Source organism: Nelumbo nucifera, chromosome 1 (genome assembly GCF_055504915.1).
Source record: "Nelumbo nucifera cultivar China Antique chromosome 1, China Antique-T2T, whole genome shotgun sequence".
Taxonomy (NCBI): domain Eukaryota; kingdom Viridiplantae; phylum Streptophyta; class Magnoliopsida; order Proteales; family Nelumbonaceae; genus Nelumbo; species Nelumbo nucifera.
The window spans coordinates 154,977,125-155,049,213 of record NC_142649.1 but is presented as its reverse complement, the minus strand read 5'-3'; the positions used below and the strand labels follow the sequence as shown (position 1 = coordinate 155,049,213).

The 72,089-nt window shown below is 37.5% G+C and overlaps 2 protein-coding genes across 2 annotated transcripts; both read left to right on the top strand.

Moving 5' to 3' along the window:
• Positions 1–19,122: 19,122 nt before the first annotated feature.
• LOC104602718 (Nucleic acid-binding, OB-fold-like protein) lies at positions 19,123–51,419 on the top strand. Its single transcript, XM_010266499.3, has 6 exons — positions 19,123–19,368; positions 19,511–19,585; positions 20,349–20,437; positions 42,877–42,961; positions 46,589–46,670; positions 50,893–51,419. The coding sequence occupies exons 1-6, from the start codon at positions 19,195–19,197 to the stop codon at positions 50,982–50,984; spliced, it is 597 nt and encodes a 198-aa protein (XP_010264801.1). The 5' UTR covers positions 19,123–19,194; the 3' UTR covers positions 50,985–51,419.
• Positions 51,420–54,088: 2,669 nt separating this feature from the next.
• On the top strand, positions 54,089–56,536 carry LOC104602872 (cocosin 1-like). Its single transcript, XM_010266733.2, has 4 exons — positions 54,089–54,472; positions 54,610–55,307; positions 55,410–55,871; positions 55,990–56,536. The coding sequence occupies exons 1-4, from the start codon at positions 54,136–54,138 to the stop codon at positions 56,365–56,367; spliced, it is 1,875 nt and encodes a 624-aa protein (XP_010265035.2). The 5' UTR covers positions 54,089–54,135; the 3' UTR covers positions 56,368–56,536.
• Positions 56,537–72,089: the final 15,553 nt, after the last annotated feature.

The window sequence follows — 72,089 nt, the reverse complement described above, 5'->3', positions numbered from 1 at the left end:
CATTAATAAAAACATTTCTTATTTATCATACTTACTATTGTTTAATATGTGGAATATGTTATGTTAAAAATATTCCCAATTTTTTAATTTCTATACTTTTTTTTTGCATTTTTTCTATTTTTGAATTTTATTATTTAATTGTGACATGGGTTGGCCCATTTGACACGAAATGGTTTAATTTCTTACCACTGCCTAGCTGAAAACAATATTTTTCTTTTGGGTAGATTTTAGAAGTATGTTTTTATATTATTGGAATTATTAATTTATTGTGTATACATTTAATTAATAGAATTTAGTGATGAGAAGAAACAAAAATGCCTTAAATATATGATTCAATGAAGGTGAATGCAAATTAATACCTTAAGTGTTGTATTTAATGAGAAGAAACTAAATGCATTGAATATCTTATAATATCTTTTCAACTCATTTAATATTAATAATTGATTATCTTTTGCCCTCATTTTATATTAATACGTTTAAATATGAAAGGGTAAATTTTGTTATAAAAAAATTCCAGAAATATTACTGAGGCTATTTGTGCTTTTTAAAGTAGTATAGATATTCATCACCAACACTATCCTAATCAATCAAGTTTCTTTTCTAGCAACATTTGCAATAACTCCCGTGCTTAACACAGGTTACTCCGCTAGTTTGTATATTCTTTTAAGATGATAATATAAGTTTTTTCGGGGTAAAAGACTTAAAATTCAAAGTTAATAGCCATTAATTGCTAATTACCTTTTCAATAGTCACAATGTTTGAAATTATGACTTTTCAAGGAGTTTTTATGAACCAGCACCTTTCTCTATTCTATAACTCTTCAGAAATTATTTAAGGAGCGTGAATCAAGTATTTTCACACACAAGTTTAGAAAATCATTCATGTCCCTCTCAGTTCGACTTGCTACTATCTCACAGAAGGTTTCTTTGGAGACTCTTCAATTTTGTTGGTTGTAGAATCTCGCCCAAGGCTCTATTGTATCATGGGAACGGATTTGCTCACACACACATAGACAAAAGTAGAAAGTGCCACATAGATGGCCTCAGCTTTCTCCCTTACCCTAGTTGAGACAGACCCTCTTCGTTCTTGCCTTTGTTGCGCTCTCATGAAGCCATTTCACCGGTGTCTTCTCCCTTGCTCATGTAGCCATGTCATCATGCCTAGCCCACTTCACATTTTCTAATTGTGATAAAAGTCTTAACAAAGTAGGAAAACAAGGTCAACATGCCTCTTATTGTTTTCTACCCTTCTTCAAACTAATTCATTCACTAATATTGGATTTTCTTTGAAAACGAATTTCATTCGATGAATTTCATTCATTTTTCAAAACTTTTTCTATCCTTGCACGGAGTTAACTTTTTTCAGTTGTCATGGACAAAGAAGGGAACTTTTTTGTCCTTGCACTAAATTCTCAACCCTAAACCTTGAACATTAAACCATAAACCCTAAACCATAAAACTCTAAACCCCAAACCCTAAGCCCTACCCCTGAACCCTACACCCTAAATCTCAAACCCAAAACCCTAAACCTAGCCCTAACCCAATACCCAAAACATAAAACACTAGAACCCTAAACCCTAAATCTTATACCCAAAACACTATACACTGAACACTAAATCATAATCCATAAAACCCACAAGCTATAACCCTAGAAAACCCAAAACCACAAACCTTAAACCCTAAATCCAAAACACTAACCCTAAACCATAACCCGTAACCACTAAATCCTAAACCCTAATTACAAAACCCTAAATCATAAACCCTAAACCCTAAATCCTAAATCTTAAACCCAAAAACCCAAAAAATCTTAAACCCTAAGCCCTAAAACATAATCCCCAAACCCTAAACACTGAACACTAAACATTAAACCTAAACCCTAAAACATAAAATTATAATCCATAAATCCAAAATCCCAAAATTGTAAACACTAAACCCTAAACCCAAAACCCAAAACCCTAAACCCTAAATCTTAAAGTCTTGAACCCTAAATCCTAAAGTTAAACCCTAAACCCTAAGCCCTAAACACTAACCCTTAGACCCAAAATCCTAACCCAAAGCCCTAGCCCTAAAGCTAAACCCGAAACTCTAGACCAAAAACCTTAAACCCTAAAAAACCAAAAAACCCTAAAAATGCTAAAACCCACACTAAAACCTAAAACCCTAAACCTTGTCCCCAAAAACTATATATCATAAACCCTAAGTCCTCAACCCTCAACCCTAAACCCTAAACCCTAAACACTAAACCCTAAACCCTAAACCCTAAACCTTAAACCCTAACCCTTTAGCCCTAAATGATAAACCCTACACCCTAAACCCTAAACCCTAAACCCTGATCCCTAATGCCTAAAACCTAAAACCTAAAACCTAAACCCAAAATCTTATACCCTAAACACTAAAAACAAATCCCCAAACCCTAAACCCAAAACCCTAAATCTAAAACAAGTAAGCCCCATACTATAAAGCCAAAACCCGTAACACTAATCCCTTATCTCTAAAACATAATACCTGAACCCTAAAACCAAAGCCCTAATCCTTAAACCCTTAACCCTCAACCTTATACCCTAAGCCCTACACTAACACTACAAAAAACCCTAAAACCATAAAACATAAACCCAAAACCCTTAACCCTAATCCCTAAACTACAAATCATAAACCCTAAACTGTATAGCTAGCCCTAACCCAAAACACCAATTCCTAAACTCTAAACCCCAAATAATGGCCTAAACACTAAATACTAAACACTCAATCCTAAACTCTAAACCATAAACCCAAAACTTTAAAACCTAAACACTAGACCCTAAAAGCAAACACTAAACCTAATACACCCCAAATCCTTAACCCTAAACCTTAAACCTTTAGCTCTAAACCACAAACCCTAAAACCCTAAACCCTAAACTATACCCTAAACCCTAAACCCTAAACCCTCAACCTTAAGCCAAGACCTAACCCTAAAATGTAAACCCAATAACCAAAACCTAAAATACTAAAACCATAAACCCAAAACCTTAAAACCATAAAACCATAAACACTAAACCCTATACCTTAAATGCTAAACCCTAACCCTAACTCCTAACACTAAACCCTAAACTCTAAAGCCTTAAAATCCTAAACCTCAACCTTAACTCCTAACACTAACCCTAAACCCTAAAATCCAAACACTAAACCCTAAACCCTAAAGCCCAACCCTAAACACTAAAACAAAACTATAAACCCTAAACCCTAAAACCTGAATCCCTAAATTATAAATCCTTAAACCACAAAAATAAACCCTAAACGCTACACCTTAAAACCCTAAACCCTAGACCCATACCCCTGAACCTAAACCCTAGCCCTAAAGCTAATCCTAAAACCCCCAAACCAAAATTCCCTAAACACTAACAAACATAGAAACTCTCAAAAACGCTAAACCCTACACTAAAAACCCTAAATCCAAAACCTTAAAACATAAAATATAGAATCCCTAGAACACTAAACCCTAAACCCTAAAACAAGCAATCCCAATACTATAAAACCAAATCCCTCAACACTAATCCCTTATCTCTAAAACATAATACTTGAACCCTAGAACCAAAACCCTAAACCCTAATCCCTAAATCCTAAACCCTCATTCTTAAACCTTAAGCTCTAGACACTATCCCTATACCAAAAACCCTATAATCGTAAAACAGAAACCCAAAACCCAAAACCCTAACCCTAAACCCCAATTCCTTAACAAAAAACACAAAACACTAAAACCCTAACCATAAAACTTAAACCCCAAATGATGGCCTAAACACTAAATACTAAACACTTAACCCTAAACCCTAAACCATAAACCCAAAACTCTAAAACCTAAACTCCTAAACCCTAAATGCCCCTAAATCCTCAACCCTAAACCTTAAACCTTAAGCCCTAAATCATAAACACTAAACCCTATTCCCTAAAACCCTAAACCCTAAATCTTAAATCATATATTATAAACTATTAACCCTTATCTTAAACCCCTAAACCCTAAACCCTAAACCCTAAAAAATAAAAAGGCTAAACCCTAAACACTATAATCCCTAAAACCCACAAATCCCAAACCCTAGCGAACCCTAAACCATAAACCTTACACCCTAAACTCTAAACAGTAAACTTTAAACCCTAAACCCTAAAACACTAAACCCTAAACTCAAAACCCTAAATCCTAGACCATAAAACCTTAAAACATAAGCATCCTAACCCCTAAACAACAAAATGCCTCAACCCTAAACTCTAGATCAAAATGCTAACCCTTAAAACCCAAAAGCCAAAATACCTAATCCTAAATGCCAAAATATAGAATTCCTAGAACAAACCCTAAACCCAAAACCCTAAATCTAAAACAAGTAAGCCCATACTGTAAAGCCAAAACCCTCAAAACTAATTCCTTATCTGTAAAACAAAATACCTAAACCCTAAAATCGTAAAACATAAACCCCAAACCCTCAACCCTAAACTACAAACCGTAAACCCAAACCCTAAACACCAATTCCTAAACCAAAAACACAAAACACAAAAATCCTAAGCATAAACACTAAATCCTAAACCCCAAATAATGGCCTAAACACTTAATACTAAACCCAAAACCCTAAACCCTAAACATTAAACCCTAAAACGAAACACCTAAACCCAAAATGCCCCAAAATCCTCAACCCTAAACCTTAAACCTTTATCCCTAAACCCTAATCCCTAAAACCCTAAACACTAAAATATACCCCTAAACTCTAAACCTTAAACCCTAAACCCTCAACCTGAAGCCAAGCCCTAACCCTAAACTATAAACCCAATAACCAAAACCTAAAACACTAAAACCGTAAACCTAAACCCTAAAACCCTAAAACCCTAAACACTAAACCATATACCTTAAATCCTAAATCCTAAACCCTAACCCTAACTCCTAAAACTAAACCCTAAAACCCTAAAACTCTAAAGCCAAACCCTAAACCCTAAAACTAGCCTTAATCCCTAAACCCTAAACCTTAAACCATAACATTATACCCTAAACCCTAAACTAAAACTCTAAACCTAAACACTAATCCCTGAACCCTATAGCCTAAGCCATGAACCCTAAACCAAACCTTAAACCCTTAACTCTAAACCCTAAAATCCTAAAGCCCTAAACCCTAAAACATTAAACCTTGAGCCCTAAAACCCTAATCCCTAAACCCTTAACTTTAAACCCTAAACCCTAACCTTAAAACCCTAAACCCTAAAACATAAACCTAAACCCTAATACCTAAAACCAAAACATAAATCCAAAATCCTATACCCTAAATGCTAAAAATACTAAACCCTAATAATAAATCCCAAACCCTAAATCCTAAACCTAAACCTAAACCTAAATCATAAACCCTAAAACCCTAAAACCCAAAACCCAAAATATAAATCCCTAAGTCCTAAATCCTTAAACTCAAAACAATAAACCCTATACCCTAAACACTATGCCCTTAAACCCTAAACCCTAGACCTATACCCCTAAACATAAGCCCTAGTCCTAAAGCTAATCCTGAAACCCCAAACCAAAATCCTTAAACACTAAAAAGCATAGAAACCCTCAAAATTGCTAAACCCTACACTAAAAACCCTAAATCCAAAACCTTAAAACATAAAACATAAAACCCTAAAGCCTAAACTCTCAACACTAAACACTAACTCCAAAAATCTAAATCTAAGATCCAAACCCCTAAACCCTAATTTCAAAACCCTTCACCATAAACCTTAAATCCTAAACTGTAAACCGAAAACCGAAAAACCATAAAACATAGACCTTAAACAATTTACCCTAAACCCCAAACCCTAAAACTTGTTGTGAGCGTTAGGAAAATGACTCAAAAGGGCTGGGAATGGAGTCGCCACCCATCAATTACAGAAATGGAGGTGATAAGACCTCCGAGAGTGACATTAGAAAGCGTGTTTGGTTTAATAGTAACTCCAAAGCCTCGACACTAACTACACCACTCCGGGTAGGACTTGGATGGGAGAGGGAAGGGAATAGGCACCCCTCACCCGAGTCCAATAGGTGGGGCCAACATGGTGATCTCGAATAAACATAATCACAAAATAAATAATTATTTAATGAAGCAAAACCAATAAATAACAAAACATCACAAGAGAACCAATCCGATTATATTTTTATTTATTATTATTATTATATTTATTTTTTATTTTTAGTTTTACAATTTTTAGTAATTTTATTTATTTATTTACTTACTTATGTATATATATATATATATATATAGATTTTTACTTTTTTATTTTCATCTCCTTTTTAATCTTTTATATATGATTTTTTATTTATTATTTTTATATAATTTTTTATTTTAGTTTATTTCATTTGTTTTTACTATTTCCCTTTCAATAACCCAACCTCCTCCTTGCTACCTAAGCAAATCTAAACTTACTAAACTAGTTTCCCTCATTTCAACCCTTTTCCCGACTTTGGTATTGTTAGATTTATTCCTTGTATTTTTCCCCCCTTTTAGTTTCCTATTTTTTATCCTTTATTTCATAACTTATAATTTTACCTTCACTAATACTATTTATTTCTCTTGTTATTTTCTTTTATTCAAGATCTGTCCTACTTGTTGCTATTAGGCCCCTCACCTCATATCTATCCTAACCCCTTGAGCTAAACCCCTTTTTATTACTATTGTCACTCTTATGAGCATATATGCAATTTAAGCATGAATTCACATGAGAACTAAAGCCAATCCAGCATAAATACCAAACACAAAGGGGGGTCATGGAGAATTTACCATGAAAAAACATTAACCACAATCATGAATGTGAAGGAATAACGATCACAATCACGAACACATTTATGTACATGCAAGAATGATAACCTTAAAACTGATGAGGAACCATGAATTGAGATGCAAGTCTCATAAAATTCAACAATCTAACCTTAGAACAGGCAATTCAAGCTTAGGAACAAAGCGGAGTAGATAATCATACTACTAACAATATACACCATAGGAAATTGATCTTCAATGGTAAAACCCCAAAAAAAGGACAAACAGGGATTGTGAACCATGGTAAAACTTAAACACTATTAAAGTTACATTCAGGTTCAACTGAAAAAAAAAATACTACCAATGAATATGCAACAAAGGTTTAGATTGGATTGGGTTGGGGATAGGATCTACGGGAGTGAATCTGAGAGGACCTACTTGATCGATCCACTCCCCAAGTTACTCGAATGATGTCCTGGCCGTCGGTTTCTTAATGCTGCGAACAGGAACTCCTGAAGAGTCTGATATGCTTCGCGGATATGGATCAGGGATTATGGCGAGTCGGACAATCTTATCACCATCTTCCTAATGCGAGTAGGTTGGAGATGTGCCATTGTTCTTCAACGAAGGAGACGACAAATAGTGACAAATTTTAGGTTAGGGTGAATGAAGCACTCGACCCCCTTTTTAATGAGTGTTAGGGATATTGTTGTAATTTTTATAAAATTTGAGCGTATTTTCATAATTTTGTGAACTCGGGTTTAAACTGGTTCATGGGGTCAAGTCAGGGGTTCTAGTTCAATGATGGAGTTTTTTGGGTAAAAAATGGAGGGTTGAAATGGGTTTGAGTGTAGAGAGGGGTTCTGTGTGTATAGACTATTGAGATTAGTGAAAACGGAATCTTTTTAGATGAAGGGGTAAATTGGGGTATTTTGGGCTGAAATTGGCAGGGTGGGGTTTTTGGACATTTAGAGTTGATTGGTGGGGTCCAATTAGGCCAAATGGGCTCGGATCGGGCTGATTTGGTAAGGGCTTAATTTGACTAATTTGTGGCATCGGAACAAAATCAACATGTGATCGAAGGGCTAACAAAGGCAATTTTGGGTGAAATTTCATAGGGTAGGGTTTTTGGAGAGTTTGAGGTGATTGGTAAGGTCAGATTGAATCAAATGGGCCTGTATCGGAAGGACTTGGAATCCGGTCAATCTAGAGCCTCAAAACAGAATCTAGGTGCGATAGAGAGGTAAACACAGGTGTTTTGGTTTCTAATTTTACAAGTGGGTATTTGGAGGTGTTTGAGATCTGATGGTGATGTTTGATTAGTCTTAGAGGGTCGAGGTCATGGGAATTTGGGTCAACGAGATGTTTTGGAACGAAATCTTGGTTAGATGAAAGTGTAAATGGGGAAATTTGGGGTTGAAGCTTTATGAGCATGTATTTTGATGTATCCAAAGTTGAATGGTGTGGCCTGATTGGTTCGGTTGTGTTAAGATCAAGGGAATCTTGGTTCTGAATGTTTAGGCTAACGAGAAGCATCAAAATGGAATTTTTACTTGATGAAGGGGTAAACGGAGGAATCTTGAGTTGAAATTTTGTGTATAGGTATTTTGAGAGGTCTTGAGTTTGATGGTGGTGTCTAATTTGAGGGTAAAAGTGTATATGGGGGTTAATCAGGGCCATTAGGTTGGTGTTGAATGAATTTAATAGTGGATTTAGGGGCTTTGTGGCTAAAAGTTGGGATTTTTAGATTTTTGGGTGTTCTAGAGAAATTGAAAGGGTCTCATCGGGTGTTTAGGGTAAATTAGATGTTTAGATGATGGACTAAACAAAAATCGGGTGATGATAGCTGCCCCTCTTTGTTGTGAGATTGGAAACTTTGAAACAACAAAGACTAAAAAGAAGCATATAGAGATTTTTGCAAAGGGTAAGAAGATGAGTTCCCTTGTAGTATCGTTTTATCATGTTTAGGCCAGTTTTATTATTGCATAATTGCCTATTCATTGAGGAATGGTTTGTCGTCAAGAGGGGGTGCAACACATGTTAGATACAACAAGAATAACATAGCAATGCGCGACAATCCATGATGCAATCAGGAAATACATGTTCTTCTAGAAACGTAATCGAAATCATTCTATGAAATCATAAAAGTATGTTAAGCCAAGATGCAAATTGGAAGTACTATTGTATGCCGGGAAGAAATCAACAAAATGTCACGATATGTGATGATGCATAATTCAAAACTTTTACAATGAGCAAAAACACATTAAATCGTGATACGAATCCAAAAAATCCGCTTTATGCTAGAAAATCAGCAAAAATTCATGATATGCCAAGATGCAAGGTTCAAACATTTATGGCACATAACAAGACGTTAAGCCGTGATGCAAAACAGAAAGTCTGCTATAAGCTAGGAAATCAACCAAAACTCATGTTATACCATGTTGCAAGGTTCAAAATATTTATGACATGGACAAGCACGTTAAGCCATGATGCAAAATAGAAAATCCATTGTATGTCGGGAAATCAACAAAAACTTATGATATGCCATGATGCAAGGTTTAAAATATGTATGATGCAGAAAAACACGTTAAATTGTGATGTAAAATGGAAAATCCAACGTATGCCAGGAAATCAACAAAAACTGATGATATGCCATGATGCAAGGTTCAAAATATTTATGATGAGAAACCAAACGTTAACCCATGATGCAAAAGGGAAAATCCATTGTATGTTGGGAAATCAATAAAAAGTCATGATATGCCAAAATGCAAAGTTTAAAATATTTATGACGCAGAAAAGCACATTAAGTCATAATGCAAAATGAAAAATCTTAAACCCATAAACCCTAAACACCTAATCCTTAAACCCTAAACCTTAAACCTTAAACCTTAAACCCTAACACTAAACTTTAAGCCCTAAAGCCTAAATCAAAACCCTAAACTCTAAATTCTAAACCTTAAACCCTAAAAGCCCTAAGCCCTAAATCCTAAGCCTAGCCCTAGCCCTAAACCTTAAACCTTAAAACCAAAACCCTAAACACCAAAACCCCAAGTTATAAACCCTAAACCCTAAGCGGTAAGCACTAAGCTACAAACACTATAACCTTCAACGCTAAGCACTAAACGCTAAACCCTAAACCCTACACCCTAAACCTTAAACCCTAAACCCTAAACCATAAACACTAAATCCTATACTTTATACTATTAACCCCTAAACCCTAAACCCTAAACTATAAAACCCTTAAACATAAAAGGTTAAGCCCTAATCCACAAAATATACAAACCCTGAACCCTAAACACTAAAAATTATATTCCAATGCTTAAAACCCATAAACCCCAAACCCCAAACTCACATACCCTAAACCCCTAAACCCAAAACCATAAACCATAAACCCTAAATCCTATACCATTAAAACTAAAACATAAAAATCCTAAACCCTAAATTCTATACCAAAATGCTAAGCCTTAAAAACCCAAAAGCATATATACCTAATCCTAAACCCTAAAATATAGAATCCCTAGAACAATAAACCCTAAAACAAGTAAGCCCTATGGTGTAAAGCCAAGACACTCAACACTAAACCCTTATCTCTAAAACAAAAACCTAAACCATAAAACCAAAACCCTAAACACTAATCCCAAAACCCAAAATCCTCAACCTTGAATCTTAAGCCCTAGACACTAACACTCAAAACCCTAAAATCGTATAACATAAACCCAAAACCCTCAACCCTAAGCCCTAAACCCTAAACCCTAAACCACGAATCGTAAACCCAAAACCCTAAATCGTATAGCTAGCTTTAACCCTAAACACCAATTCCTAAACCAAAAACAAAAAAACACTAAAACCCTAAGCATAAACAATAAATACTAAACCCCTAACCCTAAACCATAAAACCAAAACCCTAAAACCTAAACACTAAACCCTAAACCCTAAATGCCCCTTAATCCTCAACTCAAATCTAAAAACCTTAAGCCCTAAACCATAAATCATAAACCCTAAACCTCAACATTAAGCCAAGCCCTAACCCTAACCCTAAACTGTAAACCCAATAAACAAAATATAAAACACTAAAACCGTAAACTCTAAACACTAACCCCTAAACCCTAAACTGTAAACCCAATAAACAAAATATAAAACACTAAAACCGTAAACTCTAAACACTAACCCCTAAACCCTAAACTCTAAGTCCTAAACCCTAAACCCTAAACCCTAAACCCTAAACCCTAACCCCTAACCCCTAAAATCTAGAACCTAAACCCTAAATCCTAAAACCTTAAACCTTAAAACCTTGAAACCTAAACCCTAAACCCTAATACCTAAAACCCTATACCCTAAACACAGAGCCCTAAACCCTAAACTCTTAACCCAAAACCTTACCCATAAACCCCTAAACCCTAAGCACTAAACCTAACCCCAGTCCTAAACCCAAAACCCTAAAACAAAAAACCAAAACATTAATACCCTAAACCCTAGAACTTAAAACCCTAAACCCTAAATCCAAAACCTATAACCCTAAACCCTCAATACTAAACCTAAAACCCTAAAGCCCTAAACCCTAAACCCTAAGCACTAAAAGCCTAAGCCTTAAACAATACATCCTGAACACTACATCTTAAGACCTAGACCCTAAACCCTAAACCCTAAAACCAAACCCTAAACTCTAAACTCTAAATTCTAAATTCTAAACCTTAAACCTTAAACCCTAAACCCTACCCCTAAGCCCTAAGCCTAGCGCTAGCCCAAAAACCAAAACCCTAAATACTAAGCACTAAGATACAAACACTAAAAAATCCTCAATGCTAAGCGGTAAACCTTAAACCCTAAACCCTACACCATAAGCCTTAAACACTAAATCCTATACTCCAAATGTTTAACCCTAAATGCAAAGCACTAAACCCTAAATCATAAACTATATAACCCTAAAACATAAAAGGTCATTCCCTAAACCATAAAATCTATAACCCTAATCCCTAAACACTAAACACTATATTCTAACCCCTAAAACCCACAAACCCCAAATCCTAGTGAACCCTACACCATAAACCCTAAAACCCAAAATCCTAAACAATAAACTTTAAACCCCAAACCCCAAACCCTAAATCCTAAACCATAAAACCATAAAACATAAAAATCCTAAACCCTAAACAATAAAATCCCTAAATCCTAAAATATAGAATCCATAGAATGCTAAACCCTAAAACAAGTAAGCCTTATATTGTAAAGCCAAAACCCTTAACACATAATCCTTATCTATAAAACATAATACTTGAACCCTAAACCCTAATCCTCAACCTTAAATCTTAAGTCCTAGACACTAACTCTATACAAAAAACCCTAAAATCATGAAACATAAACCCGAAACCCGAAACCCTCAACCCTAAAACCTAAACCATAAACCATAAACCCCAAACACTAAACCGTATAGCTAGCCCTAACCCTAAACACCAATTCCTAAAACAAAAGCACAAAACACTAAAACCCTAAGTATAAACACTAAATACTAAACATTTAACCCTAGACACTAAAATCTAAACCCTAAGCCATAAAACCGAAACCCACTAAACCCTAATCACTAAACCTTAAACCCTAAACCCAAAACCCTAATCACTAAACCTTAAACCCAAACCCTAAATAACCCTAAATCCTCAACCATAAACCTTAAAACTTAAGACTTAAACCATAAACCTGAAACCATAAACCCTAAACCTTCAACCTTAAGCCAAGCCCTAACCCTAAACTATAAACCCAATAACCAAAAATAAAACACTAAAATCGTAAACTCCAAAGCCTAAACTCTAAACACCAACCCCTAAAATCTGTAACCTAAACCCTAAAATCCTAAACCATAAAACCTAAACCCTAAACCCTAAACCCTAAAACCAAAATCCTAAACCCTAAATCCTAAAACCTAAAACCCTATGACCCTAAACCCTAAACACTAAGCCTTAAATCCTAAAACCCTAAACCTAAAAACCAAAACACTACCCATAAACCCTAAACCCTAAACCCTAAACACTAAACCTAACCCCAGCCCTAAACCCTAAACCCTAAAACCAAAACCCAAAACACCAATACCCTAAATCCTAGAACCTAAAACCCTAAGCCCTAAACCCTTAATACTAAACCCAAAACCCTAATCACTAAACCCTAAACTATAACCCTAAAAACCTAAAACCTCAATCCTAAACACTAAACCCTAAACTATACATCCTAAAACCTAAACCCTAAAACCCAAAACTCTAAATTTTAAACACTAAACTCAAAACCCAAAAACCAAACCCTAAACTCTAAACTATAAACTCTAAGCCTTAAACCCTAAACCCTAAACCTAATCCTAGCCTAAACCTTAAACCCTAAAACCAAAACCCAAAACACTACAAACCGAAGCTATAAACCCTAAATCCTAAACCCTAAACCCTAAGCACTAAGAACTAAGCAACAAACACTAAAACCCTCAATGCTATGCACTAAACCCTACACCCTAAACCTAAAAGCCTAAATGCTATACCCTAAACCTAAAACTCTAAACCCTAAACACTAAATCCTATACTCTAAACTATTAACCCTAAACTTAAACCCCTAACCCTAAACCATAAACTATAAAACCTAAAACATAAAAGGTTAAACCCTAAACCATAAAATTTGTAAACCCTAAACCCTAAACACTAAGCATTATTTCTAATCCTTAAAACCCAGAAACCCCAAACCCTAGCAAACCCTAAACCCTAAATCTTACCCCTTGAACCCTAAAACCCTATACCCTAAATCCTAAACAATGTATTTTAAACCCTAAACCCTAAACCCTAAACCCAAAATCCTAAATCCTAATCCATAAAACCCTAAAACATAAAAATTGTAAACCCTAAACCATAAATCCCTAAACCAAACTCTAGACCAAAACGCTAACCCTAAAAACCCAAAAGCCTAAATACCTAATCCTAAACCCTAAGATGTAGAATCCCTAGAACACTAAACCCTAAAACAAGTAAGCCCTATACTATAAATGCCAAAACCCTTATCTCTAAAACATAATACCTAAACCCTAAAACCAAAGCCCTAAACCCTAATTCCTCAACCTTAAATCTTAAGCCCTAGGCACTAACCCTATACCAAAACCCCTAAAATCATAAAACATAAACCCAAAACCCTCAACCCTGAACCCTAAACTCTAAACCCTAAACCATAAATCACAAACCCCAAACCCTAAACCGTATAGCTAGCCCTAACCCTATACACCAATTCCTAAACCAAAAACACAAAACACTAAAACCCTAAGCAAAAACACTAAATACTAAATCCTTAACCTTAAACCCTAAAATCTAAACACTAAACCATAAAGCCAACATCCTAAAACCTAAACACTAAACCCTAAACCCTAAACCTTAAACCCTAAACCCAAACCCCTAAACCCTAAATGCCTCTAAATTCTCAACCCTAAACCTTAAACCTTAAGACCTAAACCATAAACCATAAACCCTAAACCCTAAACCCTCAACCTTAAGCCAAGCCCTAACCCTAAACTGTAAACTCAATAACCAAAAATAAAACACTAAAATCATAAACTCTAAAGCCTAAACTCTAAACACCAACCCCTAAAATCTGTAACCTAAACCCTAAAATCCTAAACCATAAAACCTAAACCCTAAACCCTAAACCCTAAAACCTAAATCCTAAACCCTAAACCCTAAATCCTAAAACCTAAAACCCTAAGACCCTAAACCCTAAATACTAAGCCTTAAATCCTAAAACTCTAAACCTAAAACCCAAAACATTACCCATAAACCCTAAACCCTAAACACTAAACCTAACCCCAACCCTAAACCCTAAAACCAAAATCCAAAACACTAATACCCTAAATCCTAGAACTTAAAACCCTAAGCCCTAAAACCAAAACCCTAAACCCCAAAACCTAGAACCCTAAACCCTTAATACTAAACCCAAAACCCTAATCACTAAACCCTAAACTATAACCCTAAAAACCTAAAACCTCAATCCTAAACACTAAACCCTAAACTATACATCCTAAGGCCTAAACCCTAAAACCCTAAACTCTAAATTATAAACCCTAAACTCAAAACCCAAAAACCAAACCCTAAACTCTAAACTCTAAACTCTAAGCCTTAAACCCTAAACCCTAAACCCTAAACCTAATCCTAGCCTAAACCTTAAACGTTAAAACCAAAACCCAAAACACTACAAACCGAAGCTATAAACCCTAAATCCTAAACCCTAAACCCTAAGAACTAAGCACTAAGCTACAAACACTAAAACCCTCAATGCTAAGCACTAAACCCTACACCCTAAACCTAAAAGCCTAAATGCTATACCCTAAACCTAAAACTCTAAACCCTAAACACTAAATCCTATACTCTAAACTATTAACCCTAAACTTAAACCCCTAACCCTAAACCATAAACTATAAAACCTAAAACATAAAAGGTTAAACCCTAAACCATAAAATTTGTAAACCTAAACCCTAAACACTAAACATTATATTCTAATCCTTAAAACCCACAAACCCCAAACCCTAGCAAACCCTAAACCCTAAATCTTACCCCCTAAACCCTAAAACCCTATACCTTAAATCTTAAACAATATTTTTTAAACCCTAAAACCCTAAACCGTAAATCCAAAATCCTAAATCCTAATCCATAAAACCCTAAAACATAAAAATTGTAAACCCTAAACCAAACTCTAGACCAAAACGCTAACCCTTAAAAACCCAAAAGCCTAAATACCTAATCCTAAACCCTAAGATGTAGAATCCCTAGAACACTAAACCCTAAAACAAGTAAGCCCTATACTATAAATGCCAAAACCCTTATCTCTAAAACATAATACCTAAACCCTAAACCCTAATCCCTCAACCTTAAATCTTAAGCCCTAGGCACTAACCCTATACCAAAAACCCTAAAATCATAAAACATAAACCCAAAACCCTCAACCCTGAATCCTAAACTCTAAACCCTAAACAACAAATCATAAACCCCAAACCCTAAACCGTATAGCTAGCCCTAACCCTAAACACCAATTACTAAACCAAAAACACAAAACACTAAAATCCTAAGCAAAAACACTAAATATTAAATCCTTAACCCCAAGCCCTAAAATCTAAACACTAAACCATAAAGCCAACATCCTAAAACCTAAACACTAAACCCTAAACCCTAAACCTTAAACCCTAAACCCAAACCCCTAAACCCTAAATGCCCCTAAATTCTCAACCCTAAACCTTAAACCTTAATACCTAAACCATAAAGCATAAACCCTATCCCTAAAACCCTAAACCCTAAACCCTCAACCTTAAGCCAAGCCCTAGCCCTAAACTGTAAACTCAATAACCAAAACTTAAAACACTAAAACTCTAAACTCTAAACCCTAAACCCAATACCCTAAACACTAAACACAAAATCCTAATTCCTAAAAGCTAGCCCTAACCCTAACCTTAAACGTGAAATCCCTAACCCCTAAAGCCTAAACCTTAAACCATAACATTAGACCCTAATCCCTAAACTGAAAACTCTAAATCCTAAATACTAATCCCTTAACCCTATAGCCTAAGCCATGAACCCTAAACCTTAAACCCTAAAATCCAAAAACCCTAAACCCTAAAACATTAAACCTTGAGCCCTAAAACCCTAATCCCTAAATCACAAAACTCTAAGTCCTTAAATGTAAACCCTAAACCATTAAACCCTCACACATAAAAATCCTAAACCCTAAACCCTAGAAACACTAAGTTGTAAGCCGTAGAATGTAAAGCCTAAACCATTAAACTCTAATTCCTAAAAATCCTAAACTAGAAACCCTAAACCCTAAATACTAGAAACCCTAGAACCTTAAACCCTAAACACTAAAAACCCTAAAACCTAAACTCTAAACACTAAAAACCCTAAAACCATAAATCATAAACCCTAAACCCTTAAACCCTTACCAAAATGCCCTAAACCCTAAAATCTCTATATGCTAAACTTTAAACCCTAAATCCTTAAAACCTTAAAACCCTAAAACCATAAACCATAAACACTAAACTCTAAACCCTAAACCCTAAATTATAAAACTCTAAACCCTAGAAATTCTAAACCGTAAAAACCTAAACACTAAACGCTACGCCCTAAAACCTAAACCCTAAACCCTAAACCCAAAACCACAAAACCCTAAAACATAAAAATCCGAAACCTTAATCCATAAAACCATAAACTCTAGACTAAAACGCTAAACCTTTAAAAGACAACCCTAAATACCTAAACCCTAAAATATAGAATCCCTAAAAATGCTAAACCCTAAACCCTAAACTCTAAACCACGTAAGCCCTAAAGCCGAAACCCTTAACCCTAAGCCCTTATCTCTAAAGCATAATACCTAAACCCTAAAACAAGGGCATATTAATAATTAAAATAATACTACAATATTTCTGAACTATTCATAAAATAATAATGTTATAATAAAACATGAATAAATTAATAATCAAAAGCAAAGATTTTATATAATCATAATCATAATAATAAAGTACAAATAAAATACTAATATATTATTTTTTAAATAATAACAAATTATTAAAAAAATATAATAATAAAAATATTATTAAAGTAATAATATAATGAATAAAATATTCATATGTTAGTGATAAATACAAAGATATTAATTTATAAATACTAATAAAATAATAATAACAAAAATATTATTTATTTAAATAACAACAACAACAACAACAACAACAACAACAACAACAACAACAACAATAATAATAATAATAATAATAAGGATTCTCTCTCCATCTTCATCTCTTTTTACTGCATTAAGGATGTAATCTCTTTCTCCTTCTGTGAGGTAATTACTCCACTAACCTTTTAATTGTCTTGTAAAGGATTCAGTGATAACGGTGGCTGTCACCTTTTCATCATTACCAGCCAATTTGCTTGCACAAGCATACCTAGTCATGTGTGCCATCATATCATGAATACGATATTCAGATTTCCCATCTAAATTCCATTCATAGAATGTATTCCAATTATATCCGATTTGGGGTTTCATTGGTTCTTCGAATAAAAGATCAACTCGGGTGTGCTTAGAATAATAAGGCTTTCTACTTTGGTATGAGAGTTTATTTATCTCCAGATTTGTAATGGATTCATTCCCGGCTACGGATTCATTATTTGATTCTTCTCCCATGAAATTTACTGATTTGGAGTTTGATAAATCATCTTCCCTTTTGGTTTTAATAGATTTGGAAGTTTCTCCCTTTTCCCAAATTGAGGGGGATATCAATTTGGCTGTTAATTCTTGATAGATTATTTTTGAGAGGTCTAATGAGTTTGTTTCAATTTTCATATTTTCGGGGAAGCTTGGGGTCTACCTAGGAATCGTAACATTATTCCTAGCGCTGGTCAGGAATAGGGTAGTCATTCCCCTACTTCCTGTGATCCTATCAGGACAAATAGTATTCATGGTTTTGAAGTAGACTCTATACACTAACACTATATTTTTTGATCATGGTTTCATATTTTAACATTGGGTCTGAATCCTAAGAGTTAAGGCTTCATGGATTCCCGGATCTATTAATGACACCGAAAAATATGGAAAGGCATTAAAACAAAGTAGCCCTTGATGGAGGCTTCCTTATATTACTCGTAATAAGGAGTCACTAAATCCGTTATGTCTAGAATCAGTCAAACAAGCTAGAGCAGCTATCTATAAACCCGTTCTAGTTAATGGTTTGATGGTGACTTGTATTAAGCCAAAATGTATAAACTTATAGTAATGTATTTTTTTTATAAGTTTCTATTATCTTCTTATCCACAAGAGAGAAGCTTTTTGCTTCATTTCCTAGGGCGATCGTTCTTTCTACAGTCCTAATATTTAGGTTTGTTTTTAGGTTGAATATTCCTTTTTTGTATATTTCAGATGGTGCAATCTTGGGGATAGTCCAGTTGTGTAAAGATTTTTCTATATTTTCGTAGTTTACTTCTTCCATATATAATAATAATAATAATAATAAAATAATAACAATAATAAAAAAAAATAATAATAGTAATAATATGCTAATAAAGTAAGAATAAAATAATAACTAATACAAAATTGAAAAATTTTAGTTGATTCTCTAATAATCAGAATTCTTGATTGAACCAGGAATATGGAATTGGTGATTCTGATTCCGGTCCCGAGGATTTGGATTCTGATTCCGATTCTAATTCCGGTTCCGATTCCCAATTCTGGTTCCCGATTCCGGGGTTTCAAGTGTTATGATACTGATCTCATTCAAGGTGGAGGACGAATATTTTCGGGATTCCAATCTAACGTGTCTGAAACTGTATTTCTTGTGGGTCCCCTGACCCCCTCATTGGATCATTATCCTGGCCTCAATAAAACTTCAGTTGGTCCCGGCCTATTTTATTTTTTGGTGGCGCCAGATCTCTCTTCTCTCTCAAAATCAAAACAGAGAGAGAGAGAGAGAGAGAATGGCGATGGAAGTAGAAGGGGAGGAGATGGTAACACCAGGTGAAGTGTTGGGGAAAGCATCGGATGTAAAGGCAGGGAGAGGTGCTTACTTAGCACCCCACAACAAAACCGTCTACGCTTCCCTTACTGGTCGCCGCATCGTTATCCCTCCTTCCCCAGCTTCACCAGATCAGGTCTCTCACTTCCCAACTTATTCTTCTCCTTTTCTTTCACATATACTTTTTTTTTTCTATTTTAGGGTTCACCTTATTGGGTTTAAACCAATCTTCATTGTAGTTGGTTACTGTATAATAATGTGTGTGTTCCCTTCCTCAGAGACCAACCGTGGAGGTGACTGGTCACAAGGCCTATGGCGCCGTTCCAGAACTGGGTTCCGTTGTCATCGCACGAGTATGCTTCTATTCTCTTCTTTTTGAATTTGAGCTTATTCTCTCGTGTTTTTTTGATGGTTCCATCGTCAATTTGCTTTGGTATTTTATCAGGAGTTGCCTTTTTTCAAATTTGTTTCACTTTTCCCACTTTTTTTTCTCATTTAAGCTGAAAATTGAATGAAGGAATTTGAGCTCACAAGCACGCATACTACTCTTAGATACTAAGAAAGCAACTTTCTGTGTTAGACTTTAAGTGTCCAGTGTGGGTGTCATTGGTGCCCCTTACTCTCTATATGGCGCCAACTGAATTTAGAACAACTACTTGCATCACCTGAATAAGCTGCATCTACAGAACCCCATAACACTTGTAGTACCAACTTGTCAGGACCCGAATTTTAATCAACGTTTTCAGGCAATTAGCTATTTTACATTATTTACTGTTGATGTCTTGTTTATTCTCATCCTATGTGTCTCGGCTCAAATTCATTTCATATTCTGGTGCTTATAATATACCTTAAACATTAAAATACATGTTAGGCTACAATAGTCATGCACCTGTTTTTTGTTTCAATAGAAATTCTGTGTAATTATGTTACTTGGATACACCAATGACACCGGATGTGGATATGAAAGTTACACTAAAAATTGAAATATATAGGTATTCGGGCATCATAGCTGTATAACGTGTTGCAATGGTGGTTGTGCTAATATCGGTTGTCTTATATGGCTGTAGAAGGCGTGGGTTGGATTTGTTTTCATTTTGTATTTATTAATTGCGGCAGGTTACTAAAGTGATGGCTAAAATGGCATCAGCTGATATAATGTGTGTAGGCCCCAAGGCAGTGAGAGAAAAGTTTACTGGCATTATCAGGTTGGTGATTTCCTTTTTTATTTGAATCTGAGAAAAGAAAGAGGTTAGGGAATCTCATTATGCAATGTAAATTTTATTATTTATTTTTTTGGTTGGGTGATAGTGCTTAAAGAATAGTCAACATTCCAAAGCGCATGCGCACACACACACACATATATTTTCCTAGCCTGTCAGGGATCAAGCGAAAACGTGCACATCCATGCATGAACAGGTATCTTAGGTGTTAAATTAAACCAGAGGTTAGGGTCAAAATACCATGCATAAGGGAAGGGAAGATTTTTCCATTCTTCCCAGTTCAAATTGCAACATTTTGTGCACCCTATTAGAGATTTATACCATCATAATTTGATTAGTGTAGCTTAAGTAACCTCCTGTTACAGTTTTTTTTCCACTCTTTTTCTCATCTCATTAGCAGGTAGATCTTATATTTTAACCATGTTGAGTTCATCATTTTACCTAATAAGTCAAATTGTCAAATTTATTATGCTTTATAAGTTCAATTGAAATTTAAATTCTTAGACCGTTACCAGTATTACATGGACACAGACATGGAAATAAGAATATGACATATGTTCAGGAGTCTGACTTGGCAAGGTGAAAAGTCAAGGACTTGCAGACAGCCAGATACATTTATAGAAAAGTATAAACTATTAAAATAACTCTTTTTTTTGAACTCTAACTTTTTATACCTATGGGAAAATGTTTAGAAGTTTATTTTTGTTATTTAATAACATTTTATCAAAAATAGCATCCATTGCATACATTAACTGTTCATTTATGTCAAATAAGTATACAAGGGAAAATGTTATGTAGAAGTGCCTGTCAAGAATCCAGTGTTAGAATTGAACAAATGTCTGATATGGACACTTAGTTATGTTTAGAGAGTCCATGCAACACTAACTGTAAGTCTGTAACAAAGTTATGTTTGGCTTGACCTTTAGTTCACATAATTTGGATGTATTCAAGTTCAGATTATCATTTTGGGATCATGCAAACAGTTTGCAACTTGGACATTTCAATATGTAGGCATTTAGCTATACTCGCTCAAGTATCCACCCGTGATAAAATTATCTCCTTTCTTTCATTCCTACTTCTTCATCCTCTTTTTTTTTGCATTTTGATTTTTGCTATTATTAAGCCTGGATATGCAGTGTAGTTACTTTTTGTATCATCAACCTGAATTGTATTAATATGACAAATGAGAAAGCTTCTCAGCATCCGGAAGGATAGAGAGATAGAGATAAGGCAGTACAGTACGAGGGAATCAAATAATCCTCAACAGACCATCACCAACAGTATGAGGAAGTTCAATAACTTTATCAACAATTGTCAATTAAAGGGATTTCCCTTGTTGCAAACCCTGTTTACATGGTCTAATTTTCAGGAAAACCCAACCTGCTCTAAACTGGATAGATTTCTTTTCAATGAAGGATGGGAGAAAAGCCCTACCTAGAGTTACCTCAGATCATTGCCCTATTCTGCTGGACTAGGAAATTTTAGATGATGGACCAAGGCCTTATAGATTTGAGAATATGTGGCTTACACAACTGGACTTTGTACGGAAGGTTAGAGTATGGTGGCGGGAGGAGTTGAGGGGTGTGAAATGGAAAGGAGTATGGTTCCATAAGAAATTGAAAATGTTGAGGTCTAAAATAAAAGAATGTGTTGAGTTTTGGGCTGATATAACATGTTTTTTATTTACATAGCATAGTTAGGGAGTTATTGGGCCTTAGTCCCATTAGTTTATGTTTTAAGTTAAGAGTGTTTTTAAGTTCTCACAAGTAGCCGACTTACTAAGGGCATACTTGTCTTTGTACTCTCTTTTATTTATGAATATATAATCCAATGAAAGGGGTGGCGAGACTTAATTCCGAGCTTCTCCCATTCTCTTCTACCTTTCTTCTCGCTCTTTCTCAGCTGAAACCTTTTCTTCTCTTTCTTCCTTCTTTTACATTTTTTATATCAAAATAGGTTGTCCAAACTTTTCTATTTGGTATTAGAGCAAGTTTAAAGATTTCTTGAGCTGCCCCATCATGCAACCCTAGATCGGCCGACTGCATGATAAGGTAAAGGACTGATCAAAGACTTTAGGTAAGCCTAGTTTTTGGATTTTATGGTGGAATTGCAATCCCTAGGGTTTTTACACCAAAATCAGGAAGAACTGGAGAAAGGGGGAGAGTCATGTTTTAGTAGGACTCTTCAATTTTGACCTAGGAAGTAGTGCTCTAGTTTTCTAGGGTTCCTTGAGGTTTTCTGAAGGGGGCAGTTCAAGTCTCAACCTTTTTGGAGGTCTCTGGATGGAGTGGCAACCTCTTCTCTCTCTTCTACTGCTCCCACAAAAAAAGGAATCATTGGAGGGAGGGGCTTCTAGGGTTACAAGAGGGTGTTAGAGGTTTCTAAAGGAGATAAATACCATTTTTTTCATCTCAAATTGATTTGCTAATCTATTCTAGGAGTTATGGAGGGTTGTGGAGTTGAAAACAAATTTATAGGAGAAATGAGATCAGGGGGAGGAGGTGTTGGAGACCTCTTCGGGGCTGGAACCATCACTACAGTCAAGTTGGATGGTACAAACTACTTAGAATGGTCACAATCTACAAAGATGGCCATTGGTGCTCGTGGGAAATTGGGGTATGTCACCGGTGAGGAAAAGAAACCTGAAACTAACCATTCCCGATGGATACAGGAGAACTACATGGTGATGACTTGGCTGTGTAATTCCATGTTGCCCCATATAAGTAAGAACTTTTTATGGGTTAACACAACTAAGGAGATTTGGGATAGAGTAGCAGAAACCTATTTACAAAATGAGAATGTTGCTAGAGCCGATCAGTTGAGAAACCAGGTGATTGCTACTATGCAGGGAGATAAGTCTGTTGCTATTTATTTTTTAGCCCCTAAAGCCTTATGGTAGGAGATAGATCATTTGGAGACTGTGGTTTGGGAAAGTAGCAAAGATGCATCAACTTATCAGAACCTGGTAGAAAAGAATAGGGTTTTTGAGTTTTTAGCTGGACTTAACCCTGAGTATGATATTGCACGACAACATATTCTTTCCCGAGACAGTGTAACTCTCTCTCAGGCATATGCCTTTGTGTCTAGAGAGGAGAGTAGGAGGAATGTGATGATGAGGAACTCATGCCTTGAGCAATCAGCTATGGTTAGCACAATGAAGCCTAAATCGAGTAGGGACAAGGGTGGAAATGAACTGAGGAAGGAGGACAAAAGGGATTTGATTTATCACTACTGTAAGAAACCCAAACATACCTAAGATAGCTGTTGGAAGCTTTACCAACACCTTGTACTGAATTGGCTCAGAAATAAGAAGGGAAATGTTAATATGGCAATGACTGATAATTTATTAGGGCCACCTACTACAACCTCTCTAGAGTCTGTTGCAGTAGCTGCAGTGAGGGCTGAATTAGAGAGATATGGGTAGTTCCTGAATTAGAAGGATAACCAGTTCCAACTCATTATCAGGTGGACAACAAGGCGTAGGTGGATCAGGAGGTAGTTATTCTACTTCGTTTGCACACACAAGTAGTTCACATGCCACTACAAATTATGTATCCACTACAAGTAAGGGGGGACCTCCCTGGATTATAGACTCAGGAGCCTCAGAACATATGACCAATATTTCCACCATTTTCACCTCATACCACCTCTGCTCTGGCAGAGATAAGAGTTTCCACAGCTGATGGATCACATGTTCCCATTGCTGGGAAAGGGTCTGTTGGGATAACTGTTACCATTACCCTACCTTCTGTCATTCATGTTCCTAGACTGAGTACTAATCTTTTATTTGTTAATAGCTTGACAAAGAATTTGAACTGTTCTGTGATTTTTTCCCTGGAATCAAAGAGGATGATTGGGAGTGCTCATGAGGTAAATGGAATCTATCTTCTTGATGTGCTTGTCAGTCATCAGAGTCATCATGCCAACAAGAGTATTGAGTCAGAGTTAGCGGGTTAGATTATACTTTGGCATAATCGGTTAGGACATTTGTCTTTTGCTTCTTTGCGTTTTTTGTTTTTCAAATTGTTTGAGTCTGTCAGTTTGTCTAGCTTGGAGTGTGAGGGTTGTCAACTTGGAAAGCATTGTAGGCATTCCTTTAAAGCAAGTAATAAAAGATATTCTTTTGTTTTTGATATTGTTCATACTGATATGTGGGGGCCATACCATGTTTCTCTATGAGTGGCTATCGGTATTTTTGTCTGTTTGTGGATGATTATTCTTGGTATTCTTGGATATATTTGATGAGATCTCGTGATGAGGTATCGTCTTTGGTTCAACAATTCTATCAGATGGTGTTGACACAGTTTGGGGTACGAGTGAAAGCGTTTAGATCAGACAATGCCAAGGAATACTTTGAAAAAAGCTTGTCATCATACCTATTGGAGCATGGATTTATCCATCAGAGTAGTTGTACATACACTCCACAATAGAATGGTGTAGTAGAAAGGATGAACGAACATCTTGTGGAAGTAGCAAGAAGCATGATGTTGAGCTCTACAGTTCCAACTCGTTTTTGGGGTTATGTAGTTCTTACAACAGTGTTCTTGATTAATCGGGTGCCTTCTCGTGTTCTTGGATATAGCACTCCGTTCAACCTTCTTTTTCCTAAGGGGGAGACATTCCATATTCCTATAAGGGTGTTTGAATGTGTATGCTTTGTCCATGTTCTTGGTCATCATCGCCCAAAGCTGGATCCGAAGGCGAAGAAGTGTGTCTTCCTTGGGTACGCAGGAAATTAGAAGGGGTATTGTTGTTGTGGTCCAGTCTTTGAGAGTCGGTATGTTACTATGGATGTCACCTTTTTTTGAGTCCACACCTTTTTTCTCAGGGGGAGTGTTTTGGAGAAGGAAGTGAGCAATCTATACCACTTCCTGTTTCAACTCCTTTGTCTACTCTAGTGTTTGACCTACCTATCTCACCCGCTCTGTCACCTCCCATTGTGTCCTGGTTCTCAGTGTTTACACCACAACGCCTACGACAACACATTGAGGTTGATTCCATAGTAGAGGAACCCACGTCACTCGCTATTGGCTCATCGGAGATTCTAGGTTCGACTGACACAAACCCAGGTATGCCTTTTGTTCCCCTTGATGGTTTAGTTCCTATTGATACTACTACCCCTGCTCCTAACACCATTGTAGATGACCTTGATCTCCTTATTGCGCTCAGAAAATGGAAGAGAAAGTGTACTGCTCATTGCGTCTCGCACTATCTTTCCTACAATGGATTATCCCCTTCCTACTGGGCCCTCCTTTCCTCCCTTGACTCTGTGTTTATACGTAGGAGTGTTAGTGAGGCTCTCTCCAAACCTGAGTGGAAGACAACTATGTAGGAGGAAATGAAAGCATTGATTAAAAATCAGACATGGGAGATTGTGGGTTTGCCTGATGGCAAGGATGTTAGATGTAGATGGGTTTATATAGTGAAGTACAAGGCTGATGGGAGTATAGAAAGGTACAAGGCGAGGCTGGTTGCAAAAGGGTATACTCAAACTTATGGCATAGATTACTTGGAAACTTTTGCACCAGTGGCAGAGATGAGTTCAGTTCAGATTCTTCTATCACTAACAACTACATACTCTTGGCCACTCTTCCAACTTTATGTGAAGAATGCCTTTCTCAATGGGGACTTGCAGGAGGAGGTGTATATGGACCTTCCAGCTAGCTTTTACAATAATGTGGAAAAAGGAAAGGTATGCAGGTTGAAGAAGTCCCTATATGGTTTAAAGCAATCACCCAGAGCTTGGTTTGACAGGTTTAGAAGTGCATTGGTTGTATTTGACTATACTCAAATGGTGTCAGTTTTGATAATGTATGTGAATGGCATTGTAGTTATAGGAAATGATTTGAGTGAGATTGATACCCTAAAGAAGAATCAACACAAAGAGTTTGAGATTATGGATCTTGGGGAGTTAGAGTACTTTCTGGGCATTGAATTTGGCAAGGTCCAAGCATGTGATCTTCATCACATAGAGGAAGTATGTTCTAGATCTACTACAGGAGATGGGAAAGCTTGGGACAAAGGTAGTTGATACACCTATTGATCAAAACCACAGGATAAATGCTTCAGAGGGTGAACTAGTAAAGGATGTTAGAAGATATCAGAGGTTAGTGGGGCGGTTTCTATACTTATGTATGACACGACCAGACATCTCTTATGCAATGAGTGTGGTGAGTCAATACATGCATGCCCCACGAGTTCAGCATTGGGAGGCTATTGATAGGATACTTTCTTGCGTCAAGGATCTGGACGAGAAGGAATCCCAAAGAATAATGAATGAGCAGGAGAGAAAGTTAAGGCGGAAGTTGAAGAAGGAGTTTATTAGAGTTCGGCCTGCCTGTTAGACTGATAACAATCAAGGAAAAGAGAGAAGAGAGAAAGAGAGAAAGGAGAAGAGTAGAAGAGAAGACAAGGAGGAAAAGGTCTGGTTCGAATGAGAGAAAAGTCAACCCTCCCATTCGGCCAGATCTGTTTTATATTACTAAAAATATTGTGGAAAAGTCACATGTGCCCCTACTTAAGTTAGGGACATTAGATCTAACATAAACTTACACATCAACACCTAATCATAAGCACAAAGATAGAAATACCCCTACATACTTGACACTAACACTCCCCCTCAAGCTGGAGTATATATCATATAATCCCAGCTTGTTACATATGTAGTCCACTCTACCCCGACTCAATTCTTTAGTAAACAAATCTGCCCACTGGTTCCTTGTGTTGACATATGTAGTGTCTATCACTCCACTCAGCACCTTCTCTCTAACAAAGTGATAGTCAACCTCTATGTGCTTGGTTCTCTCATGAAACACTGGATTAGAGGAAATATGAATTGCAGCCTGATTGTGAGCTTCATTGGAGTATCAAGTAATATGTGCCATAGCTCTATATTCTGCCTCTGCACTGCTTCTTGCCACAACTGTCTGCACCAGATTACCCCCAAGAAAAGTGCAATAGCCTGTGGTAGATCTCTCCTATCAGATATAGAACCAGCCCAATAAGCATCAATATATCCTTCTATTTCAAGTTTTCCACCACTTCTGTATATCAAACCACGACTAGGATCCCCCTTTAAATACCTCACAATCCTTAGAACCACATCCCAATATCCCCCTTTAAATACCTCACAATCCTTAGAACCACATCCCAATGTGGAACCAGAGCTTTCTGCATGAACTGACTTACCACACTAATTGCAAATGAAATGTCTGGCCGAGTGAAGGTTAGGTAGTTCAGTTTACCTACCAGCCACTGGTATCTACCAGGGTCTTCAAACACTTCACCCATATCACTGCTCAACTTAGTGTTTGTTTCCATAGGTGTTTTAGTTGGTTTAACACCTAACAAACCTGTTTCTTCAAGAAAATCAAGAACATATTTCCTCTGACACAAGTTAATACCATGCTTAGACCTTGCTACTTCTGTCCCCAAGAAATACTTCAATTTACCAAGGTCCTTTGTCTGAAAATGTTATTGCAGAAAATTCTTCAACCTGTCAATGCCCATTTTATCATTTCCTGTAATAACAATATCATCTACATACCCCACCAATAAGATCTTCCCTGCCTGAGTGTCATGACTGAAGACTGAATGGTCAACTTGGCATTGTTTCATACCAAACTTTTTTACCACCTCACTAAATCTGCCAAACCATGCTCGAGGAGACTGTTTAAGCCCATAAATGGTCTTCAGTAGTCGGCACACCTTACCATCCTCCCCCTGAGTAACAAACCTCGGTGGTTGCTCCATGTAGACTTCCTTGAGCAGATCACCATGCAAGAAGGCATTCTTGAAATCAAGTTGATAGAGGGGCCAATCATACATCGTAGCAAGAGAAACCACAACACAGACTGAACCAATCTTAGCAACTGGGGAGAAAGTGATGCATGAGGGATCGAGCTGTTTTCATTGGATGACAGTTCTTTCTCTCATCCACCCCGTTTTGCTGTGGGGTGTAGGTACACGAAGTTTGATGGATAATGCCCTGTTGGTCTAGGTATTCTTGAAATGATGAAGAGAAATATTCAATGCCATTATTGGAATGAAAAATTTTAATGTGAACACCAAATTGGTTGCGAATCTCAGCATAAAATTTTTGGAAAATGGTAAACAATTCACTCATTTCTTTCATTAAATAGAGCCACGTCATCTTTGAATAATCATCAACAAAAATGACAAAATATTTATGTCCATTGTATGACATTACTTTATAAGGACCCCAAACATCTGAATGAACCAAAGAAAAAGGACTCGACATACGGTTATCAACTCTAGGACTAAAGGGGACACGATGATGTTTCCCCAACTGACACGACTCACAGTCCAAAACAGACAGATGACCCAATGAAGGTACCAAAGACTTCAAAACTTTCAGTGAAAGATGACCAAATCTACAGTGCCACTGGAGAGGAGAAAGAGACGATTGGAGAGCTGTTGACGTACTTCCACCACCATCAAGATAATACAATCCACCAGCTTCATGCCCTTCACCAATCTTCATCCCCGTCTTGATATCCTGAAAAACACACGAAGAGGGGTAAAAGGTAATGGAGCAATTAAGAGACTTGGTCAACTTACTAACTAACATAAGATTAAAAGGAAATTTAGGGACATACAAAATTGAGGATAGGGATACAGGGTCCATGTTAACATTACCAACACCACAAATGAAAGATGTGGAACCATCAACAAGGGTAACAGATTGTGATGTTGGGTAATGAGAGAGAGAAGAAAACACACTTGGAGTTCTAGTCATGTGATCGGAGGCTCCAGAATCAATAATCCAGGGATTGGGTGTGGGTGTTAGACAAGCCATACCTGAGTGTGCGAGAGTGGCCATGTTTTGTTGAGATGTGGCCTGAACAAACCTCTCATACTCATCACAGGGAACACTCATCATCTCCTTCACAGTAACATCTGTGGATGTAGAAGGTATCTGGTCAGTTGAATGACTCTCCTATCTAAAGCTACTGTCACTAGTCACGGCATGATTGGCCCAAGTTGAGGGTGGACCATGCAAGTCATAGCAATAATTAATGGTATGCCCGTCCATACCACAATGTGTACACCTCCTCGGACCCGAACTACGTCGTTTGCCACGGGCTCCCCCTGAATCTCGATCTCCAGTATGACCACCACCACGGTTATATGTAGGTGCACTACCACCACTCCGGCCATATGCCGGTCCACTACTACCACTACGGCCAGATTGATCTCCCTGAGCTCCACCTCTAACACCACGGCCTCTGGATAGTGCAAAGGTTGATCTATCGAAAACATTAGGGTTCTCGGTAGATCCAATGGAAATCCTCCTAAGTCGAGCAAACACCTCTTCTAAGGAAGGGAGAGCTGACCCTCCTAGTATCTGAGCCCGCACTGGTTCATACTTAGATTTCAGCCCCACAAAAAATCGAGTCACATCAAGTTGTTCCCTCTATTTTTGCTGAATTTTGACATCAAAAGTGAGGGGGTGATAAACCTTCAATTCATTACGAATGTTTCTCATACTAGCATAGTTCTCCTCAAGACTCTGATTATCCTGTTATAGATTAAAGGATTCCTAATACAACTGATATACTCTGGTTGTATTGTCTTGGCCCGAATGCAGCTTCTTAGCATGGTCCCACACTTCTTTGGTAGTATCAAGAAACATGAAATTTACACTAATCTTGGGTTCCATACTATTCCATAACCATGTGATAATTTGTGCATCTGCTTGCTCCCAATCATCATACTCATGAGAATCGGTGGAGGGTTTTTCGTCCCTTATGTGTTTCACCTTCTTCTTTGCCTTAAGAAAGACTTCTACAAATTTAGCCCAAGGTACATAATTTTCTCCATTCAGCTTAATGGAGGTCATCTGAACATCCAGGTAGTTAGTAGGAACCATCACACTAGTCTTGCTATCACTACTGTCTCCCATTGCTGAATTCTGGTATAGCTGAATTTGGCACACTAGACCACACTACACACTGATTTCAGCACTTACTATTGCTGTAAACTGCATTCTTTACACCACAAACCCTACCTCACGACTACCTGAAACTTCACCACACTGTTTGAGGAACACTTCCCCTTCGAATCACACTGAAAACTGCACAAACCCTAGCACACTACAATCTGAAATCCCACCATACCGTTTGAAACAGACTTATCATTTAATTCACACGAAGAGAATGCATAGAACCTCTTACCTGATCACCCGAAAATCAAACCACACAAAGCACCCACTGCACCACACGAATCAGCCCTCTTTTATTCATCGATTAGGGGAGAGCTTCTTAGAAACTGCAGCAACCAACCACGAACACCACAACTGGAGGCATAGAAACCTCCAAGGGAAGGGGGCGAACACTCCTTTTCAGCCCTTTCCCTTATCTCCAACTGATGGCGAAGAAAGCAAGAGAAAACCCTAGACTGGGTGCGCAGAGAACAGAATTCAGGGCAGATTCGATTTGCTTAGTTTAGCTCTGATACCATATTAGAGTTCAGCCTACCTGTTAGACTGATAACAATTAAGGAAAAGAGAGAAGAGAGAAAAAGAGAGAGAGAAAGGAGAAGAGTAGAAGAGAAGACAAGGAGGAAAAGGTCTGGTTCAAATGTGAGAAAAGTCAACCCTCCCATTCGGCCATATCTGTTTTATATTACTAAAAATATTGTGGAAAAGTCACATGTGCTCCTACTTAAGTTAGGGACATTAGATCTAACATAAACTTACACATCAACACCTAACCGTAAGCATAAAGACAGAATTACCCCTACATACTCGACACTAATAGGGTTAAATGAAGTCCTCAATAGAGAGGAAATTTCTTGGAGGCAAAAGTCAAGGTGCAAGTGGATTAAGGAAGGTGATGGAAACACCAAATATGTTCATGCAATATCTAAGTGGAGGAGGAGGAAAGATTTTGTGGCTAAATCCAAGATAGATGGAGAAGTGATTCATTCTCAAGAAGAGATAGCAAGGCTTTTTGTGGACGATTTCATTTGAGAAGACCTCTTTTGGTTCGAGAAAGATTGGAAGTTTTAGATTGGCCTAGGTTGGAGGAGAATCGCTTGAGATGGTTGGAAAGGGATTTTGAGGAAGAGGAAATAAAACAAGCAGTCTTTTCTATCGATAGGTCAAAAGCCCTAGGACCAGATGGCTTCACCATGGCTTTCTATCACGATTGTTGGGAAATAATTGAGGACCTACTTGCAATATTCAAGGAATTTGAAGAGAGACATATAATCAGCCCTGGAGTTAATACTACTTTCCTAGCCCTTATACCTGAAAAGATTGATGCTAAGCAACCTAAAAGACTATAGGCCCATTACTTTGGTGACTAGCATTTACAAAATTCTGGCAAATGTTCTATCTTTGAGGATCAAAAGGGTCTTACCCTCTCTCATTAGCCACACTCAAGGAGTTTTTGTACAAGGTAGGCAAATTATTGATCAAATACTAATAGCAAATGAGTGTGTAGAGGATATGAGGAGATCTAGGAGTCGAGGTTTTGCCTATAAATTGGACCTTGAGGAGGTGTACGATTTGGTGGATTGTAGCTTCCCCTTAGAGGTACTTAGGATCTGTGGTTTCGGGGAGCGATGGTGTAACTGGACTTCTGGATGTCTCACTTCGGCTGATTATTCTGTGCTAGTCAATGGAGTGGTAAGGTACTTCTTCCCAGCATGTAGGGGCTTAAGACAAGGTGCCCTACTCTTCCCAGCATGTAAGGTACTTTTACCTTGGTGGCAGATGTTCTTAGTAGATGGATTTCCAAAGCAGATAGGGAGGAGGTAATAAGTGATTGGAAGATCGGTAGAAATAGTGTTTCAGTGACCCACCTTCAATTTGCGGACGATATTATCATATTTTATGAGGAAAACAATTTGGGGTTAGTGAGCAACCTTAAGGATTTAATAACTGGTTTTGAGAGTATCTCCAACCTTTCTTTTTTGTCAACTTTAAAAGAGTTGTGTGGTAGGTGTCAATTTGGAGGATAATGAGGTTGAGTCCATTGGTGCTTGCTTGGAATGCTCTGTTGCCTCTTGGCCCTTGACTTATTTGGGCTTACCTTTGGGTGGGAATCCTAAGGAAAGCAGTTTTTGGAATCTAGTTGTGGAGAAGTTTGAAAAAGACTGACAACATGGAAAAAGAATTGCATTTCTTTAGGGGGAGGGTAACCTTGATCGGGGCCACACTTACCAATCTTCTGGTATACATCCTTTCTGTTTTTAGGATCCTCTCTAGGGAGGCTAGAAAATTGAAAAAGATGATGGGGGATTTTCTGTGGGAACCAGGGGGTGAGACAAAGGACCATTTAATTAGTTGGGAGATAGTGAGTCGTAGCAAAGAGGGAGGGGACTAGGTTTAGGGAATTTGGCTCTTAAAAATGAAGCCTTGTTGGGGAAATGGCGCCAGTGGAGAGAGAGTTTGTGGCATAGGGTGGTGGTTTGCATTCATGGCTGTTCTGATTCAGCCAAGGCTCTTTTACTTATGCTTCTATAAGAGAGTGTTGGCCCCTTCTTCCCAAGTCTCTTTTACTTATTCTTCTTCTTTTTTTTTTTTTGATCATTACTTGTGCTTCTTTTTTCAAATCCCTGTGTTCTAGTAATGTGCCTATATCGTTCCCTATGTAAGAAGTTTGGACCAAGCCTATTCCCCCCTAAAATAGCTGTCTTTTTTTTTTTTTTCTGAAATTTTGAAAAAAGAGTTAATTGAGTTTAAAGTGGGGGAAGGCTCTAGAGTGAGGTTCTAGGAAGATGAGTGGCTTGAAATAGGGAAGTTATGTGAAGTGTGCCCAAGATTATCCAAGATAACAGAACAAGTCTCAATAGCCATTCATCAAAAAACAAGTCTCAATAGCCCAATACTACAAATGGAGAGGGGAGCAACTGGTTTGGAATCCGAAGTTCAGAAGGTCTCTTCTAGATCAAAAGAAGTGGAAGAGTGTATTATACTTCTGGAAAAATTAGAAGGAACCGGCATTTGTAGAGATGCAGAAGATGGTCTTTGGTGGAAAGAATGCAAGGAAGGCAGATTTACAGTTGAGTAATTTACAAAGCTTTAACAAGAGAAGTAAGGGGTTCAGACCAGATAAAAGGAATTTGGGGTAACCCAGTCCCCCCAAGGGTAGAAGCATTTGCATGGCTGGTAGCTCATGACAGCAACCTAACCTCTGATCACCTGAAATCTAGAGGTTTACATCTTGCCAACTGGTGTTATATCTGTAATCAGGAAGAAGAAACAGTTTTCCATTTGTTCTTTTCATGCAGTATAGCAAGTTTCATATGGAAGTTCTTCTCTTTTCTATTTGGGGTGAGTGGGTTCAATCCATTGACTTCAGCAGAAATATTCTCTTTGTGGCCAAAACTCAGAGGCAATAAAAGAGCTAGGATGATGTGGAGTTGTGTTCCTTTTGCAGTATGTTGGTCTATATGGAGGGAGAGAAATAGAAGAGTTTTTGAGAATAGATCAAACAACATTGAATACATGGTAGCTGTGGTGACAAATATGATTTCAGAATGGGTTCTCAGACTTCCAGATTTTGATCAAGTATTTAAGGCAGTTTGTTGGAAAATTTCTGGGATACCCTTGAATTACAGCCTTGTAATGTAGAATCATTTTCAATTTGGAGTTTTGAGAATGTATGTGGTGTGTCATTTAGATAACCAAGGATGTTAGGATGTAACTCTTTTTCCTTTTAATGAAAATTTTTCTTGATTCTTCAAAAACAAAAAAAGCTGTCTTTTGTTGGGAAGTATACCATGGGAAGATTAATACTTTTGAAAACTTGCAAAAGAAAAGGCCTTTTTCGTGTCTATCCCCAAATTGGTGTATTTTGTGCAAAATCAATAGTGAGGACTGCTACCACTTACTGATTTTCTACCCCTTTGTTGCAGCTTTGTGGGATTGGATGTCTAATTTGTTTGGTTGCAGGTGGATGATGCCTTTAGAAGTAAAACTGTTATTTAGCTTGTCTACCTTTGTTTGGCCAACAAGAAAAGGGAGATGCCTCAGAGCAGCCATGTTGTGTACTATTTGGGAAGAAAGGAATTCTAGAATCTTTCTTGACGAGGAGAGAACCATTTCAGCAGTGAAGAAGTGTATTTTAACTAGAGTTATACATTGGCTGAGAAACCTAGACTCCTTTACCCCATTCTCCTTTGCTGACTTTTGGGGAAGTTGGGCTGTAATAGCTAACATGTCCTCTAAGAAAAATAAATCTGCAGTAGTTTGGGCACCTCCTTTGGAAGGTTTTATAAAACTGGATTTTGAAGGGAGCAGCCAAGGCAATCTGGGATTGTCAGGGATTGGAGGAGTCTTGAGAACTAAGGAGAGTGTTAGAGTGAGCCGAATAAGGGTAGTTTAGTAAACTTGTCTTTGTTAAGTTGTATGCTTATGTGGCAGTTTTATTAGAGATACTCTGCCCCGCACTTAAGTAAGGGCAGTTTAGTCTTTGTACAAGTAATTAGAGACTAATTACTATTAAGGGGTCGACTGATAGGGTTAACCCATCAGATTCGACAGCCCCTTCATTTTCCTTCTTCTCTTCTTCTTCTTCTTCTTCTTCTTCTTCTTCCTCTTGCTGGTTCGAGTTACTGTAGCAGCAGTCGAAACATGGTATCAGAACAAGGTTCCTGACCTACTTCAGTTCATGAACATCTCAGCAGTGTTCGTGACTTCTCTTTCTTCGTTTCTGGGCTGTCAATGGAGAAAACTGGTTCGTCCTAGGTCTGAAACATCTCAACTCGTCTCTCTCTGCTGCGCATAACCTTCTTCATTAAGAAAATGAAGGTTGGTTATTTCTTCTTCAGCAGTGAATGGTTGGTTGAAACTCTCAAAAGAAGGTCGGTTATTTCTTCTCCTTGTGCTGCTGGTATTTCTGGGTAGAAAATGTTCAAGAACTTGCGAGTACTGATCAGAACCTAGAAAACTAGGTTTATTGTTACCCTAGTTCTTGGAGAAAATCCCAAGAACGGGCTGTGTTTACAGTAGCCGAATGGTGTAAGGGCTGCTGTAAGTGGCTGAATGGTGTAAGGGCTTCTGTAAGTGGCCGAATTGTGCAAAGTGTAATGCAGTGACCTAGCTGAGTTCTTTGTGGTCGTGTAGTGCCCTCTTAAAGGTGTTAAACAGGTCTTTACCGGGTGTAACAGATATGACTATGTGGTGGTGCTTGTGATGCACAATCTTTGTTGAGTGGTTGTAAGAGGGCTTGCATGTGATTAGTAAGTGTTGAATTGATGTTTATGTGGTTCGTGGTGTTGTGAAATCAGTAGTGGTGTGGACAAGAACAAGGCTTGTGTACCTATTATTGTGCTTAGGGACTGCTATAGTGCTGGAACATAAAACTCCTAATAACAGCACTCAGTTGGTAGCTGGGAATTCAGGTTAGAGCAGCGGTGAAAGAGTATCATGGCAGCAATGGGAGATGGGTATAATGATCAGAAACCTAGTGTGGTAGTTCCCTCTGACTATCTAGGTGTACAGATGATCTCAATTAAACTGAATGGTGAGAACTATGTTCCATGGGCCAAATCAGTGGAAGTTTTCCTCAAGGCAAAGAGGAAAGTGAAGCATGTAAAAGAAGATAAACCACCGGTTGACTCTCCAGGGTTTGATGATTGGGAACAAGAGGATGCTCAAATCATGACCTGGTTATGGATTAGTATGGAACCAAAAATTAGTGCCAACTTCATGTTCCTAGATACGGCTAAGGATATATGGGAACATGCTAAGAAGCTGTATTCTGGACAAGATAATACTACAAGGGTATATCAACTTTATCAGGAATACTTTGATTTGCAACAAGGAAACAAAACCCTAGAAGAGTACTATGCTTGCATGAAGAATCTCAGAAATGAACTCAGTGTCTATCATCCCCTCACTCCAGATGTTAAAGTTTAGCAACAATAGAGGGAACAACTAGATGTTACAAGATTTTTAGTGGGGTTGAAATCAGAGTATGAACCAGTTAGAGCCCAAATATTAGGGAGCTCTACTCTTCCTACACTTGAGGAAGTATTTGCACGGATTCGTAGGATTTCTTTGGAACAGACAGAGAATCCCACACAGTCTGATAGATCAGCACTTGTGACAGCCAGAGGAGGTGGACGTGGTACAAGAGGGGGAGGACATTCCTCCCGAGGAGGTCGTGGTAGTTCCATGTTTGGCCGGGGTGGTGGTCGTGACTCAGGGGGAGGTCGTGGCAAAGGAAAGAGTAACTCTGCAAAGAAATGTACCCATTGTGGCAAGGAAGGACACTCGGTGAATTTCTATTATGATCTACATGGCCCTCCCTCTAAATGGGCTAATCATGCTGTAGCTGGTGAGGTTGATATCAGTGATAGTAAACCGGCAGACCTAACTCCCTCCACATTATCTGCTTCTGGGAGGAAGATGGTAAGTGTACCGCGTGATGAGTATGAACGGTTCCTTCAAACCACTTCACAACATACCACTGCTACTCTGGCCCACTCAGGTATTGCTTGCATGTCATCTAAAACCTCTCCCAAGATTATTGACTCTGGAGCCTCTGATCACATGACCAGGACTCCAGGTGTGTTCTCCTCTTTCTGATACTTCCACATCACAAACTGTTACACTTGCCAATGGTTTTTCATCTCCCATCTGTGGTGTTGGTAATGTTGACATGGCTTCCCTTTCTTTATCATCTGTTCTATATGTACCTAAGTTTCCCTTCAATCTTATGTCTGTTAGTAAATTAACCAAGACTCTTAACTGTTCTGTTACTTTCTTTCCTTCCTCTTGTGTTTTTCAGGATCTCAAGACGGGGAAGAAGATTGGTGGGGGGCATGAAGCTGGTGGATTGTATTATCTTGACGGTGGTGGATCCTCAATTGCTCTTCAGACTTCACTTACTCCTCTACAGTGGCATTGTCGACTGGGACATCCTTCTCTCAAGGCACTCAAGATATTAGTTACGTCTTTGAGTCATTTGTCAGTTTTACAGTGCGAGTCTTGTCAGTTTGGGAAGCATCGTCGTGTTTCCTTCAGTCCTAGAGTTGAAAGTCGTATGTTGAGTCCTTTTTCTTTGGTTCATTCAGATGTTTGGGGTTTGATCAAGATAGAGTCTTATAATGGGTACACGTATTTTGTCTCTTTTATTGATGATTGTTCAAGGATGACATGGATTTACTTAATGAAAGAAAGAAGTGAATTATTCTCCATTTTTCAAAAATTCCATGCTGAAATACGTATACAATTTGGTGTTCCAATCAAACCTCATGCGCATCCACTCCTCAACAAAATGGGGTGGCTGAACGAAAGAACCGTCAGCTCCTCGAAACTGCTCGGTCTATTCTTCATCATGAGTGTTCCTAAACGGTTTTGGAGTGATACTGTACTCACTGCATGTTTCCTCATTAATCGGATGCCCTCCTTCATTCTTAATGGTCGGTCCCCCTTCTCTATCTTGTTCTCCACTTTATCTCCATGTCCATTAACTCCTCGTGTCTTTGGCTGTGTGTGTTTTGTTCACAATCTGAGTCCTGGAATAGACAAGTTAGATGCACGCTCCATTAAATGTGTCTTTCTTGGCTACTCTCGGACTCAAAAAGGGTACAAGTGTTATAATCCCATTACTCGGAAGTGCTATGTCTGTCCTGATGTCACATTTTTTGAGTCTGTCCTCTTCTTCTCAGGACCTGATGCACCTTCGTCTCCACCCTTACTTCCTCTTCCTCTTCCTTTCAGTGATCCAGTTCCGGATGTTCCTGTTGGAGTAGACTCATCACCTCATCTAGTGCAGATTACTATTGAACGACCACCGATCCGGCAAGTGTATACACGTCGAACGACACCGGCCCCTCCTCCAACTTCTACCTTATCTACGGATCCTGTCATGACTCCTGTTGCTGAACCCTCAGAACTTGACCTACCCATTGCCTTACAGAAAGGTAAACGCAGTTCTACTCTCCATCCCGTTTCTAATTTTGTTTCATTATCTTGCCTTTCCGCCTCACATCGTCAGTTTGTTTCACTTTTGTCATCTATTTCCATACCTAACAATGTCCAAGAAGCTCTTAGTTCACCTGGGTGGCGGCAGGCAATGGAGGAGGAACTCTCTGCTCTTCAACATACTCAAACGTGGGAGCTCACTACTCTCCCACCTGGTAAGCATGTTGTGGGCTGTAAATGGGTGTATACTGTTAAATACTTGCCAGATGGTAGTGTGGAGTGTCTGAAGGCTAGACTCATTGCTAAAGGTTACTCACAGTTGTATAGAATGGACTACATGGAGACATTCTCTCCGGTAGCTAAGATTGGCTCTGTTCGTGTGTTAATTTCCTTGGCAGTTATGTATGATTGGCCTCTGTTTCAGTTTGACATAAAAAATGCCTTCCTTCATGGTGATCGTGTGGAGGAGGTATATATGGAGCAACCACCTGGGTTTGTTGCTCAAGGGGAGGATGGTAAGGTGTGCAGACTGAAGAAGGCAATTTATGGGTTGAAACAATCGCCGCGTGCTTGGTTCGGGAAGTTTAGTGAAGTGGTGAAGAGTTTTGGAATGAAGCAATGCCAGGTTGATCACTCAGTGTTCAGCTATGACTCAGAAGCTGGAAAGATTTTATTAGTGGTCTATGTGGATGATATTGTCATTACTGGCAGTGACAAATTGGGGATTGACAAACTAAAGGTATTTCTGCAAAATCATTTTCAAACAAAAGACCTTGAGACATTGAAGCATTTCTTGGGCATAGAAGTTGCCAGGTCAAAACAAGGTGTAAATCTGTGCCAAAGAAAATATGTTCTTGATCTACTGGAAGAAACATGACTGTTAGGTGCAAAACTGGCTGAAACCCCTATGGAACCAAATGTTAAGTTGAGCAGTGATACAGGGGAAGTATTTGAAGATCCTAGAAGGTATAGACGACTAGTGGGGAAGCTGAACTATCTGACTATCACGAGACCAGGCATCTCCTTTGCAGTCAGTGTGGTGAGCCAATTCATGCAGAACCCTTGTATACCTCACTGGGATGCAGTTCTTAAAATTGTAAGATATCTGAAGGGAGCTTCGGGCCATGGGCTAATGTCTAAACCAGGAGGAAAACTTGAAGTAGTTGGGTACACAGATGCAGACTGGGCAGGCTCAGTGTATGACAGAAGATCTACTATAGGCTATTGCACATTTCTTGGAGGAAATCTTGTGACGTGGAAGAGTAAAAAGCAGACGGTTGTGGCTAGAAGCAGTGCTGAAGCCGAGTATAGGGCCATGGCACACACTACCTGTGAATTAGTGTGGTTGAGGAATCTCCTACAAGAAATCGGGTTCCACATGGATAAACCTATGAAATTGTATTTCGACAATCAAGCTGCACTCCATATCTCATCCAACCCTGTTTTTCATGAGAGAACGAAGAACATAGAGGTTGATTGCCACTTTGTGAAGGAGAAGGTTCTTGCTGGAGAGATAAGCACAAAACATGTGGGCTCGGGTGATCAGTGGGCAGATTTGTTTACAAAAGCTCTAAGCTCAGGGAAAGTGAACTATCTATGTAACAAGCTGGGATTATATGACATATTCTCCAGCTTGAGGGGGAGTGTTAGAGTGAGCCGAATAAGGGTAGTTTAGTCAACTTGTCTTTGTTAAGTTGTATGCTTATGTGGCAGTTTTATTAGAGATACTCTGCCCCACACTTAAGTAAGGGCAGTTTAGTCTTTGTACAAGTAATTAGAGACTAATTACTATTAAGGGGTCGACTGATAGGGTTAACCCATCAGATTCGACAGTCCCTTCATTGTCCTTCTTCTTCTTCTTCTTCTTCTTCTTCTTCCTCTTGCTGGTTCGGGTTACTGTAGCAGCAGTCGAAACAGAGAGCAATATCTTATCACTGTTTTCAGGACAGGTGGGAGTAGGTGATTCTACAAGGGCTGAGCTGCTGGCTGCTATACAATGAAATGGTTAACAAGACACATGACTATTGGAGTCCAATGGGTGGGTAGGTCGGCAAATGGTTTTTCTGACTTTCTAGCCAAACAAGGGGTATCTAGGAAAACTTTTTCTTGTTGCTCTCATTTCACTGTAACGTTAGGAGAGGCTGCACCTCGCACCTCTCCAAGGGAAGCATGTAACAGCTTATCTTCTTTGACTAATGAAATTATCTTTCAATTATCAAAAAAAAAAGTGCATGACAGCATGAGTCTCAGCTCTCAAGGAATTTCTGAACCCAATCAGTCTGGTGAATTTCATGAAAATGTTACTTTTTGTGATCTCTAACTACATCCCCTTTTCTTGAGGGCCACAGGTTGCCAAGACTGCACTCATCACATTTCAATTTTAACCTTCTCATCCATGGAGCATTGGAGCTTTCCAAATGGTAGTGACATGGTCTTGTCTATGGGCAAAATTTGCTACAGAAGCTCATCCCCTTTGTAATTATTATTTTTGATCAGCAGCTCATCCCCTTATTATGTCACCCATTGATAAGCCTTTAAACTCTTTTCTTCTCAACACATAATGAGCTGTCTTCACCCTGCAATTTTCTATTATTGTGTCTTCATCTTTAGCTTAGTTATAAAATTCTTGCATTCTTTTTTACACCAAAGATTCCATAGTATTGCATCCCGGGATTTCCCTCATTTTGTTTTATATGCCACAAATGAGTGCTGAACAGGAAAGGAATAAATGGTTAACACTTTCCCACTATAATGGCAAAGAATGCACACATGAGGAGAGAGGCACTGGGATTTCCTTTTCCTTTGAAAATTGTTGTACCTGTTGATTATCTTAAGAGCATACTCTCATACAAATGCCTTAATTTGGGTGTTGTGGGTCCATTGGATTCACTGATCACACCGTCTTGTCATGGCCATCAAAGATAACAAAAACTTGTTTAAGATGATCAATGAACTAATTGCCTCTTTGCTCTCCTTGTAAAGCCAAAATTCCAAGATAACCTAGAAGAATAAAGGTCACAAGTTCCACATTTGTTTTTAGATATGCAGTCTAGTTACCAAAAGGGACCATTACACGTCTTATTCATTGAGTCTGAAGGCTCTACTAGTGAATGGAGGTTTGTACCATCAAAGTTAGCTTTCTTTGTTTGGTCTGCAGTGCTTGATGAGATTCTAACCGAGGAGAACTTAGCTAGAAGAGGCTTAGAGGTGGCAGATCTGGACTGCACATTATGTAATGGAAGTGTGGAGAATACTAGCCATCTGTTACTGCACTATGACTTCACATTATGTAATGGTTTGGGAAAGACTGCTAGAGCTTTTTGGAGTTAAATTATGCTTCCTGGCTGATGTGAAGGGTTTCCTAGAGGCTTGATTCTTAGGAGGCCTCAGCAAGGCTGGAAAAGTAGCTTGGAGTATCCTCCCCTCTGCTGTTTTTGGGCAGTGTGGGGTGAAAGAAATAATAGAATTTTTGAAGGGAGGCAGAAACCAAAAGAAGAGGTGTTCAACAAGATTATGGGGATGGTGTTTTCGTGGATGACAAATCACCCACTTTTTAAAAACAGACACACTTCTTTTTTTGAGCCTGATTTCCTTTTTGTAAGGAGCTTATAGTGTTTTTGGGTTGTTTGGAGGCTGGATTTTCTGAGTTTTACTGTCTATTCCGCTGTACAGTTTCTCATTGTACAGGGGCCTATTGTATCTTGGCCTTTTGTTATTAATGAAATACTTTACCTTACAGATTAAAAAAAAAACTAGTGAATGGATATATAGGGAAGCATGGAGATGGAATGCTGATTTCTATATTGCATCACAAAACAATTTAGAGTATCTAAAAGCCTGCGTTTTCTCCGATGGTTGGTGAACCTATTTTTAATTTGTTAGGAAAATAGTTATATTGTTTAATTGACTAAAGTATATACATGCTTTTGAGGACTGAGATTTTGACTTGAATGGGTGAATTGAAAGACTGCACAGCAATACAGCACCTTGTACAGGTATCCATGTATCATACGCCTGTACCCCCTTCTCATTGAGATTCTTCTTATGTGCACCTTATAAGTATGTACACACATGTAGATTTTTATGTAACTCTGTTAATGTGCTTGTCTCTTTGCTTTAACCTATTTAAAAGCAATTTTGAGTTATTATTTAACATTTAGAATTTTTTAGTTATTAAATGATTTATAAAAATATGATGATTTTCTATAAGGCTCCTAATGCACTCAGCTCCTCTGCTTATATGATCGTTTATATGTCTTTCCTATATGAAAATATGCTCTTCTGCATATTTCTATACTCTTCCTCATATTAATTTGATGTAGTAACCCATGAAACTTAGGCCTCAAGCATCTATAGATCTGCATTTTTAAACATTGATATCAGCTACCAGGTCTTGAAAGAAATCCTGTGCTTTGTACAAATTTAAAATTTTCTAGTGTTGGGTAGTTTTTAGTGGATATCTGCTAGAGTATTCTTTTGATGTACTTGCAACTAAAATGAAGATGCTGTATGTTAATAGGCAACAGGATGTTCGAGCTACAGAAATTGATAAAGTGGACATGCACTTGTCTTTCCGCCCTGGGGACATTGTTAGAGCTTCAGTTGTATCCTTGTGTTTGAACTAACTAACTTATCTTTGATTTTATGTCTCATCTTACATTGTTTTCTTGTTTTTCTTTTGTTTTGGTGGAAAAGCTTGGTTTAGGTAGACCGTAGACACTTAATGCCCAAAGAGAGATAATTGCAATTTGTAGTATCTAAAGCCCCTAGCATCATCATGTTCTCTTGGTCATACTGGGTGAGAACTATATAATTTTTTGGAATCCAGTTTTTGCTGCAAAATATATTTTTGGCCATGTTCTCAATTGTATTATGATGGACTGTGGTTTTAGATTGTAATCAACCCAAAATAGATCTCAAAAAGGAGGAAAATAAAGAAGTAACATGTCTGCAAGCGATCAGATTTCTACCATAAATGATGCAGATGGATCTCTGATCTGGGTGAAACATATACTTACTTCTGCAGTCTGTGTTGTTGATGGTAAAGATGGTCTCTATTAGCGTCATCAACAGAGTGACATTCCCATGCACTGCATATGGTGATCATTTTAAACCTTTTGCACTTCTTTGACACCAGTGTAAAAAACATCATTGAAGAGCTTCTGAAAATCACATTTGAACCTCTAGTATGTGCTAAGTGTTATATCTCAGAGAATACTGATGAGTTGGTCTTATTGTTAGTACTCCATAAGTCTGCAGTACTGGGTTTTATACATAAGTGGACCAACATTCTCTCTGTGTTTTGTTAGCTGACATTTGAAGACTTACTCACCTTGGAGGGATTGTTTAGGAATGAGAGGGGCGTTGTACTTGATGGCTATTAAGTGAATAGTCCTTATAAAATAGGGACTAGGGCTCTTCTGACAACATTGGGGTCTTTTTGGTGTTATATGGTGATTGTGGAAATACCATTGATTTGACATGAAGAAGGTTATATTCTGTATACATTGGTTAATGCTTCCATGGTTTAAAGTGTTCCTAATTTCCCTAATATTTCCACGGGTAGCAACACGAAATTTTACTGGAGTCGACATATTCCCCAATGAACACTACCAAAACTATGTGGAGTACAAGAGATAGTTTCCATGACATACATATTCCCTAGTGAACACTACCAGCACTATATGGAGTACAAGAGATAGTATTATCACATAAGTTGGTGATAATATTGTAGATATGTGGAGTAACAATGTTATTGCCCTCCTAACTTACATGATTACCACTTTGAGCTATCTAAATTGTTTCTACTGTAGCTACAATAGTCCGAACCAGTAAGGAGAAGAAGAAAGAGAAGGAGAAGAAGAAGAAGAAGAAGAGAAGAAGAAGAAGATGAAAGAACTGTCAAACCTGATAGCTAAACCCTATCAGTCGACCTCTTAATAGTGATTAGGCTTCTAATTAAATGTACAAGGACTAAACTGCCCCTACTTAAGTATGGGACAGAGAACCTCTAATAAGGCTGCCACATAAGCTCATAACTTAACCAAGGTGAGTTGACTAATCTACCCTTATCGGCTAACTCTAACATAAATATTCATTTAAAGCATTAAGTCAAATAGTAGCTTTTCTTTGTCTAATAGATTATTTGGTTGATCTGTTACAACCATATACATTTTCTGTGAGCTTAATTCTATCATGAAGCTTTGAATCTTAAGGTTTACAAGGCAACTTCTGCACGTACTCTTTTGTCTATAATCTTAGTTTCTTAGCTTTGTCTAGTGATTTGGAATAAGATAATAATTTAAAAGGGTGTGACTATGCTTCTTTTATCATTTCATAAAATATCATTCTATATTTTGCATATTTACAATGTTTCCACTAGGTCTATGATTTTTATATTTCCATACGATATTTCCGACATTTCCAACATATTTCTTATATTTAGACGACTGACATTTCCACTGGGGTGCAAGCAAGAAGTAGCAAGTTTATTAGATATCTGTCATCAATAGATTATTTCTATAGTATGGTGATAATATTCCCTAGCCTTGTAATTTACTTCAGTAAAAGTTTTTATCACCCATCAAAGTAAAGATGAGCTTGCCTGTTATTTTGTTATCACCTTACTGCAATACATTTCATTTTTCTTGTTTGTGATTTTCTTGGCAAAAAGTAATTGATATTCTGATTTTTTGATAAATACATCTGCTTTTTTCATTCTATGCACAACATCTCACAGGTAGAATAGCTTTGAAAATATACAACCAGTTTTCAGCAGGTTGAAGTGGAACGGGACTCAAAGTTGGTAATAGGGTAGATAGTAAGAGGAAGTTTAAAGTTGGTGATAGGGTGGATAGTAAGGGGACTCAAAGCTGCAATACAAGGAATACTTCTTGCAAAAGAAGTGGGCGTGGAGCAGCTTCTGGTTGAAGGAGATTCTAAGACAGTGGTGGACTGGTTAAATAATCCGGAGGATGTCACTTGGGGCTGCAAAAACGAGTTAAAGAAATTCAAATGGCTGACAAGAAATATGTCTATAACAGTACAGTGGGCTGGGAGATCAGCTAATGCATTTGCCGATGTCTTGGCAAAACAAGGAATAAATAGGGAAACATTGTTCTGGGCACAACTGTAACTCTTGTTTAACATCAACATTCATGTAATCTCTGTTGTAGTTTTTGTATTTACTGTTCGGAGAGGCGGCACCTTGCGTCTCTAAGGGGATTTTCATGTAACCAATCATTAAATAATGGAAGATGATTTTAATTATAAAAAAAAAATGTCATGAAAATTTGCACTCGAAAAAAAGATCGAAAAAAGAAAAAGTTTAAAGAGTCTATCTAGAGGGATAGGTAACTGTTTGATGGGTGTGAAGGTCAGGAAATGGTTTGGCTAATACCCCAGCCAAAAAAGGGGTGGCTAGGGTGAAGGTGAACTTTTTGGGCTGAATTGTAATCTTGTATTCTTTTGGGGGGTCAATTTCCTTATTCTTGGGGAAAGGACCTATGTATTTTTTATTCTTCATTAATGAAAAGTTACCGTTTCGTATAAAAAGATTACAGCCAATTTCTTTTCTGTATTAATTATTAACATGATAACATCTTTCACAATATGTGTCAACATTTCAACAGTCTTAAACAGTTCTAGTTGATTACTGCAGCATGAACATTATGATTTGGTCTTATTGAAACTCTGAGCAACTACCCAGGTATACTTGTGTTTTTAGAACAAATGACCTAGTGAGCACCTAAGAATCAGCCCTCATCAAATGCATCATCCACCCTCAACTCCACACCCACTCACTCATGTAATCTCTCTTCTCCACTCTCTCTGTGCCCTCTTTTACCCTCCTTTTATGTTGTGGTTCTCTTAGTGTGATGTTTGTGACTTTGTTCACATCTCTCTCCCCTCTTCCTCCAACAAATACACCAATACACAAAAAGAAACACAATATAATAGATAGACCAGTATTTTAAAATAAAACTAATTGTTAAAAATAGTCGAATTATCTTGCATTATATATGTGCATGTGTGTAAATGATCTGCTAAAGATTCAAAATTTTGAAGTTACTCGGATTTGACATTCCAATTAATGGATCCCCCTCCACAGTTGTAGGCACTAGGGTAGAAGTAATCTTGTCATAAGCTCGTTGTATGCTGTATGCAATTTGATTCATTGATTAGAATCCACAATTTACAAGTAAAACTTGTCAACTTTGACACACAATAAGCTCTCTCTTGGAGATGCTCGAGCTTATTATCTTTCTACTGCAAAGAATGAACTGGGTGTGGTATCAGCTGAAAGCATTGCAGGTATGCTTCCTTCCTTCCATTTGATAGTCCATTTGATTTTTGGAATTGAAACTAATATATTCTGGTTGTCATTTCTTTTAGCTAGTCCATTTGATTTGTATCATGGTGTTATCCTTGTAGAGTTGATCAATCGATTCCTTCAATTCTTGTTATTTGTACTTTGTTTGGGTTAGTGTAGGTGAGGTGGTTAGGTGACACCTAGGTGTCTTGGCCTGGAAAATTGAGTTGATGCCTAGCCAACAAAGATGAATAAATAAATTTACACATATTAATTGCTAATTATAGACTATTAAACTGCAAATTAAATTAATAAATGATCAAACATCAATCTATGCCTGATTTTTAGAAAAGATGACAAGATTTTTGAGCATCCTTCAAAAGAAAACACACATGTGCACAAGGATTAAGAACCCTAATTTTTCACTCTATACACTACCCTTGACCCAAATTGGATTACCTCACTTAATATCAACATATAAAGGGCTAACTATTTATCTGCCCCTACTAAGATGTTTATATGTATACTGCATTCCATCTACTTATCATAAAAAATAATGTTTATATGTATACTGCATACATGGTTGGTTGCCTAGGTGATGGGCCTCCAAAAATGCCTAAGCAGCCACCTAGTCAATGCCTGGGTGATGTGTTCCAACTCAGAGTCAATCTGCAGTGGTTCTAGTTATTTAGACATCTTAGTGTCTAAATTATATGGGCTTTCAACTCAGATCATTGCCCTCTGACATCCACAACTGGCATGATCTAAATCAGTGTGATGCCTCCACCAGGGTAAGACCAAACCTGTATCCAGTGTTTTAAAAGGCATGGGTGTCTCCAGGTGAGGTACCCCCAAAACGCCCTGAGGCGTATGCCAGAGGCGCTGATACCTCTGAAGCGTACACCTCAGGTGCAAGAGGCGTATGCCTCATAAGGAGGCTTATGCTTCCTTGTGTTCGGGAAGCTTACGCCTCATGCCTCTAGGTAGTGGAACGCCTCACGTCACGCCTCACGTCACGCCTCCATGTTTTAAAACATTGCCTGTATCATCATTATTAATAGACAGACATCCCCATGTAAAATATTAAAATTGCAAATTAACTATTAGTTTACAAACTGAAGGCTAGTCATAACAACTAGTAGAAATTTGTTAGATTTGAGCCTAAGAAGCTTGTAAAAAATAAAATTGCATGTTCCATGTCATGGTTCTCAATGCAATGATGGTTGGCTTAAGGTCATAATAAGCATGAGAATTTAATTTGTTGTTTTATTCCCATCATGGAGGACCATCTGTCTTTGCTATATTTTTGTTAGAGGACAGGTTTGGCATACTAGTTTATGGGCTGTTACATTATATTGTCTAGGTCCAAATTGTGTCGTATGCACAATAGTAGACATTAAACAAGTCAGGAGAATATCATTCACCTATGCATAATACACCCTGCTGGGTGCTTTAATGTGCCTGATGATGCATCACGCTGCTCCATGAGATCAATTTCTATGAACATATTGAGTTTATGATGTCTGGCCAACTGGATGGCTACTCAGATTCCGTAATCTTCATTTCTTCAGTTTAAACATCCCCTGATGTCCTTATTTCTGCATGAATAAGATCCTCTTTAGTCAGAATAAAATCCCCAGTTGTACCCCTAGTGTTTTAAAAGGCAATTCTCAGATATGCTTAATTGTATAGTTGAGGCTCATTCTGTGGGTTGCACCTCACTAGTGCCTAGTTGTGTCTCACCTAGCTAGGTACTATGTTTTGATGAATTAATCCTGAATTTTATGTTGAATAGGTAGCTTACTAAATTCTAGGTTTCTTTTTTTTTTTTTTTGATGGCTAGGTACTAATTTGTAGGTTTGTACCTATGATATTTAAACAGTTCATCCTATCTAGGATAGGGGTAATCATGGGCTGGGCCTGGCCGGGCTTATGGGCATTCCAGGCCTAATGAATAATGAAATTGGGCTCATAACATCAAATAATTTGTAGGTTTGTACCTATGTATGAATATAATACATACAAAAAAATTGCACAGGTTAAACTAGGATTGGCTAGGCTTTAGGCCTATGCACAAAAGATTAGGCATGGGCCTCATTTAATTGCTAGGCTTGATTTGGCTTGGGTTACCTATCCTTTCATAGATGAAGGCAAGTCCTTCATTCCCATTCTTGAGCAATGTCAGACTTGGAACGACACTAACTGGTTAGTGCAACCATTGAGTGTTTTCCCAAGTCCCACATTGCTTAGGGAATGAAAATGAAGGCTTTGCCTACATCATTATAAGGCTTTCTTAGGAGGACAATTCACATACTTAAATTGACTCAAGAGTTGGCACATGTGTTGACACGTTTCAATTCATAAATATTTATTTATATGTTCAAAAATAAAACTTAAAAATTTTATATTTTATATAAAATAATAAAAATTTAATATAAAATAAAATAGACTTGTGTATACATAACATATAAAATATAATACATATGTTATAATATATAAAAATAAGTATATACATATATATTGCGGGCCGGGTCTAGGCTGGCCTTGAAGTATTAGACCCAAGTCTGGCCCTGGATTTTCTGGGCTTGAGTTTGCGGGCTGGGCCGGGCCGGGCCAAGAATGATTACCCCTAATCTAGAACCTCAATGTACAAGGCTACACCTTTCATTTTAATAACATAATGTTATAACCTATTGAGCTAATAGGATTTTTGAAATATTTTACTTCTTTCAGAATCTAGATTTGCTTATTCTTGTATGTTAGACTACTCTTTTGATTTTTTAAGTGGCACCTATGGTCAGGTGTGCACCTTGCCTTGCACCTTTTGCTTCAGGCTCTAGGAACCTCTTTTTTGATCAATGACAATGACTGCAGACATTTCATTAATAGAAAAAGAAGAGGTAGATACAGATAGTACAAATTACATATAGTCAGTGAGAGACAAAATCTCTTGTTTGGCTAATGCATGATTCCTGTCTTACAACTGAGCCAAAAAAGAGTTTCCCTCTTGGCCTCTGCACCCCTTGTTTGGCTAATTCATCTTCTTTGGAGTTAGCACATCACTTAACCCATTGAATTGTCACTTCCATGTCTTTTATTATCCATTTAAATTTATTTTTTAGGGTGCTGTAAATCCACATCCACAAATCATCACATTGTAGCCAGCTCACTACCAATTTAAAGTCTCCCTCTATAACTAATCTTCTAATGTTCAACATTCTTGCTCTTTGTACTCCTTCCATCAAAGCCAATATTTCTGCTCTAAGAGTCTCCTTCCTCAACCAGTCCTGAGTATAGAGCGATTAAACTATCTCCTATTACCTTTTACCTTGGGCACTAGGAACCCTTGCACTTTAGTTATGCCTATTGCTTTTAAAACACTTAGCTTCCTTAGAGTGAATACTTATCCTGCCTTTTCTATTAAAGATCATAGCATGATCCACATCCATTTAAGTCCTACAGGAGGGATTCATTCTATTCATGCTAAATTCTTGAGTCTCCTTCAAAGCTCCTCTCCCTGTCTTGCAACTAGGAGATGTGAAAACCAAGGTCTCAAAATGTTTACTCATTGACCTTATTGCAGTGGCCAGGTTTGGGTCTATATACCTAAAAGTGGTTAACATCTCATATTTTCTAAAAATCACGTGGTGGTATTAAGACCTTTTATAGAAATTTGGGCCTAAGGAGGGTATTTGGTTGGAACCATGTGGAATCAACATCCTCATCTACTTCAAACATTCCATGGTGGAACAACATTCGATGACTCGTTCTGTAAGGAAATAGGATTAGATCAAGACTCATAAGTATAATGTTCTAATCAAGATAAATAGTGATGAAACACGTTTAGATGGAGGCATCTGAGCTGGCTGACTACTCTTTCCATTACTGCAGTCGAAGTCTCTTGCAAATAGACAAAATGGTTTGCTGATGATGAAGAAAAGTAGATAGTGCCACTATGACTTACATTGGTGATAATGCTGAGTTTTACTTTTGCATGGACAAAGGACAATGCTGACGATTATTTTCAGTGTTGAGCTTTTGTGACTGGTCAACTTATGCCTTTGAAATGTGAAGATATTTAGTAAATAAACTGTGTAGGCAATACTATATCCTGTCATTTTGGGTTGCACTAGATAAATTATATTCAAGTACTATGGTAGGTATTATCTTTCAATATGGGTTTAGTATGGTATGTGGACTTATGATTTTTCTGTGGTATTCTAGGAGCAACCATGGTTCCTATAAGTTGGACAGAGATGCAGTGTCCATTGACCGGCCAAATTGAACTAAGAAAAGTTGCTAAAAGTGGAGGTTGACGGGTTCAGAGAACTGAATTGCAATGCAAATTTTTCTACGTCATCTAATTTCTTGTAAAGTGGAAAGCACAATTGAATTCAAAAGAAATGGTGAAACCATGGTGGTTCATCAGTTCTTATTGGTTACTAGGCTTGCAATTTGTACCAATCTTCCTAAGAAATGGTCTGCAGGATACATTATATTTTGCACAGGGCGTCATGTGCCTCATTCCAACTCATAAGGGGGCCGGTTCTGAGCCAACAATCCGAGATGTAGCTTTTAGTAGCTAGATGAATCATGAATTTGGTGGTAGACTGATAGTGGTGGTATCTCAAGTTCTCAACTGCTTAAACTTACTAGTTACTACAGGCTAGCTATTCTCTATTGATGTACTTGAAGTACTGGTCCTTCCCCTTTGATCACCATTTTTACATTCCGATCTTTTGACCCGAGAAGCAGCTTGTCAGAAACATCTAATTATTATTGTATTTTACTTTGTGGTATGTGCTTGAAAAAACAGAGCATTGCATCCTCGTATCATTTCAGACCCATTGTCGTTACTTGTGGGCATGAGAGGTAGTTGGGGCATTTGTTGCCCAGTCTCAGGTAGTTGCCAGTATCTTCATCCCTAATTGCCCCATCAGCATTAACCTCAACTGGTCAATTCATTTATTTGGTCCATCTAAACAGTGTACTACTTATGGAGCAAAGCTACCTTAGAGCAATCTAATAAATAATACACCAATTCCGGACCTTTTAACCGTCCCTATCTTCTTGCATATTTTCCAGTTTGATTGTTTACCACCGAAGATATATTACTTAGGCTGTGTTATGTAGACTATAAAGGAACTTCAGATCCTTGCCATCGTCTGAACAATGTGTTGAGATATAGAGTGGACCAACAGAATTATCTCAATGGTGAAGTTTTGCTTTGATTGTTTTGGCTTGGGCTGTGAACAGAAAGTGGCAGATAGGAGGGCTTCTATCCATTGGAACTATGAGAGTATTGGGACAATGTTAGGGTCCTTTTGGTTTGATGGAATGGGGATCTGGAATCTGAATTAGACAAACCGTTTGAACCATTTTTGAGGGAATAGCCATTCCCTCACCCTCCCTTGGGAATGAGAATCTATTCCAGTCGATTTCAATTGCTGTCTGAACCAGGCGGAGGAATAGACTATTCCTATTGACTCTGAAGGATTCAGATTCTAACTGCAAATCAAACAAACCCTTAAATTCTTTTTGGTCTTAAAGATCCATTTGTGTTTTACCTGAGTATTACAATCTATAATTTGGGATGGTGGCCCAATCATTCAAAATTGAATAATATGAGCACTATGTGCGGGTTTCATACTTTCATGGACATTAAAACCTAAGGGTCTGTTTGGTTTGCAGTAGCAATTGAAATCAGAATGGTCTGTTGGGTTCAGACAGGAACTGGAATAAAAATTAGATTCAGTTGGAATGGGATTTCATTCTCAAGGGAGGGGGAGTGAATGGTCATTCCCTCAAATGGGAGAATACCATTCCATCAAGAAAGGGAATGAGATTGCAATTCCACCTAACCAAACAGTTGGGCATTGAAAAAACTCATTCTGATTCCGATTCAGACCCTATTCCCACGAACCAAACGGGACTTAAAACATCAAACACATGGCTGCAGCAGTCAGCCCCAAAGGACAGAGTGTCCCCCCTCGGCGGAGCTTGCTCTCAAAGCAAGTTTTCTTCTGCGCGAATAGGCTGCTTAGTTCTAAATCAATCTTTTTATTTCTCCGGTTTTTTCTACATGAAACAGTGGGACCAATAAACTACAACATGTCTAACTAGGGGTGCAAACATGATCTAAGATTGGATCCTATTTGGTCGGATTTGGATCACCCCCTATCCGATCCAATAAGATCTGATCCCATGTATATTATATATATATATATATATATATATATATATATATATATAATAATAATAATAATAATAGGAATTATATGCAGATTAACGCACCTCTACCCTTGAATGCGAAAAGGATTTTGCATTTTCATGTAGAAAAGGGTTTTGATTATCCAAATCCAACCCACTACATGTTTTGGGGTGAACACAAATTGAGAGGTTTAAGGAGGCAGGTAGGATCTAGTGGTTTTCGCTTTGAAACTTGAAGAACATGTTTTGTTTTGGCTCTACTGATCAGTCGGTTGGTTTAAAAAAAAATGGGATTAAAATGTATAAGGTAAGTATATAGGGTGCAGGAAACCCATAACCATTTTCCTGGGGTCAATTGTTGAGGAAATGACAACACAAAATCTGAAAGCAATTGAAAAAATTTTCCTTGGAGTTATTTTCTACAAATGCCGGGTCGGATCACGAAACAGACCGCAGAACCCAAATTCTAGGCACATGAATACCATTAGTCTTGAATTAAATTTGACATTTTGGCAGCCGATGGAGTACATATATAAGAAGAATGACTGATCAGTCCAGATCAGACTTTTCCATCCCCACCGTACAGGGAATGAATCCTGACCATGAATGTACAGGATATGAATCTTGAACATTGATGTCAAATTCACGGACAGATGTGGTTTATAAGGGGGGCTACTAGTAGACTATGGGGCCTGTAATTCAGAATTCTGCATGAAACAGTGGGCCAATAAACTACAAAATGTCGTAACAACAACAACGTCTGATGACAAGAGCAGTAGCTCCCGGACATGGATATGCCTGGGAGCTAAGGTGTATGTCATACTGTTCTGTTTTTCATGGATGTTCTAATAGTCATGATTCATAAATCCCATTTTTTGAAATCATGATCTAACCCTACTTGATGAATCAATGCACCATTTCTCTGCCATCGTAGTAGGAAGGCTTATTTAAGATGATAGACTCTATCTCATCAAAATATATCTGTCTGTCTCTCTCTTCAAAATATGGACACACAAGACTGTAATTTATTACACTTGTTCTAAGTACAAAGACATCAACATTGCACCTTCCCTGATTCAAATTGGTAAGTGTTGGCCAAGAGGCCAAGGTTGCCATGCACTGTGAAGAGTGGCTGAAGAGCATTGATGAAAGATGTCAATTCCTCACTCACCAATCCTCTCTATAAATACCCAACCATCCCATTCTCCACTTCACCACAGCTCGGTAGTGGAAAAAAGTTTTTCCTCTTCATTAATTATGGATAAATCTTGTGTGCTTTCTCTTGGTCTTTGTCTCCTTGTTTTGTTTCATGGCTGCCTAGCAGTAAGAGAGTTCAAAAATCAAGCCCAGATCATACAGCTCAGACGCCAGTTCCAAGGAGAACAACAGCAAAGTGAATGCCAGATCAGTAATCTTGATGCCCTTGAACCCTCCCGTAGGATTGAGGCTGAGGCTGGACATCTTGAAATTTGGGACCACAACAATGAACAGTTTCAGTGTGCTGGGGTTGCAGCTTATCGTGTTACAATTCAGCCAAAGGGCCTCTCCTTGCCTGTTTACCAAAATACACCTCAGATGATCTATGTTGTCAAAGGCCAGCTCTCTTAATCCATCCATCTTTTGCATATTAATTGCTTACTAACAACCCATTTAATTTTTTTTATGTTATATTATCTTATACTACCCATATATTTGTTATGACTTATGGGCTCGTAATCCATGGATTCACAGGTGAGGGAGTTCTAGGATTATCAATCCCTGGCTGCCCTGAAACATTCCAATCATTTGAACAATATCATCCATTCGAGGAAGAAGGCAGTAGGAGCCAAAGGTCCGAAGATGAAGATAGCAGTAGCAGTAGCAGTACTCAAGGATCAAAGGATCGAAGCAGTAAAAGCCAAGAATGCGAGCATCAACAGAGCAGACGTCGAGGTAGCAAAAGTCAACAATCAGAGGATCAAAGCAGTAGAAGCCAAGAATCCGAGGATCAAAGCAGTAGAAGACATGAATCTGAGGATCAGCAGAGTAGACGCCGAGGTAGCAAAAGTCAAGAATCCGAGGATCAAAGCAGTAGAAGCCATGAATCTGAGGATCAACAGAGCAGACGTCGAGGTAGCAAAAGGCAACAATCAGAGGATCAAAGCGGTAGAAGCCAAGAATCCGAGGACCAATATAGTAGAAGCCAAAGAAGCAGAAGTCAACAATCAGAGGATCAAAGTAGTAGAAGCCAAAGCTCAGATGATCAACACAGTAAAAGCCAAAGGTCTGAGGACTTTCACCAGAAGTTGAGATTCTTCAAGGAAGGTGATGCCCTTCTTGTACCAGAGGGAGTTGCCTACTGGGCCTATAATGGCGGTGATACACCGATTGTTGCAGTTGTCGTAATCGACACCAGAAACAATGCCAACCAGCTTGATGAGAAAGTGAGGGTACGTAAGGAAATTAACTCAGTCTCTCGTACATTTATTTTATGTAGGGATGCATATTCCAAGGCTTACAATTATTTCCTAATTTATATTATGCATGTTAAGAATTTCTGGCTTGCTGGTAATGTACAAGAACAAGAGGAGCACCAACAACAAAAACAAAGAGGACAATCATCATCTAGGAGTGAGAAATTTGGGGAAGAGAGCTCTAGCAACATATTTAGTGGCATCGATGTTGAGCTATTATCTCAGGCTTTCGGTGTGAGAAAGGAGACAGTGAGAAAGCTACAAGGTGAAAATGACCAAAGGGGACCTATCATCCAGGCTGAAAGAGGACTTGAGGTGATAAAACCAATATTGAGTGAAGAGCAAGAAAGAAAACAAGAAAGCAATGAAAATGGGTTGGAAGAAGCTCTTTGCAACATGAGGCTTAGACAAAATATTGGAAAAGCCACGAGGTCTGATGTATACACACCATTTGGTGGACGTCTTACCACTCTCAATAGCCAAAACCTCCCTATTCTTGGCTTCTATCAACTCAGTGCCCAGAGAGGCCATCTCTACAAGGTAGGTGGTGTTTAAGGAAATAAATCTCTCTCTTGTTTGATTAATTGAATGGTTTTTAATATAAATTTGGATTGGTGCTGTGTTGAATTCACTAAACCCACTTCGATAATTTGTACAGAATGCTATATTGTCTCCTCATTGGAATATAAATGCACACAGTGTGGTATACGTTCTTAGGGGTGAAGCCCAAGTTCAGATTGTTGGAAACTCAGGTGAGACTGTCTTCGATGGGCAACTTTGTGAAGGCCAACTGGTTATTGTTCCACAGAACTTCGTTGTAGTGAAACAAGCAGGGGATAACGGGTTCGAATGGATTTCATTTATGACTAGTGACAATGCAATGACTAGTTCACTTGTTGGAAGGAATTCAATCTTTAGGGCCATGCCAGAAGAGGTCCTCATGCACTCCTACCAGATTTCCAATGAGGAAGCAAGGAGGTTGAAGTACAACAGAGAGGAAATGGGTATCTTGTCACCAAATTTTGAATCCAATTGAAAGTTTTCTATGGTGTAAAACAATAATAGCTGTGAAGGCAAATTAGGTTGAGAATAATCAAGTTTTATAAGCAAGCGTGGAAGTGGGTATGGATTAATTGTTCCAACTTTGTATCAAGAGTTTTGTAACTTGTCTTCATGGGTAATAAATAAAGCACAAATTTTCTCTCTTTTGGACCTTGATTTATTTCAGCTCAATTAGTTGGGCCATTAATAGGCCAATGTCCATTAACTTTGTATCATTAGTTGGGCCATTACCGGAACCAGATTATCCCAACATGCATAGTCCATTAACTGTATTTTAAAAAGATATGCTCTAGAAAGACTGGGTAAGCGATTTTCATCGCAGAAGCATTTCTCTTTTAGTATTTTCCCTGCATTTCCTTTCGCTTGTGTGGCTCCACGTGTCGAGGCTCTGTTGCCTCTGTTGCCACAAATCCAGCTCTCCTTCCCTCACAGATTCGATGTTCTAGCTTCAACCATCAAAAGAAAAAAAAATCAATACACTAAAGCGATGAGCTAATTCCTGAACTTTGAGATCTGAAGAAAGGGGCGGAAATTTGAGGACTTAGATGAAGAAAGGTGATTCTCCTGCATTTCTGTCACTGTGAAAAGCCCTCGTCGTCTAACTATCATTCCATCATTGCCAAAGCCAACAATTAGCTTCATTCATACAACCATCGCCTGGTCCATTCCTTTATTCACCAGAAGCTCCCTCAACTCCTCTCACTCTTCCGCCTCAAAACCCATTTCCAAGAAAACGTTTTCACCAGAAGCTCTCCGTGGCACTGGCATGCCAAATCATTGCCAAGAGGGAAATTATAAAACATCTAAAGGCTGAAGCAATTCATGGCCTGCCAGATCATTGCCGAATCTGCAGCTGAGAAGCCAGTTGGTAGCACTTCACGACCTGCCATATTTTCTTATATACCTCCCTCCACATCTCCATAACTGGTCGTCTTCTTCGGGAGTTAACATTTGCGCCTCACGTGGGGGCGCCCCACAATGTTCTACAGTACATCCCCTTGGAAACATGATCTGAACTCCTTCGGAGCCTTTGGCGGCTCCGGCATTTGTGAATAGTGACCGATTGTGTTATGGTAATCAACTAACTTAGGTGGAGGTGGTGGTCCCCTCATTATCTACGGTGGTGGAATAGACCCAAACCCCGATGATCCGGTAGTGCTAGAGATTTCACAAGTGGCCATCAAATCTTGAAGAATAAACTTTAATAGATGGAGCCACCGAAGAGATTGATTATTTTCAATTCACACGTTGTTTCTGTTTATTTCTATTATTGTTCCCGTTTCTGCAGCAGCGGTGGCGGGTAGAAACGATAATAGGGAGGGAGATTCTATTTTTTACCCAAACTAGCGGATCAGATTTAACAGAGAACCACAGTAGTTGCACGGTCCGGATGTAGTAGGGATCTTAGGTAAGTACATTCAGTGTGCACGTAATAGCTGTATGACACATTTTGATTAATGTGCATTTCATTCAAACGTTTTTGTTTGTTAGATAAAAATTATTCATTATTTTATTATCTTTGTCAAAGTAATTAAAAATAAAAAAAATAATGAAAAAAAATATAAATGAGTCCCAACTCCTAATACGTTTAGGTTTTCCTTTTTCATTGTTTTTATTTTTAATTATTTTAACAAAAATAATAAAATAATGAATAATTTTTGCCTAACGGAACAAAAACATTTGGATGAAAAGCACATTAATTGTGACATGTGTCACACAACTATTACGTGCTCACTCATTGTTCTTACCTAACGTGCCTACTACATCTAGACCCGCAGTTGCAATGGTGAATGACAGTAACGGTTTCTTGACAGAGGAAGTGACATTGATGAGGGTAGGACATTTTTGCCCATTCAAATGTAGTTTTGGTATTATTTGATGATAAATCAACCATGTGATGTCACATGTGAACGGCTCGTGATGGGGACATAACAGTAAGGGACGTGTTAGTCAATTGTCAGAAACAGTAAGTGTACTTTAAGACAATAGTCAAACAGTAAGGGTGGAGTTAGTCAATTAACTAAACCTTAGGGGTACTTTAAGAAATTTGCCCTACTAGTTGCTATTTACACAAGTATTGAAGGTTCAAATCACATTACATGCATGTTATTTTTACACAAGCGGTGAAGCCATTTGACTATGCTCAGGTCTCGGATTTGACCAAACCACTTAGTTTCAAACCAGTCAAACCAACTTGAACTATCTAATTGGATTGTCTTCGAGCTAATCACATCAAGAGTGCTTGAACCGTTTAGATTTGGATAAGTTCAGTCGAACCAGACTAGACCAGTTCAATCAATGACAGATTGACTTGGACTAAGCCATATTAGGTTTGTGCACGGGTTTGGGACCAAACCGATTGGCCCAAAGTGGGTCAAGAGAAGTAAATCGGACTAGTCCGAAATCGGGTTAGGTTGTACAGATATGATCCGGACCAGACAATCCAAACTGGGCAAAGCAAGCGGGCGGATTTAGGGTTCAAGCCCCATCCCACCTGACCCATTTCGAATTCGGGTTGGCCCGGCTCGGCATACCATGGGTCGGGTCGGGTTCGGACTGGGCTGACCAACCCAAACAAACTGAACTAAGGTGATCGAGTTTGTTCATATTTAGATCAAGTTGAGCTGGTTTGGACTCTGGTCAAATTGATTTGGATTTATGTGGATTTGGGTGAAGTGTGTTGATTTGAGGCAAAACTAGTTTTAGTCAATAATTAATAGAAAATTAATACATTAATTATAAATTATTTCATTCAAATGAAGAAAATTAAAAAAAAGACTAAGAAATTAATAATTATATTTTTAGTGGTTAACCCAATGGTTATCCACAACCCAACCCAACCCAACCCATTTAAATTGACCCAATGGGTGATCAAACCCATTTCCAACCCGCCAAGTAAATGGGCGGGTTGGGTGGGTTAGATGCTGGGTGGCTTAGGTGGGTTCAGCGGGTTGGGTGAAAAATTGACACCCCTACTAGCTGGAATATTGATATAAATAAGTCTTTTCCAACAACTATAATGGGTATGACACCGAAAACCCTTCATTCTTTCTAAAACCTATTATTACGATATAACAGGAGAATGGCTTTTAATAATCTATGTTTAGATTTTAGATTTTTTTGAGTAAAATACTTTTACTCTTTGAATTTGATTTCCCTATATTTATGAGGGAGAAAACATAATTTGAACTATTATTTTTATAAGATATAATATATTCTTCATCAATAAGTCTTATATTAAGTCCCATTCTTTTCATTAAATCTTATATTTAAGGCGCACTAAATAAATAAATTTTGTGAATTTTTTTGACTAAAATACCCTTATTTATGAATTTAATCCCTCATTAATTATATAGGTAAAAAATGTAATTTAAACTTTCACTTTACTAAATTTCCTTTCATTAAGGTATTAACTCTCATTCTCTCTCCTTAGATACTTTATTTAAAGTATTTTTGTTTATCACCCATGGTTTTCAAAACCGGACCAGACCGGACCAGAAAAACCGGGATCCGGTCACTTGATCGGTTCTGTTTTCCTCTAAACCCACTTTTTCCCTCAAAACCGTCGATTTTGGTTAGCAAACCGCTGAATTGGCCAGTTAACCGTTTGAACGGTTTTGACCGTTTTCCAAATTTTTTTATTTTTTTATTTTTTATGTCAGAACGGGCCGACCGTTTAGGTCGAACGGTCAGACTGTTCGAACCGGTAACCGGACCCCTGACCGATTCGGTCACCGGTTCATTTTTAAAAACCATGTTCTCACCAATAAATTCTACAAAGTAAATCTATATCTAATATTTTTTAATATTGTAAACTATGTTCAAAACCAACATGAAAAATAATTAAATAAACCACCCTTTTGTCTGAGTGGCAAGTAAATAGTTCATACCATCGGTATCAAATGGGTCAACCAATTTTCTCGTAATTAAATAATAAAAATTTAAAAATAAATATAAATATAAATACTGCGGAAATTTTAAAAGATTGTGAAAAAATGTGGGCACATCTTCTTTGGGCCTCAACTCGGGGAGTGAGGTATAGAGACTGATAGTGTTGTCTCTAATAGCTCCATTGACAACCTGGGTTGTCTTACTGGTAGCAGAAGGTCAAAGGCAATTGCGGATCTCTATGGTGATGCAGTGGTCAAACCCTTTGTTAAGGGGTCACGCAACATTCGTGGAAGAGGCAGAAGAGGAAGGAAGGGAAGAGGTTAAGTATCAAGGTGGTTTTTCTTTTTACCTTGGGTGGGGGTTTTTTGTTGTCTTATAGTACCTTGTCTTATGGTATGGGTCCACTGGTTTGGTTTTTGGTTTTTTTAGGTTTGGTTTTTTATTTTTCTTGGTGGGTTTTCCCGATTTCTTTGTTAGGCCAATTTCGAATTTGGCCTCTTGTCTTTTGTATACTTTTTGTATACTGCTTTCTTTGTTTCTAATAAGTTATACCTTACCTATTTTAAAACAAATTGTAGGTACATCTCTAATATTATCTATTTATTATATCAAACAACATTAAGCATTCTAAATAAAAGTATTTGTATTCAATGGAAATGAAATATAAGATTCAAAACTGATCAAAAAATGAAACCATTTTCCTATTCAAGTGGTGGGTCAATGATTCAACCTTTTTAAGGCAAATGAATCAACCCATGATATCATAAATAAAGAATAAAAATTAAAAAAAAATATTGAGAAACAAAAATTATTAAAAACATAGAAATCTTGTAAAAAAACATTTGAGTGCATCTTTAACATTATGAACTCATCATATTAAACAATGATAAGTGTGATTGATAAGAGTTGTTTTTATTAATGATAGAAATAGAAATAAAAACTAAACTAACTTGAAAAAGAAAACTGTTTTTACATCTAATTAATGGTCAATGGTCCATAGGGAGGCAAATATGGTGAGACTATCTTTGATGGACAATTTTGTAAAGGCCAAGTAGTTATTGTTTCACAGAACTTTGCTGTAGTGAATCAAGTAGGGGATAATGGGTTTGAATTGATTTCATTTAAGACTAGTGACAATGCAATGACTAATTCACTTGTTGGAAGGAATTCGTTCTTTAGAGCCATGCAAGAAGAGGTTCTCATGCACTCTTACCAGATTTTCAATAGGAAGCAAGGAGGTTGAAGTACAACAGAGTTGAATTGGGTATCTTGTCACCAAATTTTGAATCCAATGTAAAGTTTTCTATAGTCTAAAGTAGTAGGCATGAAAGCCAATTAGGTTAAGAATAATGAAGCTTTTTAAGCATGGAAGTAGGTATGGATTAAATGTTCTAATTTTGTCCTATGAGATTTATATAACTTGCCTTCATTGGTAATAAAAAAATTACAATTTTTCTCTCTTTTGGACTTTTATTTCAACTTTATTAGTTGGGCCTCAATGTGCAACACTGATTAGTAATGCACAAGTGGAATCAGATTACCCCAACATGAACATAGTCCATAATTGGATGAACTATACCTTAAAAGGAAATATTATCTGTAATAAGGATTTAAATTTTGCAATATATCAAGACATATCAACCAATACGTATCGTATCGGGCCCCTCCAATATGCCCCTATACATGGTGTTTCGGGGTCCCACTTATTTTAGGGTAACCCCCTAACCAATTTCAAAGAAAAAACTAAAATAAATTAAAAACCATGCTTTAATATAGTCTATATTGATATTTTGAACCTTGGTCTGGAAAGATTGGATAAGGCTTCGTAGTTGGAGATCGTTATATATCTTTTACATGTGGGAGCAATTTGATGCTATCTGATCTGAGGTATCCCAAACTGAGGAAGTACTCAGATAATCTTGCCAACTGGATGAGGCCAAGGTGGAAGGATGAAGCTGCGCATTGGGATCTGCAACCAAGAGGGAAAATCTGAGGCCTGAGGAGTTGTTCCCCGGGTAGGCACTCCGACACTCAAGTTAATAGGATGGAGGTAGGTGGTCGGGCTGAGCAGGTAAGAACAGTGCCAGTACGAGAAGAAGAGATGGATGCAATAGTACTCTAAGTCCAAAAAAGTCCCTTACCTTGAGCGGAGATTACCTATTTATAGTGTTACACAGTTGTATGCCCTTAGTTCCAATAAGATTGATGTACTTATGACATTTATTGTAAATGAATAAAGTGCATATTTGATTCATGTTTTTGTGGTGTGTTTCTGTGTAATACCCTTAAACTGGACACTTATGAGACTTGTGTTAGTTTAGAATGTTCACAGCCATTGGATAAGCCCAGGGACCACTTAGTGTAAGTGTTGGGCCCATAGAGTCCATGTGATGGGCTCAGGGGGTTCACTGGGCTTTCTAGTGAATTCGGCTAGGCTTTGTAACAAAGGTTGGGCCGAACCCTTGTGGCTGATGTATAGATCAATACTTGGGTCTCACGCCATACAAGAAAGCCCAACTGGGCAGGAGCTGATCCTTTTAAGGTTAAGTGAGATTGGAAGGCTAAGTGAGCACATACTATTAATGGGCTTAAAGCCCATTTCGAACAGGGCTGATTTGATCAGTTAAAGAGGGGCGAATCTGAGATTGGATTAGCAGATAGGATAGGGTCTTACCCTATCCACTTAGGAGAGGGCTGATCTAATCTGTAGATAAGATAAGGGTCTATCCTTATCTCTTAAAGGGAATTCAAATCCAAATATGATTTGGATCAGCAACTCCTAATGGGATTAGGAGCTGATCCCTTTAAGGTTATAAAAGGAGAAGGGCGCGACAGCTTTAGAAGATCATCACATTCGAAATTCAGAAAGAGAACACAACACCTAGTGAGACTGAGTTGTTTTCTCCTTGCCGCCTCCTTCCTGTCGCCGCCATTACTGCCAGTTCGATCTCCTCTTTTAGCAGGAACGATGAAGATTGGATCTTGATATCAGCCTTTGGAGAAAGGCTGATCTTAAGGTGTGCTCACAGCCCCAGCGAATTCTTTTGAAGGGTTCGGTTCTTTTGGAAGAACACTGCTGATTTTGCTCCATTCTACAATGCGCCATCTTCAGTGGGAGCAATCTTTGGTTCCTACCTTGGGCGTGAACACCTCCATTGGGAGATACTGCTTCTCCGTATCAGGTATATCCCTCTCCTGCTTCTGGTTTCAGATATGGTTTGGTTTGTGGTTCAAGATTGATCATTGAAAATGCAGATTTTTTAAAACAGGGAATGTGATTCCCAAATGAGGGGAGAGGAAATTTTTGAAATTTCGCCCAACCTACCTGTAGGGTTCGGCCATCCATATGATGGATCTCTATTCCCTTCATATAGCTGGACGTCCGTGTTCTAGTTGGGAGAGGTTTCTGGGTTATCGGGATGAGGTCCTCCGCTGAGGTCTTTGGGATGACTCTTCTTCCCAACGGAGTTAACTCCCTGGCCTGTGCAAGGCACTCATTCTTGGTCATGTTTATCCGTCGTGCATGGCACTGATGTGGCTAGATAGTGATGATTGCCGCAGAGGCCACCATGTGGAATTCTGATCCAACTCAACCATAACCCAAACAATCTCAAACTAAGATACTGCTCTCACAAAAGTGGCTAACCAACAGTGGAATTCTAATCGGACCTAATTGGAAGGATATAATTAAATAAGTCTTTTTCATGCAGTGGTTTTGTTGCAAGGTAGGCCTCGCACAAAAAGTTGTGAAGGTGTGTTTGGTTAAGCTAGTTTTGATAGCTTCAATGTGGTTCAGTCAATGCAACTCAATCAATACTGAATCCATCCCAAATGGGCCATAAATGAACACCACAAACTTGGGCGCGTGTACAAACAAATTCCCCCAACTCTCTTTGTTCCAAAAGAATTAGGGTCTATTTGGTCCACAGTTAGAATCGGAATTGGAATAGGAATCAAAATCCTTTGGAATCCGAATGGTCTATTCCCTTAGTTTGTTTGGTTCAAATAAGAATGAGAATAAGAATTGAAATCAGTAGTAATGAGATTTTATTCCAAAAGGAGGGCCATTCCCTCAAATGGGGGAATTACATTTTATTTTGAGCCAATTATTTTGTTAAAAATATATAAAGGTTTAATCCTATTTTCTTTATAATTTTTATTACATTTTATTTCTAAAGATAAATTGGATAGGTAAAATGTAAGATAATATTAGTTAAAAGCCCTTTGTTTATCAACATATAAATAATTTATTATTTTATTGTCATTTTTATTAAAGTTATATTATGAAAATCTCCTTTATCATTAAGGTTATATTATCAGGTCAAATCTAATTATTAATTAATTGGGATGACTCTGGGTGCATGTATGATACCAATGAAGAATTGGTTCGGGATTGGAACACTCTATTAGCCCTATTCTATGTGAAAAAAATCTCATAAATGAGAGTTTTCAAAATACATCGAACCCATCCAAAATCTTAAACGGGCATGGTGCATGTACAGACTGAGAATCTATTATTTACAATTAATTAAAGGAAAAAAAATATACGGATCTCCAGAGGTCCAACTTGGGAATGCTCTTTTTAGTAAAGTCAATCGATTGACTTGGGTGGCAAGGGAAAGAATTAACATCGCGAAGATCCTTTGGTTTTAAGAATATCATTGTTGAAGGAGACTTAAAATTGGTCAATCAGATTGTTTCAATCCACATTAGAACAACGAAAATAATATTCGAAATTGTACAAATCTGGACATAGGTATAGAGACGTGTAAATCCATTATATTCAGACGTATAAGGAAGCCAATCAAATTGCAGATTATTTAACAAATTAATATGGGTCATAACTTGTTGATCATTGATATAAGGGATGGAATTGAAATTTTCAACTTCAAATATCTGTATTTGTTTGATGATTGGGAGAGGGCTATACCCCTTCTTGTGGAGTCTGGATTTAGTTGAATTTATGGTTTAAAGTATTGATCGACACGTATCATTTCAGGACCCTTACAGTGGGTGTATCGAAGTCTGACCGGTTCAAGGGTGGAGGAGACCTAAACCGGTCCCCTGAACCGATTGCAAAAAAAATATATATATATATATATATATATAAGAATGCAATATCGATATATTTCAAACCTTGAGTGTAACCAATAGTAACACCCGGCCCCACTTCAACCACCCCACAACCATTCAACCTCTCTCTTCAATTAAATAATGATACTTGATAAGGATCTTAATCGGACTATATATGTCTTAAGTAGAAAATCTTATTTATCCTACTATTAATAGGATTATAAAATCTGATGACAAACCTTAATTGCACTAGGACTCTATTCTACTTTTAATATATTGACTAAGGGAATATTTGGATTTGTTACACGTTGGTCTCTTGAGTTTTAAATCTCAACTACTAATTGTATTTTAAATATTTATTTTGCAATGCATCCTTGCAAAATTGATTTTATAGGTGTATTAGTTAGGGATGCAAATAGATAGGATCGGATTCAAATTAGGGTTATTCGAATCTGATCCAACATTGTTCATGTCGAATCCGATCCGATTGGATCTGATAGGACTGTATTTGAATTTAAATCATATCAGTAAATCAGATTTTCAGATCTGATCCAATCTAACTTGTTTTCTTTAAAAATTAATAAATTATTAAAAGAAAAATAAAAAATTCTAATTTAAATAAATTAAAAATTAAAAAATACAACTATTTTTTAATTATTTTCATCATATATACATGATTTTTATAAAAAAATAAATAATATAACAAATTGATAAAAGTATAATATAAAATATATATATATATATATATATATATATATATACATATCGGATTGAATGGAGGTAATCCGAATCTGATCTAATTTCTGATCGGGCCCTATTATCCAATCCAAAAATCCGAACAGGGGTGATCTGAATTTGACCAAATAAAATTGGATCTCAGATCAGATCGGATCATGATCCGATCCATTTGCACCCCTAATTTTAGTGATTATAGAACTTTTCAATAAATTCAATACGATGGTGATTGGGTCCAACAGTGATATTACAATAAAGCCATTGTGTGAAAAGACAATATTGTTTAGTCTTAGGCACTAATTAAAGAAAAAAATGGAATATAGATTAATCTAGTCTAAGGATAGAACATAGAGTATCTCTTTGATACACCTAAAAGATAGAAATCTTAACTGAGTCCAACACCCTAAAGAGCTTAACATAAATGAAGTTTAATCTATTAATAGGCATTCTTTTAATTTGCTCTCAAAACGAAGGCCTGTCTGTGAATAATATTGAGGTTTTACAAAATTAATTATATTGCTAAAAACAAAGAGGGAGCTAATATATAATGTGATCTACATTAGTGAGCATCTAATTACAATTAAATATAACATGTTTGAAATGATTTCTTGATATGAATTTCTACTTGAAATGTGTTACATTAAAGAAAAATGTGTGATTTACTTGAAAACAAAAAACAGAAAATAATAAGAACAAATGAATTTCCATTAGGAGGCTTGTTCGGGAGCCATTATCCATTCAGATTGGTTTTTTAATTATTTTATTTAGGATATTTAGGCTTGATTTGTTATTAGTAGAGTCCAAATATATATATATATATATATATTATATATATATATATATTATCAATAAATAATGTATAAATATATTATATGTTTTTTATATTTAATTTATATTTTTACTCAGTTTTTAATAAATATTAAAATTTATAATTTGAGACAAAAAAGGGGTTTTTGTGAAAATAGTAGGGCAAGGCGCCTGTGGCACATTGGGACACATCGATCTCGAAAAGTTATCCAAAAAAAAATCACCCTAATTAAATATCGAAATATAAAATTATGGCCTCTGAAAATTTACATACATTGAACGTACAACTATAACCTAATGACTGGGTCAAGCGGGTTACTAGTTAAATTGGTTGAATTGAACAATTTTTAACTAAATCAACATTTTTAACTGAACTGGACCCAAAATCTTGACCGAATGACAATTTGAATGGTTCAACCGACCTGATGAACGATGATTGAAAACATGAAAGGATTTTTTTCCTTTCTTGATAAAAATTGTCTCCCATGCTTTCAAGTTTCAACTTCCAACCATCTATAAATATATACATTATTTTTATGATATATTTCCAATAATTCTAGATCTTTCCCACCGCCAGACAGTACATTACTAGAAAAATGCCGTGGGTGTGTTCATATTTCAAGCTGATGCGTGACTCTATTGTCTTGTCCCTGACCCATAGCAGCTGGGATCATATTTCAATGTAATCTTTGGCCATATTAATGAGCGTGATGTGCCCATTGGATTATGGGTCCCCATTCATTGAACGTGGGAGATGAGGTAATTATATGGGGCCCAAGTACTCAACTTCCTTTAATCACTATTCACTAAGGAGGAAAAAACTGTTTATTTATTGATGTTCAAAATAAGACTTTGTTTGGGTGATTTGTTTTGAAAAAAAATAATAATTTATAGTTTTTAAAATCATATTTTGCCAATAAAAAAATTTAGAGGGACAAAAATTTATCAAATTATTCTTTTTGTCTTATTTAAATGGATTTCATTGTTTATTTCCCTAATTTTCAGAAATACTAAGTTGGGGTTGAACTTTAAACTTCCCTAATGATCAGAAATGCCACATTCAAACGCTACAATCTTAAGAGAGTAGTGTATATTCATTATAATATTCAAAATATCGATATAAAATATCAGTTTCTATGATCATCGATATTCTATGTATCCAAACAAAAATATCGATACTTTGGTCCATGTTGGTAATTTTTAATATCGTGCATCGTAAAGATATATTCGCATATTTATTTAAACATAAATAAATGTTTTGGAGAGGACAATGTATATAGAAGGTTTAATTAAATTTTTCTATAAATTATAATAAAAGCTTGAGATAACGCTCTGCATGTGAGGACAAACGACTCTTTTTGTCGCCTTTTCACTCAATGGGCCAGCCGACCCAGTTATCAAACTGGACAACAGATCTTTTCTCCATGGCCCCATTGGCTGATAAATCCGTATAAAGCATATGTATCATTTGCCAATTTATTCTTTTTCTACCCTTGGGCTGCCTTTGTTTTCATTAGGAAAAAAGCATTTTATTTTTATTGAAACAAACAGGTTGCTTCAATCAAAATTTTGGACCATATTTGTTGATGGGTTTGTGCCGGTTGGCCCAAGTCTGAGAGCACAGGACCAAAGTTTAAAATGTTAATATACCCCAATATGCTAGAACCCAATGTTTTCAAAATCGGATTGGATTAGACAGTTGGATTGGAAAAATCGGGAACCAGTCACCTGATCAGTTCCATTATACACTAAAACTACTTTTTGGCCAAAAACCGTTGATTTGGTCAATAAACCGTTAATCTGGGTGGTCGAGCTGTTGAATCGTTTGATGCCATTTTTTGTGTTTTTTATTTTTTTTTAATTTTTTGTTAGAGCGAGCAGTCCATTCGGACCATTCGACTAGAGAACCGAACCCAGAACGATTCTCTGTCCAGTCCGGTTTTAAAAGCCTTAACAGAACCTATGTATTAAGCGTTTTGATCACCCAGCACCCTTTTCTTTTTTTTTTTTCAAAATTTATAGAGAATTGATCTTAACTAAGCTTACCACTAAAAATAACAAAAATTAGAAATACTTAATAATTAACATTATTGAGATATTTACGATATTTACGATACAATATGCCCGATACATTATAATGTTTTGAACTTGCATATAATCAATCAATTTGTGGCCTGAGGGTCGTAATGGCAGATATTCAGAAGATCATAATCTGAATAAACTAATAATCTGATCAGATGTTGCTAGATAATTGATTTATACATCGTTTTCAAAGTTATTTCTTAACAGACCATTTTGATTTTTGACCACCGTCCAACTATTTGGCTACTTGCTTCAGAAAAAAACGTACATTTTAATTTGGAACAAGAATTTAAGCCGGTTTCTGGCCCAATATTCTTCAAGATGTAGATCCATTGAGTCATGGGCCCTCGTCATTCAAATCTTGGATCATTGTCATGGATCCGTTGAATCAGGATGTAGCTGCCTAGCTGGATAGATCCATTGAATCACGGGTCTTCAGAGTTGAAACTTGAAACTATGAGCTTGATCCTCTGATCTGATCAATAAACTGGAGAGACGTAGAGTGGTACGGGTGACTTCTAGTCTTCTAGATGGTTCAGACCCAATGAAGTCTCTAAAGGCAACGCCCATGTCAATGGTCAAAGCGTTCAATGCAGTCACCATTCATCTTCTGCCACGTGTGTTGTTGGTAGGATAAACCTGGTCAACCCTTTGACCAAATGTGGCAGAAGCTCTGATTAGCCTACAAGGGAGAAGTACCAATTTCTCTTCAAAATATCACTGACAAATTCTTCTCAAAATTTCACCTCGGGCTGAAGATTATCCGAATTTAAATTCCATCTCATTGAGAGTTATCCAATGGTTTGAGTACTGTATCTTTGGATGCATAAGATGGGCTAGAAAAAACGAGGGGCCTTTTATATCATCAAAGCCCATTAGCCCACAACAGCATGGATGAGAGCCCAATGTTTGAAAGGTCTGTGAATTGTTTGACCATTCTTGTGTAGTTGTGTTCAATGTCAACAGACAGAAAACCGGCCTACCGGATCTTTTGGGCCATAAATATTGTCAAACAATGTTGTAAGACTCAAATGGGATAAAAAACCGGAATAATACACGGGTCCTAGTTTTGCTGATTAACGAGTGGTTTCCCGGTTCAATCTATCAAAACTGTCATTTAACCAAGACCCAGAAAGGCCACTAGTTCTAGGTTTTCATGGTCTAACCGTCTGGTCCAGGCCAAGTCTTACAACACTGTTGCCAAATAACCAAGAGTAGGAAAGCTCATCTGATCATTGGGTCACCGGTTCAACCATCCAGTTTGGTTCAACTTTGACAACATGGTTTTGTTTAACATGAATGCTAATCTGATGTAAAAAGGCTATTCCCCAATGCTAGTTTTGGCTATCCAAAGTCTTGGAAGACATGGATGATGAGTAACAGACCTGATCGATGGAATAGGCGGTGTTTGGAACAATGCCATTTTCCTGACGGTGCTGCATAGATATCTATTTGATATCATTGCTGTTTTTGGTGTTTTCTCATACCACATCTTTCCTGATTTGTAAGGTTTGGTTTAAGAAAACATTTTTTGGAAAAAATGACTAACCAAACATCATGCATTTTCCGAAAAGAGGAAAAACAGATACCGGACATGGTGCATGTGGTGCCATTTTTCGAAGAAACGTCATTGATGCCAAACACCTAACCTACATAGAGAGGTAGGTGATTTCAATTTTCAACTCTTTCAAAAGTTAATTTCCATCTCCAATGGCAAATTGCCATTCCAAAAAAACAAATTAAAAAAAAAACAAAGAGAATTGATGGAATGAAACTCCTGATATGTGATTTTTGCGCATTAAGAGTATCGATACTTTGAACCTTGAATCAATAAATTTTACGTTTAATGTTGATCACCAAAATGTGAGAGATGTTGCCTCATTCAATCACAATGTTTGGACACTGTGTCTTGTTGTTGATGAATTCACATTTTTCATGCTTTTTAACCCAAGATTTTACCATTCCACCCACAGTGGAATGCTAATTTGGGTGGTCACTAGGCTCTTGAATGTTGTAGAAATCAAGGGTTTCCTTCTACATCAATGAGAGGGTAGCCCATTCCCCAATACCCATAACTCCTCGACTATGGATTAGTTGAATTTGATAACTGTTTTAACGGCTGTGGGATTAATCAATTTGTCCCACGCCAGCTATAAATGCAAGGGGGACATCAAGTAGTTGTCGGCTAGCCATATACATTTTATAGCTGGTATAGAGCAAAATGATTGGTCCCACAGCTATCAAATTCAGCTAATCTGATCTCTATCTAAAGGTGTCAATGGACCGGTTTTGGATTGGACCCCGTCCAGTCCAAAATTAATTTGAACGGACTAACATGATATATTGGATTGGACCAATTCAGTCTAAAATATTTATTAGATTGGATTGGACCTGGTCTATCCGTAATTAATTTATATTGGATTGGGTTGGATTAAGCCAATATCTAGTACATGATATAAGATAAGAATATATGTGTCAATGGACTGAGATTGGATTAAAACCAATCTAAATCAAAATGAATTTAAACAGATTGGACGATCCAAACATTGAATTGAACTGGTCCAAAACATACATTTAACTAGATTAGACATGATCCATTTATAATGGACTCACATTGGACTGGACCCAACACCCCCCTCCCCACAACTGGGGGTGAAGGTGGGAATCAATCTCAAAGTCTATCAACTGAGCCAATTGAAAACCTTCAATATCAATATTTTCCAATTATTTGTCATATTTCTTAAGAGATAATGTCCCTTGGTGCTGAAGTTCCTGAATGCAAAAGGCCAAATTTGCTGCTTCCTTGACCTTGAAAAAGGTACCCATGCTTATCTATTACCATAAAGCTGATGCCCCACTTCTGTGAAAAGGTTTGAAGGGAAGCAATAAAATCTATATGACTAAAGTGGACCTCCACTGCTAATACCACGTGCAACAAATATCAAGGTTTAAAGTATGGTTATGTACCGGTCCGTATCGACTGATACGTATTATTTCGGGATCTCTTCGATACGTACTTACAGTGGATGTATTGGGGTCTAATTGATTTAGGGGATGAAGGGGTTTTAGACCGACTCCCTTAAACCAGTTTTAAAAAAAATAAAAAAT

Excerpts from the sequence above, each read along its gene's own strand:
- LOC104602718 (XM_010266499.3), top strand. The coding sequence starts at position 19,195 with ATGGCGATGGAAGTAGAAGGGGAGGAGATGGTAACACCAGGTGAAGTG. Across the intron at positions 19,369-19,510 it reads CCCCAGCTTCACCAGATCAG|AGACCAACCGTGGAGGTGAC; the intron begins GTCTCTCACTTC and ends TCCCTTCCTCAG. Across the intron at positions 42,962-46,588 it reads ACATTGTTAGAGCTTCAGTT|CTCTCTCTTGGAGATGCTCG; the intron begins GTATCCTTGTGT and ends ACACACAATAAG.
- LOC104602872 (XM_010266733.2), top strand. The coding sequence starts at position 54,136 with ATGGATAAATCTTGTGTGCTTTCTCTTGGTCTTTGTCTCCTTGTTTTG. Across the intron at positions 54,473-54,609 it reads GATGATCTATGTTGTCAAAG|GTGAGGGAGTTCTAGGATTA; the intron begins GCCAGCTCTCTT and ends ATGGATTCACAG. Across the intron at positions 55,872-55,989 it reads AGAGAGGCCATCTCTACAAG|AATGCTATATTGTCTCCTCA; the intron begins GTAGGTGGTGTT and ends TAATTTGTACAG.